The sequence below is a fragment of the Nyctereutes procyonoides genome, unplaced genomic scaffold (genome assembly GCF_905146905.1).
Source record: "Nyctereutes procyonoides isolate TBG_1078 unplaced genomic scaffold, NYPRO_anot_genome, whole genome shotgun sequence".
Lineage (NCBI taxonomy): Eukaryota > Metazoa > Chordata > Mammalia > Carnivora > Canidae > Nyctereutes > Nyctereutes procyonoides.
This window is the reverse complement of record NW_026575117.1, coordinates 9913643-9982718: the sequence shown is the minus strand read 5'-3', so window position 1 is coordinate 9982718 and position 69076 is coordinate 9913643. Positions and strand designations below refer to the sequence as shown.

Below are 69076 nucleotides of genomic sequence, written 5' to 3'. Positions count from 1 at the left end.
AAAAATAATCTTTGGATTTTGACACCTTATAGAAGAAAAGAAAAAATGTTATTGTATCACTCTTTCTCCATGATATGGTTTTCTTAAAGGAGAACAGTGTATGTTTAACTAAATAATAACTTACTCCTTAATGTCTATTTTAAAAGGACATTTTATCAGTTCGGATGCTTTGGAACAGCATGTAATAGAAAACACAGACTCTGTCTTAGTCCATTAGGATTGTAAAAACAAAATACCACAGACTGGGTGGCTTATAAACAACAGAAATTTATTTCTCATAGTCCTGGAGACTGGAAGTTCAAGATCAATGTGCCAGCATGGTCAGGTTCTGGTGAAAATCCTCTTCCGGGTTGCAGACTGATGACTTCTTGCTGTGTCCTCACATGTGGGAGGGACGAAGGAATCTCTCCAGAGTTTCTTTTGGAAGAGCACTAATTCATGAAGGTTCCTTCCTCATGACCTATTCACCTCCCATAGGTCCCATCTTCTAATACTATCACATTGGGCATTAGAATTTCCATATATGAATTTGACTGGGGAAGGGGCACAAATATTTAGCCAAAGCAGACCCAAAGTGAATTAAGAAATAAATATGTTACTTCACATAACGAGAAATCCGCAGGTTGGGCAGGCCCTAACCAAAGTGTTCTCCATCGTGTAGGCAGGCTGTTAGAGACCCAAGTCCCTTCCATCCCTTGGCACTGCCATCCCAAGACCTGGCTGTAGTGTCAGTCCTCATGGCCTCTCATGGCCTTGGTAGTTCCAGGCATTCTATTCAGATACAATATTGTCAAGGAAAAACCATCTGTTTTTGTTTTTCTGGCTCTTTCTTAGGAGTGCAAAACCTTCCTTAAAGTCTCCTAGGAGACCTCCTTTTCACATGCTATTGGCCAGACTTGGTCACATGCCCATTGCTAAACCAGAGAAAAGAAGTGAGGTTATCGTGATTTGCTCTGTCAAATCGGAGTCTAATTCCCGAGAGCTGGAGATAGGATCACCTTCTCGTGATGCACATGGTTTTGAGGAGAGCAGATAACTGAATGAAACTGGGTTCTGCCAAGAAGAAAGAAGTTGGAAAGAAAATGGATACCCAGGAGGCAAAAAAAGTTCTGGGACACCTGCAACAGTAGAAAACTTTCTTCTTAAATAGTATGGTTACATTTCATCATCTAAGATGCATAGAATTGCTTTCCCCGCATGATGTAATTTAATTTCTTATTTTGTTTACTAAAATTACATGAATGTTCCCCAAGCTTCAAGAATAGGACACAAACAGTGTATCTCTGTGATAAGTAGTTATCTGGCAGTTTTTTTTTTTTCAACTACATTTCTAAGCATTTTTACTCTTTTAATCTTCACAGCAATCTTTTAGGGTAAGTTCCATTATTTTTTTAAAGATTTTATTTATTTATTCATGAGAGGCACAGACACAGGCAGAGGGAGAAGCAGGCTCCATGCAGGGAGCCCGATGTGGGACTCGATCCCAGGTCTCCAGGATCACACCCTGGGCCGAAGGCGGCAGCTAAACCACTGAGCCACCCAGGCATCCCGGTAAGTTCCATTATTATCCTCATTTTATATGTGAGTAAACTAAGGCACAAACTGAATAAATAGTTTGTCCACGATGACCCAGCTAGTAAATGTATCTTTAACTATTTGGAATTCGGGCAGCAGAGGCATCTAGATATTGGTCAGATCCTTTGCCCTGAAACCAATATTATCAAAGTCTCCTAACTAGACAAACCGAAATTTTTGAAGAGTGGACAATTCCCTTTTGAAGGTTGGAAACATTTTTAAAAGGTGCAATTTAAATTTATTCTTAGGACGGTATTAAGATACCCTAATGGCTTTTTAGCTATGAAAATAAAATGTGAAAGATTTTTCTCTGAAATAGAACTTTTCAGATAATTTAGCATCAAGGAGTTAACAGTATTAAGTAACCATTGCATTCCATGCTGTAAATATTTGTCAAGTGAGTCCTCTGGGCCAGGGGCCACACCAGTTAAGTATACAAAGCTAAACAACCAAGATGTGGTTCTTGCCCTTGTAGAGCTTACAGCCTAGTGGGAGAGAGAGAAAATAAACTAGTCAGGAAATATTAACAATATCTTAGATGAGACTTTCCTACTATCTAGGTATTTTGCCGGAAGTTCTAAGCCTGAGAAATCACACATTCTATAGAAAGGTGCTAATTTCTTGTTCAGACAGGAGAGACAGGGGTTTAAATTAGTGGTGAGTACATATAATGCAAAACAATAAATCAAAGAAAGTAATTATTAACTCCAGAGATACAAGTTATGTAAGAAAAGAAATGTGATCATAGAATATTACATCGTGGCTCTGGATAGAGTTTACATAATTAGAATAATATAAGCAGTAATCATTGAGAAAATACAAATGTTACTCAAAATACACACATACATAGAAAGACAGAACAAAACAGATGAGGAGAGGTAGGAAGGAGATCAATAGATGGATGAAAGGCAGCCAGAGAGATGAAAATAGGAGGATGAAAAGGGGAATTATAGTATCGTGGGGACAGCTACAGGGCAAAGCACATGTAAAAGAAAAGGAAAAATCCACTCTTCCCTACTGAGAAGATGATAAAATCTAAAACTGAAAATTTTTCTTAAAAAAAATAGTTAAAAACATGCTATTTAGAGATAAGTAGGCAAATACCAAAATAATCAAAAGAACTAAGCAGGGACCACTCTGTGTAACAAGTCTTATAAACTAAATTTAAAATGTTAATAAAAATAAACATGAACTTAAAGCCAACAATATGTGACCGTATTTTATAGCTGCTAAGACATTTGAATCACATCAGGATTTTAAATCATTAGAATATTGGGGAGAAGTCATGTTTCATCATCAAAGAGAATCCTCTGTTGTTTTTCGTCTCGGCTAATATCTGAATCTGTGTTATAACCAAGTGTTCTAAGTTTGCTCTTATGAACTATCATGAACCACTGTGTAGGGAGGCCACTTTGAAAACAAGAATAGAAGACCTGAATTACTTAGTAATTCAGTCACTTAGTAACTGTGAAGTAGCTTTCTGCTGCTAGATGAATGGCTTAGCAATGTCAATCCATTGGTCAAAAGAAACTTAGGTTAGCTAGAATTGTATTGTTTTGACCATACATTTTCAACAGTGTCTAACAGCAAAACTTAAAGTAAATATATATGAAGCGAATTTCATGTCATCAAAAATCTGAAGTGTAATTGTAATTAAAGTTTAGCACATGACCTCCAACCCTCAACTGCAATAATCTGTCTCTGCGTCTCCTTTAACTTCATTCAATTACCTCAGTTGGCTTTTGATGCCTGAAATGTTATCTAAGTGCTCAGCAGGGATCCACATTTATTCAGTTTCAGTTCCCATGGATTGGTGCAAAGAAACTTTAGGGTGGTGGTGGGAAGTTGTTTTCACAAAGGGTTATTCTAGATGAAGAGCTGAATTCTGCAGGAGAATCATGCCAGGGCAAGTTTCAATCCAATACTTGTGCCATCCATACTCACAGAATCCCACTTGGCCACCCACCCAAGTGGACACTGTTTTGATTCAGAAGTCATTTTAGAGGCCCTTTTAAGAAATTACTTGTCAAAATGTAGTTATATAAATCCTTGAAAATAGCTAATAAAACCACTAACAATGACAGCTAACTTGTATAAGGCATTTCTGAAGAAATATAATTCTACTTTTAAATTAGTCCCTCTTGCCAGTATATTGAAATGCTTGGAATTTTAAGTAAATCATCCTTAGGATCCTTTAACAATTTTGTACAGATGGAAGGCCACGTGGGTGAATATCTTGCATGCATGGGGATGAGATCCAGATGGTGAGAATGTAGAAAGGGTTGTTTGAAACATGTTAGAATAGAGTCCTGAAACATCAAATACTGTGATTGTAAGCAATGGAAATAACTGTCCTAAACTCTAAAACAATGCAAAAATATGAGGATGTCAAAAACCCATGGTATCTTCATTTAGGTTTTCTGGATTGAAAATATTAGTATTTTCTATCAAGAAGAGACTGTCTTGAATATATAAATATACTCATAAAAACATGTGTATTAAAAACATATGCATGTAATATATTACATGTACACTATATGTTACACCTTTATGTTATTAAAATAAATATTACATATATTACATTATATATGTGCATATGTAGATTTGTGTGTATATTTGTATGCAAATAGGTTTTTTGGAAGACAGATGTCACTATAAATGATAGAAAATGTTCATTATTAAAACTTTATTTCCTGATTCTTTTAAAGCCACTACCAAAGCTACAAAATATAAAAATAAAAAGGATCATTATTTTTTAAACAGATGCAAAAAATATTCTCTGGGGAAATACAACCAGACTGATGTTTTGTCTGCACCAATTTTTTCGCAAACTCTCTGGCATTGCTTGACAAGCTTGGCTTGCTTCCCTTACATGTTCAACATCAATACCTATGGGCAACTACATATGTGTTCACATAAGGGTAAAGGCTATGTCAAACATCTGCAAATATGGATGTGTAATTATTTCTATGTGGCATATACCAGCTGCCTTATTTTCCCAAAATACAAAGTTCTTTCAGAAATAGAGATTTTTCTTATGTTCCCCATGATACACACATAGAAAATAGTACAGAATTTTCATGGTACTGTTTCATGACATTATATATATGTACATAAAACTGGACATTAGTTTTCAGGAGATGAGCTTTCTCTTGAGATTTTAAAATTTAATTTCTTAGCTGTCATCATGCATTTGTTGCAGAAACAACTTTCCTCTTAAATAAACAAGTATTAGCTATGTCATCTTAGGTCTGTGAGGTTTTAGGGAGATATTTACTATGTAGATTTGGAATAAGGTGGTGTCCTTTATGTCAGATGACTTAGCACTTCTGTAACTCAACGGTAATACCCACTATTTAGACATAAGTTCATTTAGACATACTGTTAAGAAAAAGAGTGTAGCATGAAGTTGGACCCTGTTGTTACATCATGGACAAAATGGAGCAAAAGACTTAAACATTATAGCCAAACTATAAAATTCCAGAAGAAAATATAGGAGAAGTATTCATGACACTTCTTTTTTTTTAAATTTATTTATGAGAGACACAGAGAGGCAGAGACATAAGCAGAGGGAGAAACAGGCTCCCTGTGGGGAGCCTGATGTGGGATTCAATCCCAGGACCCCAGGATCACAACCTGAGCCGAAGGCAGATGCTCAACCACTGAGCCACTCAGGCATCCTTCTTCATGACATTTTATTTAGTAGTGGATTCTTGCACATCCAAAGACTAGGCAACAAAGCCAAATATAGATAAATTGGACTATATCAAAATTTAAAACTTCTGTACATCAAAGGACACAACAAAGTGAAAAGACAACATATGGAGTAGGAGAAAATATCTGCAAATATATATCTCAGAAGCAATTAATATCTACAATATATAAAGACCTATAACTCAACAAGAACAATAAAAATTGGAAAAAGAACTTAAAGTAGACATTTCTCAGAGAAGATCTACAAATGGTCAACAAACACATGAAAAGTTATATAAAACATCACTAGTCATTCAGGATATAAATCAAAACAGTGACAAATCACTATATACCCATCAAGATGGCTCCTATCAGAAAGAAACATGTGTTGTCAAAGATGTGAAGAAATTGGACCCTATGTGCATTGTTGGTGTAAATGTAAAATGGTGCAGCTGCTGTGGAAAACAGCATGACAGTTCCTCAGAAAACTAAAATAGAGTTACTCTGTGACCCAGTGATTCTCCTTCTGCATATATAACCAGAAGAATTCAAGAGCAGGGTCTCAGATATTTGTACATCCCCGTTCCTAGTGGCATTGTTTACAGTAGTCAACAGGTGAGGCAACTCAAATATCTCTTGATGGACGAATAGATAAACAAAAAGTGGGATATATGTATGATGGGATATTAAAAGGAAGAAAAGTCTAACATATGCTACAACACGGATGAAGCTTGAGGACATTATACTAAGTAAAGTAGGTCAGTCATGAAACAAAAAAATAATTGTATCATTCCTCTCCAGGGAGGCATCTAGGATAATCAGACTCCCAGAAACGGACAATAGAATGGTGGTTTTCCCAGGGGTGGGAGGGAAGGTTATAGGGAGTTGTTTAATATATATATAGTTCAATTTTGCAAGGTGAAAAAGTTCTGGAGATGGGTTGCACAACAGTGTGAATATGCTTAACACTGTTGAACACAGAAATGATTAAGATGGTAAATGTTACATTATTTTACCACTTTTTTGTAAACCAGTGTAACAAAATGCAATCAGATACAATGAAAAAACACTTTCCGAGGGAGTCATTATCTCTGCCTATAATTACTGCTGCATTTGGGGGGACAGAGGCTGTGATAAGCATTTCAAAAGAGAGATGTGGTGTGTTTCCAGGGAAAGCAGAAAAGAATACAATGGGGGAAAAAACTGTCATGTCACCTTGGGAGTCAGTTGAGCTAGGGTTTGACCATACTAAGTAAGAATTACCATGTTGAGCCAAGGTAGCTGAATGTTCTGGGTTCCTGGGTCCTTTATGTTAAGGAGAGGCAAATATGTAAACTATACCTATAAGATCTAAGATCATTTTGAAGCTGAATTGATGTGAGTTTGCCGAGTTCCCAATACACAGCCTAGAACAAAGAAAGTACTAATGTATGGATCCTAGTACTGCTCTCTCCAAACCAAAATTTTTTTGCTGCAAATAAAAATTGTTTTGAACTTTTGGACCCATCTGTGTGGCTCAGTTGGTTAAGCATTTGACTCTTGACTTCAGTTCAGGTCATGATCTCAGGGTCATGAGAGGGAGCCCCAGGCAGGCTCCCTGCTCAGCGGGGAGTCTGCTCCTCCCTCTCCCTCTGCCCCTCCCCTTGCTCACACCCATGCACTCCCCATCTCGCCATGAGATAAGTAAATAAATCTTTTAAAAAATTGTTTTGAACTTTGGAAAATAAAGTAATAATATACCAGAATTTATATTTAATAGAATTTTATGCATAAGCTATTGAATCAATAAATTAGTGATGAGTCTAAAAAAGTATAAGTCCATCTCTATTAGATAACTTCCTTAAATAATAGTTTCTTTCCCTAATCAAATAAACTACTCACAGAGAACGAAGTCTAAGGAGTTCCACATTTATTTATGCACAAAGTATAAACAAGAAATTCAGAAATGTTATAAATCTTAAATTAGTGAATACTGAAAGTTATAAAAGTTAATAATGAAAATCTGCACATTAAGCTAAAAAAAAAAAAGATCTCTCCTCTGTAACTGTTCAGAACTCAACTCCGTGGTCTTTGTTTCCTGCCCACTGTTATGAAAGAGCCAGAGACATCAGGCATCCTCTTCCTGTAGAATTCTTAATAATTATTGAAATATCTTTTATTAGGTTCCTTGTAAAACATAACATTTGATTACTGAACTACTGTTTATATCACTTAGGGCCATTGGTTGGGTGCATATTGTGGATTCTCTAAGAGAAGGTGTATTTGCAAACAGATCATAGATAACATCCAGCCTCTAGTTGGAAGGGAAAATGAGAGCTGTATCTTTTCTGTACATATTTAAGATTACTCGTTTCTTTATCCTTGTACTTGATGAAAATAAGAATGTGATAAAGATCAAAGTCACTCAAAAGGAATTTTTAAAGATATCAATTTTTCACACTGGACTTTCTCTGTAGTTCTTATTTAGTGCAAGATCTCTCATTTGTATACATCACAATTCACTTTGACTAAGATGTCCTGAGGAAGAGATTAATTTAATTAAAATATTATCGGGGCATGACTGCTAAACATATGGTTTTAGTGGCTGACAAGACACTCTGCAGAGGCTGAAATAACCACACCATTAAATCACACATGGACTGATATATTTGCTCGTGGCTACATCTGTAAGCAAAAATGTAAACATCTGAAAACATAAAGGTGACATTCTTGAAACACAAAACTTCTTTCACTGAGAATGTACACTTTCCAAAGTTAATACTGAGGCATCTTTGATTGCTACCAGACCACACTGAATGAGAAAACGAAGTCGTCAAGCCAAGCCTTTGTTTACAGAGCATAATCTAATTACCTAAGGATCAGTGTGGGAAAATAGGCCAGGATCTGACTTGACATCAATGCGCTTTTAATATTTCAGACAATCCATTTTACATTCTGCCTTGGAGTGTGTGACTTGACCAAAAAATGCTTTTGCGTAGTAGCACAGAAATCAAGTTTGCCATCACTACTGTGAATGTATACACATAGCGCATTCACAAATAAAATTGCCTACTTCCTACATGGTTTTCTAAGACATATTCATTATGTGTGTGAGCCTCTGAATTCAAGTAGAGTCTTGGCATCAGGAAGACTTCTCAAAGCCAATATGGAGATTAAGTACACCATGCTTGTTTTATATATGAATTGCTAGTATTTAATAAAGTTCCTGCCTACCTTCTGCACATTTACGTAGGAAGCCAAGAGAATAGGTTGACATTGTGAAGTCCCATTATCAGGGAAAGGACCAAGGCATCGCTCTAGGGTTCAGCATTTGTTTGTACTTCCAACAATATTGTTTTCATTATAGTGAGCTTAAATCGGCATTAGCGGCCTTTCTATCAAAGAAATTAGTTCTTATGTGAATGGCCTATAAATAAAAATTGTTATATAGTGGAATAATAGGAGCATATAATGAAACTTGATTTCCAGCCAAACAAACATATGGACATTAAAAATTTAAAAAAAGGAAAATGTGCACTATATGGGTCCCATGTGGGATGATTGAAGTCATCCACTAACATGTGTGTCTGGATTCTATCCATTTAGGAGCACAAGATCCTTTCAGGCAGGGGACTGCTCTTACTGTCTAGAGGTGTTGGATGTGAGAAGATGTGGTTTCCTGTGGGGAGAAAAAAGGGTGAGGCAAAGTTTTCAACAGTTACCACAGTTTTGTTCAACACATTTTATTGGATAATGGGATACTAAGATTCAAGACATAGGCAGTATTAACAATTACAGCATTCACTGCTACCTCAAAGCAAGTAATGATGTCTCTGTTTTGTATGAAGGGTTATCCTACAAATACCTGCATGATTTTAGTTATATATATCAGGACTCCTCTTAATTTCATACATTGACTTATAGACATTCATTCATTCATTCAAAACCTTTATTGTACACCTACCATTAAGACAACCTCCTAATAAATAAAAAAATGTCACTTCATATTATCTCCACTAAACTAGTCTATTCATTCATATAATCCTAGTAACAATACCTAGTAACATATACCTCCAAGCTTCCCTAGTTTTCTGAGATAGTAAAAAGTACCAAAATAATGAATTGAATTATAGTTGAATAACCCACTTGAACTTTCTATGAACTTTAAAATCAATGAAATGCTAGTTGAATATAATAAGAGAAAGCACTTTTTTAGTTTTTATTTCTTTTAACACCTAAAGCTGTATCTATATGGGTTCACAGAAAATGCTATATAGAAAGTAATGCTGTGTTAACTGAATATTTTGAACATAGAGGAAATTAGTGGTTAAAGTAACATAAAAAATCAGGTCAGCACAAATGAATATGTACACCCATCTGAAATTTCCAACTGCAACTGAGGTTAAGAAAATTTTGAGCGAGCTACTACATACTAAATAAATCAGTGGAATAAAATACATATTTTATAAACTTCAAATTTCATTATTTTATATTTTGTTTCCAGTATAACAGAAAATTATCTTTTTTTTCAAGTAACATTATTTTGGGGATTTTATTGGCCATGCTGTAGCTCCTTTTTTTTCCCCCCTAAGCTGTAGCTCTTAACAAAGACTCAGACCTCGTGTGTGGGAGAAAAAAAATGGGTAGGGAAAAGCTTACTACAATTACTAAAGATTTTGTCAGCACATTTCATTGGATAATAGAATACTGTGCTTCACAACATTGGCAGTATTAGTAATTACAACATATGGCTTTATCTCAGAACAGTGGTGATGCCTCCATTTTATTTAGTTATATTAGTTATCTTACTGCTGGGTCCAGTTTGACCATAAACTTTCTACTATTCTTTTCTCTGTCTTCTCTCTTCCCTTTAGTTTTTTTTTGTTTCCCACCCTCTGCCAAGATTTCAATTTAGACTTCTCTTCCTACAGGGAGCTTGGCAGCACCAAGATTGAGCTTTCTGGGTTTTCTCATGACACCTTTTACTTCCTCCTTCATTTCACCTGTGCTGCAATTCCTTGCTTAATATTCTGTGCACCTGCCCAGCCTCCCCTCCCCACCCCCAGTGTGTGCTGTATTAGGGGCAGAACTATCTCATCTATTACTTTCTCCCCAGAATTGATCACAATCCTTAATACAAAAGGTGCTCAATATGTATTTACTGAATGGATGAACTAATGACTGAATAAAAAATGAATGAATAGATGTATGAATGAGAATCTGTAGACATAGCTTCTAGATAATGCTGTTTGTATGGCCTTTGGGAAATCACTCACATTTCTGCCTTAGCTTCCTCAAGTTCAAAATGAGAACGGTAGGCAAGACAATTTCTAAAAACTTGACAGACCTCCGTGTATTTGATTCTGTGATGAACCCCTTCAGAGTAATCCTCCCTTCAGATTACCTTTTTTCTTTTTAACCTAAGGAATGTTCTGAATTTCATGTGTCATATTGAGAAAGAATTGCTTCCGTAAGCAAATTTGTAGCTAATAACCCAAATACAGAGGTTTGGTTTATTTATTTTTTTAGCTTTTGAGGCAAAGTCTTGAACTATTGCAGGCTTTGTACATACTATCTGCTATACAATGTTGAGACTATCACAGAAAAATCAAATAGTAGTTAATTAAATAAAATAGGGGCCTATTTTACCTATATCCGCACAGATAAATAACAATGTAAACCTTATCTCATTTAATTTTTTCATTAAGCCATTTCAAAAATAAACTTAGTATAAAACAAGACAACTGGAGTATAAAAATGAAAGTATAAGCTCATTACCATTATCTAAATAAAAATGTTTTAGTCATTGTCTATATGAATTCAAACAGAAATTAAAGAAGGGAGAGAGATGAATATGGCAGATGTTATATTGAGTATAGAGTGAAGGACCTTTAGAAGGTGTTCAAATATGTGTGAATGATGTACTGATGAGAGTCTGGCCCAGGCAATTAGTCCATCAGAATTATTACTCTTTTAATTTGTATCTTAACTGCTCTGTTCCTGGCCCATCCAAGAAGACTGTCAGATAATAATAGCTAGCATTCATTCAGAGTTTACTATGTGTCAGGAATCATGACATGAAATGTATTATTTTTTTTTAATTTTTATTTATTTATGATAGTCACACACACACACACACAGAGAGAGAGAGGCAGAGACACAGGCAGAGGGAGAAGCAGGCTCCATGCACCGGGAGCCTGATGTGGGATTCGATCCCGGGTCTCCAGGATCGCGCTCTGGGCCAAAGGCATGCGCCAAACCGCTGCGCCACCCAGGGATCCCTGAAATGTATTATTATTTCCAGTTTATACGTTAGGAAATTATAAAATAAATGGGAGCACAGAGAATCAAATAGAGGCTGTCTGAATAAAACCCAAGCAGGTGGTTACTGTGTGCATTGCCTCTGCTACCTGCTTTCTCTGATTATATTTCCAGCAGTCAACATAGTTTCTGGCACATAGTAAATGCTCAGTTTATATTTGTTGACTTAATAAATGAGTAAATAGATGAAAAGATGGGATTCTAGAAGTATAGGAAGAGACCAGAAATGTAAAGATGGTTTGGGTAATTGGTCAAGACACCAATGAAGTTATCTTCATCAGAGATATCAGAGAAGCACCACTTTTCAGTTTAGAAAAAGCATATTGTGGGATGCCTGGGTGGCTCACAGGTTAAGCGTCTGCTTTTGGCTCGGGGTGTGATCCTGGGGTCCTGGAATAGCATCCGGCATTGGGCTCCCTGCATGGAGCCTGCCTCTCCCTCTGCCTATGTCTCTGCCTCTCTCTGTGTCTCTCATGAATAAATAAAATCTTTAAAAAAAAAAAGGGATATTGTCATGGAAGTGCATTTGTGACTTGCAGTATGGAGTGTGTGTTTTCTTCTGCTAGCACAAGTAATCATCTTAAAATGATAAAGTCTAAACTTAAAAGTGAGATTTAGGTATTATATTCCAATTTATAGCCAAACTAAATGTGACGGAATATAAACTCCTGACAAGGTAGGATTATAATGGAAATCTTGGCAGTTCTTCAAGTATGTTTCTAGAATACATCATCATATTTTAACTCTTCATATTTAGGCCTGGAATAAAGTTAAATTACAGCATTTTCCCCACAGTCATTTAATCTAATAATTATAATTTAATCTGTTCAGTTTTTCATCTTGATATGAACAACTTTTCTTTACTCACCAGACAGTAATCAGTGGATTGCAAAAGATTCATTAAGATAAAATATTTTTAAATGGGGGGGAAAAAAAAGGTCACACTTTTTCCACTATCATTAAACACTTGTCAAACAATGACTCCAAATGGGAAAAGACAATTTGATGTACTAAGAAATCTTTAGGTCCTGGTTTGAAACATATGGAAAAATATAAACTGGACTCTGAAGCTTACTACACTATAGTTGTGTGTTTGTATGGTTTTCATAATGCAGTTGTAAAAGAATCACTGCTGGAAAACTCTGATATTACTAGTTCCTTTGTATATCTTTCTGGACCTAAGAATTGGCAATGTTAGTAAATGAGTGAAATGTGCCATGGAAATAGCCTAGAGGAAACAGAATTTATATATGTGTGCATATTGAAACTACGTGTTTTTAAACATGTATAGAAAAACCCTTAGAATTATCAAGGCATAACTTTAAAATGAAACTGTTCATGATTAATGATAGACCTAGGGTTTTACACAATTTTAAAAGATTTCCTATGAAATGTATCAGAGTAAAAATTCATTGTATAGCAGCACAACTATCACCCAAATGCTTAAGTTGGCACATGTTCAAATTCTTTAATGTATTTGCATATGAACTAATTATTGTTTTCATTTATTGTTATTTGAAAACATCATTAAAATATAAACAGAACTATAATATCAAGATGGAAATTAGGTGAAAATAACTTTTCACTCTCTCTGATTTCAAATTATAGAAGCCAAATTCCCTAAACTGTGTATTTCAGAAGTAAGTTCTCCTAAGTTTCATTGTTTTTCAATGATTTGTACTCCATAGTTCAAGTAATATTTACTTGATACAGAGAAAAAAACTGAGTTGACCTTCAAGAACTTAAAAAAAAAGTGGGTATTTTGTGGTAAGACTCCTAGATGTTTCAAATTCTGTTCTGTCTTCCTGTTCATAAAAGAAGGTTACATACCCTTCCCACAACGAAATGTGGATACTAATGATGTTCATCACTTATAGGACTGATCCTTGGATTGTGGCATAAGATCTTTCATGATGTTTTCCCTGTTGACATGACAGGAAGTGAAGATATTCATAACGATAAAGCCACAAAGTTAGAAGAATCCTGAATCCCTGAATTTTTTACTTAGAAGAATACCAACAAGGAGAACTCATTCAGCCTATGTAAGACTATGGCATGAGTGGTAAGTATGATTTTTATCATATTATCCACTGAGATTTGGAGATAGCTGATAATAACAGCCTAGTTTTAATTACCTTAACATACAGAAAAGTTTGTATCAGGTAGGGATTGATGGTGAAACAAAAAACCTAAATTATAGGGCATTGGTATAGCAGTTGGGCATGGGCTTTGCAGAAACAAAGGACTGGATGGCTAGAAATTCTTAGCCTTCTTGAGCTATAAAATCCAGTTACATTTAGAACCCAAAGAATAAAAGATGGGATTTTTGAGGCACATTGGTTCAGTAAAACTTTTCCATTTCAGAAGGTGACTAACAGCTGTCAAAGGAAGAGACCATCACTAACTACTGAAACAAAAAAGCAAACAAAGCCCTGAATTCATTGCTTATGAAGAAGAAGAGAGCTATGCTTGTAAGATATATATAGTCCATGAGCAGAGGTTGGCCTCAGATACACAGGATTTGGGGAAGCCAGGACCTGGAAGGCTTTCAGAAACAGAAGTTGGAGGTTAATCTTCAGTTATAATATTAAGACTGTTGTTGCCTGGCTTTCAGAAGGGTGTTCACTGGAGTGAGGGTGTTGTTGATTGGTTTTCAAAGTATGATTACAGATGCAAAGTTGTCATTGATTACGTAGGATGGATTTAAAACCAGTTCAAGTTTTTATTCCTTGCTATGGCCAGAAAACAATTCATCTTTTTCTAGGGTATTAAGAACTTTTCATTTTGGGGCTAAGATGAAATTTTTAAAATATATTTTTCTCACTCATGGTTTTCTGTAGTCCTAAAATAATCACTCTGGAGCTGAGAGACAAAGTCATCAGAAAACAGAAGTGAAGTAAAACAATCTAAGGACTTTACATGGAAAAGAACATTAGGTATGATTATTGACAAGTTTCACTAAATTAGAACCAACTGGATATAGGTCAAATAGGTCAAAAGCCTACTACTAAGTTTTTGAAGGAACTCTATTGCCAGAGAACCATGAACATGGACTTTCATGAACCCTAGGCCTCCAACTTTTCATGACCACAATGTTGGCATGTACCCCAATGTCCACCTTCAATAAATCCAAGGAGAAAAAATAGGCCACAAAGAACACACTGGAGCAGGGGCCATGGAGAGGTTTAGATCTTGAGACAGCTCTTCAGTATCACAATATGGCTTCAGAATTATAGGGTAGAAAGGGGCAATCAAGTTACAACTTGGAAGCATTTGAATTCACTGGGTAGAGAGGATTAACATCCCAGGATATTTTAGATTGCTCAACTTGGAGTCCTAAAGGAACTTCATCGATGCTCAGTTGTAGTTGCTGAAGGAATCCCAGTTCTACCAAGGCACTGGATTGACAATAATAAATGGGGGTGTGAGTGGGGAGATGGCTTTCAGATTTAATGACTGTGAAGTTACATCGTACTGCATTTTAACTTAGAGCAAGGAAATTTGTACTACAATTATTCCCTGCAGATTTGATAACAAAATAAACATTATACTCAAATTTGAGGCATCTCTACATTGACTTACTATGTACAACCACAGAGAATCCATTATTATATCCTTTTGTTTTGTGCCTTTGCTCTGGTAAGCTATATTGAACTACAAACCTCGACATAATTTGAAATAAGGAATAGAGTAATGATAGAGTGTGCATCCCAGGAGAGAATCAAGTCTGGAGTTAGTTTGATTAGTACAAGCCTTGACCATGTCAGCACACCCTGGTAACAAAATCTAAACTACATGTTACAGAAAGAGGTGCATAAACAAGAGGGATTAGGACTTTATGAGGACAGGAGCTGGGCTATCATGAGGAAATCTGTGTGTGTGTGTGTGTGTGTGTGTGTGTGTAGTGGTGGCTAGTCATACCTCTTTAGGTTTAATGGTTAAGAAATGAAAGTACCAGAGAATGTTCAGAAGGAACTGCTTTTCCCTTTGCATCCTGGTTCTGTAAAATACTGCTGCTAGCATAGCCATATGGGCAGCTTGCCCATCTCTTACTCACTCCTGAAGGAGATTGAGTTATCTGATTGGTGGATGACAACCATGGATGGTATTTGTGAAATGAATGGAACTGATCCACTAATGGCGGTGAGCCCCAAATCAACTTGAGGCAGGAATTCTACTCTAGATCTGGATGTTCCCATAGGCAGCTAGCCCAAGGTCTCAGGTTGAAATGGAAGAGCAAGTCTCTTTCATCAAGAGATCTAAAGTCATGTTATCCAATTGGCCTTATCAGAAATAAAGCTGAAATCCAATCATGCAATGGGCAAAAGACATGGAACAGAAATCTCACAGAGGAAGACACAGACATGGCCAACAAGCATGAGAAAATGCTCCGCATCACTTGCCATCAGGGAAATACAAATCAAAACCACAATGAGATACCACCTCACACCAGTGAGAATGGGGAAAATCAACAAGGCAGGAAACCACAAATGTTGGAGAGGATGCGGAGAAAGGGGAACCCTCCTGCACTATTGGTGGGAATGTGAACTGGTGCAGCCACTCCTGGAAAACTGTGTGGAGATTCCTCAAAGAGTTAAAAATAGACCTGCCCTACGACCCAGCAATTGCACTGCTGGGGATTTACCCCAAAGATACAGATGCAGTGAAATGCCGGGACACCTGCACCCTGATGTTTCTAGCAGCAATGTCCACAGTAGCCAAACTGTGGAAGGAGCCTTGGTGTCCATTGGAAGATGAATGGATAAAGAAGCTGTGGTCTATGTATACAATGGAATATTCCTCAGCCATTAGAAACGACAAATACCCACCATTTGTTTCAACGTGGATGGAACTGGAGGGTATTATGCTGAGTGAAATAAGTCAATCGGAGAAGGACAAACATTATATGGTCTCATTCATTTGGGGAATATAAAAAATAGTGACAGGGAATAAAGGGGAAAGGAGTAGAAATGAGTGGGAAATATCAGAAAGGGAGACAGAACATGAAAGACTCCTAACTCTGGGAAACGAACTAGGGGAACTAAGGGGAGGTGGGCAGGCGGATGGGGTGACTGGGTGACGGGCACTGAGGGGGGCATTTGATGGGATGAGCACTGGGTGTTATTCTATATGTTGGCAAATTGAGCACCAATAAAAAATAAATTAATATAAAAAAAGAAAGAAAGCTGATATTTTCATCTCCATCTGGGTCTGATTTCTCAAATGTATCTGAACGTGAGAGGGGAAGAAAAGAATATTATTTACTGCTTCTCTGAACATCAACCCTCCTCCCTATGAATCCTGTGTTACTGCCTTAGCTTGGGATGACTGACACCAAAAAGCCTTTCTTTTATGACAAACAAATCCGTGACTTACAAGTAGACTTAACCCTAATTTACATTTTCCATAAAGTGAGATACACCTAGGTGGGAACTCTGGGTCCATCGTGATCTGAGCATGGGCACAATAAGCCATCTTCCCTGAACTTGTTTTCTCTCTGGCAGGACTGTACTTATCCTCAAATGATACCTACTTTAAAAAGCAGCTAGTACCAGGCCCAGTACAATAGGTGTTCAACAATAGATTATTCTTTTTAGTATTAGTAAATAACTTCTTAAGCAAAAGCAAATTTTTGAGATCATGTGTCACAGTGTCTAGGACATCATAGTTGGTAAATATTAATTCCTCTTAGTTCAGTCTTTGCCCCTGAAAAAATGAGTAATAGAATCCAAACTAAAGAAGTTCTGCTTTATTTGTTAAATTAAAAAAAAAAGTGCCATGTAAAAATCTTATAAATGAACATCTGTCAAGTGAAAGTCATACATCTTTACTTGGGAAAGTTCTAGTTTGTGCTCCATTATTTATGGTACAGGTTTAAGATCATGTTGGGTGGCCCAGCTGTTCCTCCTGTGCCTTAAGAATGTCGGGCACTGCATACTTCCTAAATCCAAAAGCAATAGCTCTTTCCCTTATGATCCAGCTCAAGATGGAGTTAGAGTTGGTTGGACAAAAAGTTGAGTAGGGCCATAAACCAAAGCTGGGCTTTGCTTCTTCTAGTTTGCATGCTTTCTGTGGTTTACAATGTGATTGGTAACCAGGAAAGCTCCATATAACCAGTTCACTGCATCTGGGTTAAGATGTATGCAAAATTATAAACATTGGCAACAGCCTCAGTGGAGGAGAGGCACCATGTTTATTCAAGAATATGGCATGATAGTAATCCAACTTCTGGCATATGATTTATTTTTTAAGGCCAAAAATCAACTGACCCACGTTAGAAGGCTTTTATTGAAGCCTCAGGCATGTAGTGCTTATTTGATTTTTAGAAGAAATCGAGGAGATATGTAGGTGCGTAAAGGGGGAAGGGCAGAGAGGGTTTAAAAAAAACCCTCTTGTTAACACGAAATCCATTTTAGAGATTTTTTTCAATCTTTGAAAGAGTGATATTACTGGACCAAATGATAGTCTCTCCATAAAGAAAACACTATCCCACTTCTCAAAGTAATTCTTAATATGCATCTAAAGTTTCATTGTTAAAGAGTCAAATTTTCCAAATCAGAGAAAAGTATTACTTCATGGTTCCCAAGTTTCCAATCACTTACCATATGAAACATTGAAGTTTAAGAGTCAAATGCTCCAAGTGAAAAGCATCTGTTTGATGTCGGCGAGGTCTCTGACAAATTCAGTGTTAAAAGACTCTTTGTGCTGCTCTTTGAAAATATATCACTTTATAATAAATCTCTGGGCTTTGCCACACTTGGTGATGAGGTTTGCTTTATAGACTTATGCAGGAGGATCTGCTGGCCGCCCCTGGCTCTCCGTGAGATGAGAGTGGCAGATCTGAAAATCCAAATTAACAGATGGCTTCACGTTTAGGTGCTGACCTAAGTATCTGTATTTTCTTTACATTCAGGACACACATTCTCCTAAGAGGGGAGGCTCCTGGCCTATCCAGCTGCATGTTTCTTCTCCATTTCTGGGAAAGAAGATACCAAATTGTAAAAGATGCAAGGAATTAAAGCTGCTGAAACATTAATGATGGAAGTAGCTGAGGCCACATCATTACGGTACATGAGTTCGGACGTTGGTGGTACCAGTTATTTCAGACACTGTGGGAGCTGGTTGATTTTTGCACAGAGAAGGAATTCAATGTATAATATTCGATTTTGTCATTGCTTTGGCGCACGATGACCACAGTAAAAGTGAGTGTTTTACTCAACATTGAAGAGTGTTGTGATTGTGAATTAAATACCAGAAAAGTAACACATTACTTTTTTAAAAAGATTTATTTATTCACTTATTTCAGAAAGAGAGAGAGAGAAAGAGAGAGGGAGGGAGAAAGTGTGCACATGTGCCACAGGAATGGAGGAGGGGAGCAAAGGGGCAAGGAGAGGAGGAGGGAAAGAATCCCAAGGAGACTCCCTGCTGAGCGTGGAGCCAGACATGGGGCTCCATCCCACACCCCTGAGATCATGACCTGAGCCGAAATCAAGAGTCTGATGCAAATCAAGAATCAGGCGCCCCAAAAGTCACATACTTCTTTAGGAAACTTGTATTGTATGATCACCATAGGACCATAGGATAGCACAGAAAAGCACAAAGGAAGTGAATCCCTCCACTATAAATAAACACTTTGGTGTGCAATGATTTCTCTTACACACACACACACACACACACTTATGTGTGTCTTTAAAAAAAAAATAACAGACTCCTTCGCATATTGTTCAAGGTAGTAGTTTTGTCAGATAATATGTCAGGAACATCATTCAGTTTCCCTGTGTGAGGTATGTGTGTCTACGCACATATATGTTAATTTTAATGGTTGCAGAATATTCTATTATATGGATATCTCACAATGAAACAATCACTCAGCCAAATAACTAGATTATCACCAATAACTTATGGATACCCTCAGGCCTCTGACATATTTTATTCCCTTTCCCTGCCACCAAAAGAAACCACTATCTTGAGGTTCTCTGTTTATATTTATCCTTTTCTTGCTTAAAAAAAAAAAAACGACACACACTCTCAGACACATACACTCATGAGCAGGTTCAACATGTGGCTTACTTTTTCTTTTATCTGGCCTTTATAAAAATCATCTTATTTGTGGTCTTTCTTGTATCACCTAACGTTACTAATGTTTTTAAGAGTCATCCACATTAGTGAGTGTAATTCATTCCTGTGTAATATATTCCATGGTGTTCAAATACCCCTATTTATATGCATTCTGCTGTTGACTGACGTTTGAGGTAAGGGATTTGTGTGTGTGTGTGTGTGTGTGTGTGTGTGTGCATGTAACGCTCTCATGAACACTACGGACATGAATATTCTTGTGCATGTCTCCTGATACATGTACAAAAATATCTATTGTGATCCAGAAAATACCAGATCATAAAGTATGCTAACATTTGGCTATATAATAAAATGTCAATTTTTCTTTTTTCCTGAAGTGACTTGGACCCATTTCTATTCTCATCCAAAGTACACAAAAGTCACAATGGACTTTTTTTTAGATATTCTTATGTGGGTGTGGGTGTAGCAGTATGGCATCAGGCTTTTGTTTTTTGGCATCAGGCTTTGACTAGTATTTATCTCTTGACTAGTGAAGCTGAACACCCATTCATATGTTTATTAGGCATTTGGATATTTCTTTTGTAAAATGTCTGCTCATATCTTTTACCCATTTTCTACTGGCTTCATAGCCTATTTATTTAACTGTGGGAATTTAATAACACATTCTGAGTTTGCTGTTGAATAAATTGGTGGCAAATATTTTCTCCCATCCTCTGATTTGCCATCCCACTCTTTTTATGGTATCTTTTGATGAAGAGAAACTCATAATTTTAACTTAATCCAATTTGTTAAATATTCCTGTTATAGTTAGCATGTTTTGTGTAGCACCAATTGTGTTTAAGAAATATATTTGCCTCACCAGAGTCACAGATACCATCCTATGTTGACTTCTGAAAGTTTAGATGTATTACCCTTTATAGTTAGATCTACATTTTATCTAAAACTTATTTTTGTGTATGGTACAAGATTCAAGATTCACATTTTTTTCCATATAAATATTCAATTTACATAGCATCATTAACTGAAGTCACTTTGTTTTCCTACCAATCCGGTTACTCTTGTCATAATCTGGTAACCATATATATGTGAGTCTATTTCCCTCTGTTCTATTGGTCTATTCTCATATCAGTGGCTCAAAATATTATTTTATAATAAGTCTCAAGGTGTGGTAGCAGTAGTCTTCCAGCTTTGTATTTATTCTTATAGTTAGACCTGACTATTGTAAGCCCTTTGAATTTCCTTATATATTTTAGAATCGTCATGTCAATAGCCACAAAAAAAAAGACATTTTGACTGGAATTATATTGACATTATAGTTCAATTTGGGGAGAATAGATACCATTGCAATAATGATGTTTGCTTTAATGAACAAGATATATTCTTCCAATTATTTAGGATTACTTTAGTTTATCTTGATAATGTTTTGGATTTATTTTTTATTTTTTTAGTTTTTAATGTAGAGATCATGTATATTTTTTATTATATTTATTCAGAGATGTATGCTGTTTTTTAGTGTAAATGTAGCTTTCAAATTTAATTTTGTGTTTGTTGCAGTATATAGAAATATAATTTGTTTTTATTGATCCAGTATAAAGCAAACTTGCAAATTTCACTCATTTTAATAGTTTGGTTGTACACCACTTGGGTTTTCTATGTTTAAAATCATTTTATTTTCAAATTTTGTGATTCTATTCCTTCTTCTTATTATTTTTTTTTATTCTATTCCTTCTTCTTCAATTCTTATGCCTTTCATTTATTTTCTTGCCTATTGCACTAAGCAGGACCTCTGGTTCAATGTTGAATAGAATTGCCAAGAGTAGACAACCTGTCTCCATTCCCAATATCAAGGGGGAAATCTTTCAATAGATAAGAAATAAATATGATGTAGATATTTTGTAGATATCTTTCATCAAATTAAAGAAGCTTCCTTCTATTCCTAGATTCTAAGAGTGTTTATCGTAAATGAATGTTAAACATTATTTTTCTATCTATAAAAATCCATGAGTTTTGAATTGAAACCCCACTTGATCATGATATGCTATTCTTTTTATGTGTAGTTAGATTTGGTTTGCTAATATTTTATTTAGAGGTTTTTTGCCTATTTTCATAAGATAAATTTGCCTGTAATTTTCCTTTTTGTAATGTTCTTATCAGGTTTTTCTATCAAAGTTTAATTGCATCATAAAATGAGTTAGGAAGTGTTCCTTTTTTCCTATTCTCTAGAAAAGTTTTTATAATATTGGTTTTATTACTTCCTTAAATGTTTGGGAGAATTCACAAGTGAAACCATCTGGGCTTAGAGGGTTTTTTTGTGGGGAGGTTATTTAATAACTGATCCAATTCATTAATAGGTAAAGAACTATTTTGATTTTGTACTTATTCTTCTGTTAGGTGTCAGTAGGTATATTTTTCAAGAAACATGTACTTTTATATAAATTTTCAGATGTATTGGTATATACCTTTATAATTTTCTGTTATATTTTTAATATCTATACAAAATGTAGTAATGGCCACTTTTATCAAAAGGCTAATTTGAAGCATCTTGCTTTAATAATGTCTTATTAGTCTTGCTAATTTTCCTTTTGAAAGAACCATCTTGGTTTTGCTTTATTGATCCTTCTGACTTCATGTTTGTTTTCCTATTTCACTAATTGTTGCCCTAACCTTTATTATTTTTCATCCCCTTCTCTAATTTGATTTCATTTGTTGTATTTTATGTATTTATTTAAAATAGACATCTGATTGTTCCTTTCAACTTTCTTTCCAATATATGTATTTAAGGCTACATGCTTCTCTCTACCTATGGTTTTAGTTACATTCCAAAGGTTGTCATATTTTAATTATCATTTAATTCAAATTGTTTTTCAATTTCTATTGTGGTTGTTCTTTTCAAACCCCTTATTTGGCTATGATGTACCATTCCTTTTTGTATTGCTAGATTTGCTTCACTACTATTTTATGTAGAATTTTTCATCTATTTCTAAGATAGATTTGCCTGTCATTTTCCTTTTTGTAGTGTTCTTATCAGTTTTTTCTAACCAAAGTTTAATACCATCATAAAGTGAGTTAGAAAGTGTTCAAGTTGGTCAACAGGTGACAGTTTCTTATTTGGGAGGGGAGTGTGGTGAATGATCTGAAAATGTCCTTATTTTGCATTTAAGACTATATATACTGCATAGGGGAAGGTGGGAAAAATAAGATAAAAACAGAGAAGGAGGCAAACCATAAGAAACTATTAAACTGAAGGTTGCTAGAGGAGAGGTGGGTGGGGTGAGGGATGATGGGCTGATAGGTGATGGGGATTAAGGAGGGCACCTGTTGTGATGAGTGCTGGGTGTTGTATGTAAGTGATGAATCACTAAATCCTACACCTGAAACCAATACTACATTATATGTTAACTACCTTGAATTTAAATTTTTAAAAAGACTATATACACTACATAATGAATTCTACTTTGGCATTTATTTTCTTTCGGCACTTTGAAGATGTCAGTGCATTGACTTGTATAATCAGTTATTTCCAGTCGTCTTACTGTTGCTTCTTTACAAATTATGTGTATTTTCTCCCCTAGCTTCTAAGATTTTTCTCTTTGTATTTTATTTGTAGCAGTTTTAATATGATGTCCCTGGTTATGAATTTCTCTCTTTTTTTCCTTGGTGTTCGTGGTGATTCTTGAAGTTGTGAACTTATGTTCTTCTCAACTCTTACCTGTTTTAGTATTATTTAAGTCCCATTGTCTAATTTTTCTTCTGGAACTCCAGTTCACAGATTAATTCTTTTCATTGTGCCATATATATATTTTTGCCCTCTTTTCTGTGCTTTTATTTTTTTATTTTTCTATTTTTGCTTCAGTATGGATATTTCCCTCCATCTTCTGGCTTGCAAATCTTCTTCAGCTGCATGAAGTCTAATATTAAACCCATTTATTAAATTCTTAAATGGGGTTCCTGAGTTTTTACTTTTGGAGTTTAAATTTGCTTCTTTTATATATTGATTCCAATTTTCTTTTTTTATGATTGATTTATTTTAGAGAGAGTATGTGCGTGAACAGGGCGGAGTGGGGAAGGCAGAGGGAGAGGGAGAATCTCAAGTAGACTCTCTGCTGAGCATGGAGCCCTACCCCCAATTCCATCCAATGACCCTGAGATCATGACCTGAGCTGAAATCAAGAGCTGGATGCTTAACCAACTGAGCCACCCAGGTGCCCCTAGAGATTCTAGTTTTGTGCTAGTATTCTTGATCTTGTAATTACAACTATTTTGATATCCACATTTGAAGACTCTAATTTTCCAATCTCTTGTGCATCTATTTCTCTTTTTTTAGGATGTTTTAAATTTTTAGTTATCTCTACAGTCAACAGAGGCTCAAACTCATGACCCCAAGATCAAGGTTTGCACACTCCACTGGCTGAGCCAGCCAGGTGCCCCTGCATCTTTTTCTATTATCTATTTTTTTCCTTGATTTTCATATGGTCTTGTCCCATGGAATGCCGGATATTTCATAGGAAAACATGAGAAATAATTTGATGCTTTTAATGATGTTATCTTTCTCCAGAGGGTTAACTCTATTTTATTAGGCAGTGAGCCTAGGAAAGATTATTGTAATCCAATCATACACCAAGCAGATTTGATCAGTTTTCAGTCTTTGTGAGATTTTGTCTATATACAGTTGATTGCTAACACTAGAATGAATCCCTTCAAGGACCTAAGAAAAAATGTTATGTGTTTAATAAAGCCCACCCCTTGATAGTTTCCCAATTAAAATTTTTATCCCCCCCAAAAAAATAAAAATAAAATAAAATAAAATAAAATAAAAATTTTATTCCCCAACCTAGTAAGACTGAAAGATTTGCTCACCTCAGTGGCTTCTTCAATTATGGTTTGCAAACTAGCAAATATCTTGAGGAGAAAAGTGGAGATGAATGTTGCATATTCCCCTCTCTGTTCTTCCCCTCTGTATCATATCTTGTTCCCTCAAGTTCATGCTGCCTTGCTAGTTCTCTAGTGCTTTAGAACTGATGTTTACATCTGTCCAGTGTTTTTAGCTGTACTCCATCAGATGATTGTGCTGAAAGTATTGCTGAATTTTTAAATATGAGGAAGTTAATGAAATACTTCAATGCAAAGACAAAGAGTAAAAACATTAAAAGAATGATATCATGAGGTAAAATATCCAAGACCTGAAGAATAGATCAAGGAAGCTAACATGAGAATACATTCCAGAGTAAGAAATAAAACCCATGAAAGAAGGAAAACAATTTACCATGGGAAATTCATCAAGGATAAAATGATTTTTTTTTTCTATATTGAAGAAAGTGCTGAATCTAATCCTTAGACTCCATGTGTTCCAGGATGGGGTGACATAAGACACATTTTGTCATAACTTGAACAAAGTTTCATTTTTTTAAAAAATATTTTATTTATTTATTCATAAGAGACACACAAAGAGGGCCAGCAACATAGGCAAAGGGGGAAACAGGCTCCCTGCAGAGAGCCCAATACAAGATTCAATCCCGGGAGCCTGGGGTCATGCCCTGAACCAAAGGTAGACGCTCAACTACTGAGCCACCCAGGCGTCCCCTGAACAAACTTTCTGATCTCATAGGCTAATAAAGAAAAATCTTCCAAGCTTCCAAGCAAAAGGAACTTACCAGACATCAGGGAATATGAATTAAAATCACAAAGCGATGTCACTTCACACTTACTAGAATGGTTATAATAAAAAGCACAGATAATAGGAAGTGTTGGAAGAGAGGTAGAAAAATTATAAACTTCAGATACTCTTGGCGGGAATGTAAAATTATGTGGCTGTTTCGAAAAATAATTTGGTAGTTCCTCAAAAATTAAACATACAGTTAACTATTAGCAGTTTTGCTCCTAGCTGCGTTCTAAAGAGAAATGAAAACTTTTGTCCACATAACTTATATGTGAATGTTCACATATTTCAATGTGTAAATGAAAACAATCATTTTTGCATATCAGCTACTTTGTTTCTTTTTTTTTAAAGTTTATTTATTTATTTGAGGGAGAGAAAGAGTTGGGGGGGAGGAGCAGAGAGAGAGGAAAAGAGAAATGTTAAGAAACTCTAAGCAGACTCCTCACTAAGTGTGGAGCCCTACGTGGGACTCGATCTCACAACCCTGAGGAAACGTCAGACCCTTAACCAACTGTGCCACCCAGGAGCCCTGTGGCTACATTGTTTCACTGAGTGGTCTCTCACCTTTTTCTTTTTTTCTTAATCACTGCTATCCATATCCTCAGAATCGGAATCTTCCAAGAGGCAGCCTCTATCTAGGTCTGCATCCCACATTATTGACAAAAGAGTCAACTTTGTTCTAACAGGTGGATATTAATTATTGGTGATGGTGTCAGAGAAATAAAGATAAATTGGTTTTTCACAACACAGGTTGGAAGGATACAGATTTAGATACAATATTTTGTTTTGTTTTTATTACCCTAGGGCACATCTGACAATTTCCAGTTATCTGAGAATATATTTTTTTCCTGCAAAGCCCTTTGTAAAAAGACAGAAAAAGTTCTTGTTAGTTAGGCCTTTTTATTTAACATAGATTTACAGTGCAAAGGGAAACATTAAGTACCAACTTGAGCAAAATAACTTCGTAGACTCTCCAAAATAGAGTCGATGGCTTTATACCTGATGGCTTTATACCTATGACTCCAGGCTGACCCCGTTATCTTGGAGTCTGTCTCCATGTGACACCTGGAGAGGAATGTTTGCTTGGGCTGGGTGATAGGCAGTCTGGAGTCCTGTGGGTGGGATTCTGAGCTAACCTGGCCTTTAGATGTTCTTTTCTCCTATTTGGTTTTTAAAAGGTCAGTGTGTGAACCACTTCAATGTCTCCCACTGTTTTCCTTTGCATTTTACAATGCCTGTGTGAGCTCCAGAAAGGAGCATGTTTATTGTGCATGCCATTCAATTTAGATCCTACTAGAGCAAATAATTATAACAACTCAGAGGAAAAAACTGGAAAATAAGTCCCTGATGTAAAACCAGTCACAGGGCCAAAACGGTAGTGCCAATTATGATTTCAGTGCCTTACACACATTACACTGCCAACAGCCTTTTAAGAAATATATAATTTATTGTTGGTCTGGATGGGCATATTAATATTTGTTCTCAAGCAGCCAACTGTCTTTGTATTAAAAGTTAATATTGAAATTTTCAATTCACTTTTGCTAATTTTACTTTTTTTGTTGTTCTTAAATGAAGAATGTTAATGGCAATACATTGGCCAGGAGAGAAAGGATGCCCAAAGGCTGACTCAGCATGTGTGTGAACCTGGGGCACATATAGCACGTCCCATAATTTTCTAGCTAATGTTCTTTCCTTGATTACATGTATAAAAAGCAGCAAGCCAATCACTCAAACAATAAAAGCTTATCACATTCTCCTTTTGTTGAAGTCAGGGATCCAGGTCTCGTGAAAGTCTTAAAATGAAGACTATGATACCTGCCTCTTATATGAGTTTCTGCAGAGATGAATCATAAGCAAGTAAATGTTAGTCATGATACAACAGATATCCAATAGTCCTCCCTATAATGACAAAAATAAAATTGCAAAGAAATGCATCATTGTTAAACAAATTGCTTGTGCCAGTGTTAGAATAAAACTGAAAGGATGTGAAAGATAAATAAAGGGGAAAGGAGAAAAAAAATTAGTGGGTAATATCAGAAAGGGAGACAGAACATGAAAGACTCCTAACTCTGGTAAACGAACTAGGGGTCGTGGAAGGAGAGGAGGGCGGGGGGTGGGGGCCACTGGGTGACAGGCACTGAGGGGGGCATTTGACGGGATGAGCACTGGGTGTTATTCTATATGTTGGCAAATTGAACACCAATAAAAAAATAAATTTATAAAAATAAAAAAAAGAAAGATAAATAATCCTGTAAAAATGGTCCCTGTTATTGGCTATGTCAGAGAAGGATCAAAGTAAACTTACAGATGAATTAGTTAATGCTGGAAAAGACCACTCCAATTATTCTTTGAAAATAAACTTCAAAGTTGCAGGAAAACTACTTTTTGTATGAGCATTCATAAACCCTGGCATTTCTTCTTAAACAGTGCATGAATTCTTTTTTTGTGTTTCCCAAACCCTAAGAGGAATCCTCTGGAGTGACACAATCAGAGTCCAGAGAACACAGGATCATTTCAAACACAACCATTCATTAATACCCCTGGCAACATACCACTTACGTATTTATATCAAAATGTACCCATCACATAAACTTAGGACATTTTCCAAAGAACTAATGACGTGGAAACTTTGGCCAAAGTCAATAACAACAACAAAATAACCTGCCAGCTTTAGCCAACCCTTATCTACTTCAAGTACAAAGATTAAATAGTTCAAGTCTGGATGAAGCCCCAGTAAGCTCAAGTTCTGCCAAACCAAGAAAACTGAAATGTGGACAGGATATGCCTCTGCTTATCTGTGAGATGTAGTCATGCCCAGGGGGAAGTAGGACATGACTATCCCTTCAATAAATGCCTCCTTATGCTTCAGCCCTGGGCTACCTCCTTTACTTATGGCATGTCATTTATAGACTATCCCCTTGAGGACCTCTGATTTATTCATTCATTCGATCACTGATTCACTAAATATTTGTTCCTATTTTGCAGTTGGGGAAAATCTCCTAGAGAATAAATGTCAACAAGTAATTTACTCAAGATCACCCAGTCGGCTAGTAAACAGAGAAGAGATTGAAGTAAGATAGATACGACTCGAAAGTCATGTTCTTTCCTCCATTCGGGGGGCTCTCCAACAGGGGCTCCATCACAGTCATCTGGGGCTCTCACAGGTACTTCTGAGTCTGATTCTGGTTTATTTGAGCGGAGTGTTCTGTGGTGGGGCCCAGGAATCTATTTTAACCAGGGCTTCCTGTGATTCTGATACGCGGTCAAGTGTAGGAACAATTAAAATGCAACATACTAGTTTTCTAACTCCTTTTGTTAAGTTCTTTTTTTTAAGATTTTATTTATTTATTCATGAGAGACACAGAGGGAGACACACACACACACACACAGAGAGAGAGAGAGAGAGAGAGGCAGAGACACAGGCAGAGGGAGAAGCAGGCTCCATGCAGGGAGCCTGACGCGGGACTCGATCCCAGGACTTCAGGATCGTGCCCTGGGCAAAAGGCAGGCACTAAACCGCAGAGCCACCCAGGGATCCCCCTATCTGGTTACCTTTTTTAAAAATGAGCCATGTGCATCTCTCGGAAGAATAGCCAGGCAGATGGAGCAGCTAGCACAGGGGCACCAAGGCAAGTATGTGTCTGGTGCATCCAAGAAATATCCAAAAGGCCAAGGTGGGTGCAAGAAGGAAGCAAGAAAGAGCTGTGAAAGTTGAAGTCAGAAAGATAAAGAAGGGAAGAACCAGGAACCAGGTGAGCTCATGGTGGGTCTTACAGGCTACCGTGCTTTTACTTTTGCTCGAAATCAAATGAGAAACAGTTGTTAGGCTTTGATTTAAAAAGTCATGCTGAGCTGCTTTATGAAAAACAAAGAATTCCCTTTACAAAGGCCAGAAGAAGATTCTAAAAGAGCTCTAGTCCAGACTTCTCTGAAAAGGCAGGTGTTTTCCTAGATTATTCCAGGGAAATGGTTACAATCTCACATGAAAGGAGGCTTCATTACTCTTTAGTCACCCATCTACTTCATTCAACTATTCATTAACCAAATATTTATTAAATCCACAACCTACCTTGTGTTAGGTGCTGTGCTAAGTGCAGAGGGCTTTATACGATTTATGACTTGGCCCCCAAAGTGCTCAGCAGCAGTATATATGGTTCAGGTTGCCTGTGAAGTAATTGTTTATCTCCAACCTAATTACTTCCATTGTAATTAAGCCCCCTTTCCTTTGGCTGATTGTCAATAGGTGATGTAATCAGCCAACGTGGCCACCAGGTTTATGTCTGTGACAGGCTATGGCTGGCAGTCTCTTCTAAAGGTTTATTGGAAACGAAAGCTGTTGTATGCATAGGTTTACCTGAAGGGGAATAAGGGAGATTATTGGCAGAGAAGAAGGGGTGCCAGAACGGAGGGCAGGAGCACTAGAAACTGAGAAAGTTCTCTGGTTTCCTGAAGTTGAGGGCAGGGAAAAGGTGCTGCTTACTGTTTGGGGGAATAAGAAAGAAACATGAGTCAAACTAGCTGCTTTTTCTTATATAGTATATATTTTGAACTTATTTTATTGCCATTGAAGAGGGAAATGCTTTAGAGTAAGAGCAAAACATGGAATGGACCCGGGCCAAAGAAAAAAACCTTAACATAGTGACTAATTCTTTTAAGATGATTCAGTTTGCAGACTTCACAGGTAGTGGAAATAGTGTAGTAATGCACAACATAACAGAATAATAGTCACCTCAGTTTTCTTACTCAGAGGGATAAATAGTCAAGGACCAAAAATGTGATTAATATCTTGATTATGCTTTACTACAGGGACCTTTTAGTGGCCACATTTAAAAGATTTTTCTTTGTGCTTTACCTCTAGGCCAATAAATCTATGCTAACTTTATGGCATAATGGTTTTGTTTTATAAATATGTCAGCTTAAGGAATGATTGGAGCACATCCTACCTTCCCCATCCAATTTTTTATTCCGAAAGATTTCAACTGATAATCTGAATTTTTACTTTATGCAGGGCATCTTGATTATAAATATATCATAAATCATAATTATAAACACATCATACTATGAAGAAACAGAAAATCTCTCTGATACAGAAGACACACTTTCTAAATATTTTCCTGCCATTTTAATTTCAAGAGTAAAGAAAAATATAAATGCAACTAGAAATCACAAAGGTACCTAACTGTTATCTCCCTGAAGTGGCAAAATATACATGATTTTTAAAATTACTGACGTGAGATATAATGCGTGGTTGATAGTTCAAGTCTGATAGAGTATAAATTTCAAGCTTAGATATTGTTGATGGAAAATGAAATATAAAGGCTAAATTCAGACCTCTCCCAAGTCAGTAGCAGAGTCCTGATGGAGGAGCAGCGGTGTAAAACCAAAGTATATGCTTCACTCTGCCGGAGAAGCTGAGTGGTACCATGATAAGAGAAAACAAAAGACAAGCTTGGAGATGCTCTTTGTTCATTTATTAATTTATTTTTAAACAACATTTTATAAAGATTATGTTGTCTTTTCAAAAAAATAGTGGGACTGGAGGAGTTGTGTCTTGGGGGCTCACCTGTGCTAATCCCCACAGCATGAGCGGAGTTGAAGATGTGTTCACTGGTTTACGTTTGTTTAAGTGTTTCCTTCTTAAGGCATTTTTCTTTAGGCATTTTCTATATTCCTGACTAGGAGGCCAGCTCCTACTCTTGGACTTTCTGGTTGTGCATTGAAAAGAATTTAAAAAATATTATCAATTAAAAGACCATACAGGTAATATAGGTATATGGAACTGGTAAGCTAATGTTTGTGTTTAATTTCCTATAAAACTGAAATGCTAGTCCCTTTTGTTCCTTACTGGACTCTTGTTAAGATCACACTGGCCTGATAGCTGACTGTTTTTCCCAGTGCAGTGTAGGTGACCACCAGGTGCCAAGGAATGATACCCAGTACCACAGGTAAATCTTTAAAATCTCTTGAAAAGAGCACGATTCTTACTATCAGGAATGACGTAGTACTTCAAGTATAGAGGAATGGAGAGATCAGCAAATCCTATCTCCCTAAAACAACTTTAAAGCTGGACAGATTTGGGATCCCTGGGTGGCTCAGCGGTTTGGCGCCTGCCTTTGGCCCAGGGCACGATCCTGGAGACCCGGGATTGAATCCCACGTCGGGCTCCCGGTGCATGGAGCCTGCTTCTCCCTCTGCCTGTGTCTCTGCCTCTCTCTCTCTCTCTCTCTCTCTCTGTGTGACTATCGTAAATAAATAAAAATTAAAAAAAAAAAGCTGGACAGATTTGACAAAAATAATGTGAATCAGAAATATACCAAAGCAGTCTGTGAAAAACAGGAGCTTTACTGTTGAAGAGGGCTAGCTTTATTTGGAGTGGAAAAAGGAAAACCCACACCCAGAAGCAACAGAGAAAAGACAAGACTGTGGCTCTCCTAGCCCGAGTTTGCAGTTTCTGTTGTGATGTAGTGAAATACCAGAGGGCTAGACAGGGAGGTTCTGGAAATGAGGTAGCCATTGAAGGCCTTGATAAGCATTCCATGCATCCTTGGCTGTCTGGAAGCCCGTACTCATGAAGTACAGACCTCAGAGGGCCCAGCAAAAAGTAAGAATGGAGGCAGAATTGAAAAGTGCCCAGACTTGGAATGTATTCCCCAAACCGAATACAGATCCACTAACAGAGAATGGAAGCTGTATAGACATGAGGTGTTTGAGCACAGTGTGTACCAATCATTGACCACTAAACTGTGCAGACTTGCCTCTGGGGAGACAGATCAAAAAAGGAAATTAAGATTAAAAAAAAAAAAACTGAGCAGAGACATCAGTAGCCATACACTGTAGGGGTAATAGTTTCTACAGATTAAGTCTAGGTTATTAATTTTTTTTTACTTTTTTAATTTAAATTCACTTTGCCAAGATATAGTATAACACCCAGTGCTCATCCCATCAAGTGCCCTCCTTAGTGCCTGTCACCCAGTCACCCCATCCTCCCACCTACCTCCCCTTCCCCTTCCACAACCCTTTGTTTCCCAGAGTTAGGAGTCTCTCATGGTTTGTCTCCCTCTCTAATTTTTCCCACTCAGTTCCCCTCCTTACTCATATAGTCCCTTTCACTATCTCTTATATTACACATATTGAATGAAACCATATGATGATTGTCCTTCTTTGATTGACTAATTTCACTCCAGTTCCATCCACGTCAAAGCAAATGGTGTTTTTTTTTTAATAAAATAAAAAAGAAAGTAAACAACAACAACAAAAAAAACCCATCAACAACAAAAACCCCCAGGATAAAAATAAAATGAGAACAAGAGTTGTTATAATATATTATCTAAAATGTCCAATTTTCAATAAAAAAATAATGAAACATGCAAAAAAAAAACAGGAAAATATGACCCATACTCAGGGAGAAAAAGAAGCAGCCAATAGAAATAGACTCTGGGAGGTCCTATAAGTTGGATTTAACAGGTAAAGACTTCAAAGCATCTATTGCAAAATGTTCAGAAAACATTTATTTTTATTTTTTAAATATTTTATTTTTTCTTGAGAGAGAGAGGGAGGCAGAGACATAGGCAGAGGGAGAAGCAGGCTCTCCTTAGGGAGCCCCATATAGAACTCGATCCCTGAACTCCAGGATCAGTCCCTGAGCAGAAAGCAGAGCTTAACTGCTGAGCCATCCAGGCATCCCCCCAAAACATTTTAAAGAACCAACAGAGAACATGCTAACAATGATTCAGTACAGAGGAAACACTGATAAGGAAATCAAATCTATTAAAAAGTACCAGATGAAAATTCTAGAGTTGAAAAATACAACCACCAAAATGAAATATTCACCAGATGAGCTCCACAGTAGATTTGACATGAATGAAAAGTTAGTGAACCAGAAAATGGATCAGTAGAATTTATCCAATCTGAAAAACAGAAGAACAATTGCAAACACATTAAACAAATCCTCTGAGACCCATGTGTTACCACCAAGCATATCAATCCTGTATGTAATGGGGAATCCCAGTGGGAGAGGATAGAAAGGGACAGAACAAATATTTGAAGAAACAATTGGCTGAAAATATCCCAAACTTTATTAAAAGCCTTCATCAACAGATCTGAGGAGCTAAATGAATCTCCCAAAGAGATTCTCACCTAAACATGCCATAGTTGAATTATTTTTTAAAAAGATTTTATTTATTTATTTAATTGAGAGGGAGAGAAAGAGCTTGAGGGACCACATGGTTGGGGGGGGGGCGGAGAAGGGGAGGGAGAGGAACTCTCAAGCACACTCCATCCTGAGCACTGAGCCTAGCACAGGGCTCCATCCAGGACACTGAGATCATGACCTGAGCTGAAACCAAGAGTTTTGCTTAACAGACTGAGCCATCCAGGTGCCCCCGCCCACCCCACCCCCCATAGTTGAACTATTGGCAGCCAAAGAAAAAGAGAATATCTTGAAAATTTCAAGAGAAAACTCTAGTATTAGGAATTTAGATGCCTAGCATATGCAGCAATGATCAAGGAGGCTGGAATGGATCTCTCTGCATGAACCCGGATTCCCAGATCTTACAGTAAATACAAATAAAGACCTAGAGCCCTCTTTCATCCTGCATGATGCTACAATGCATATCTTTGAATAGGAGGTTCTATTATTTTTTAAAAAGAGATTAATAAAACAAGATCCATAAGTGAGTCTGTATCCAACTTCACCTTGATCAAGTAGTGTTGATCAATAACAGCAGTACTGATTATGTTAGCAATGTTCTAAGGAATGAAAATTCTATCAAGAGCGATGACAGAATCCTAGGGAGAATGCCTTGGTGACCACAGGCAGCCCATTCTCTCAGGAACGAAAACAAACAGACAAAATCAACTCAGGAGAACCTAAACATGTGAAAACAGTAGAGCCATGCTTTTTCCCAGGTTGCTAGACTTTAATGACCGTGGCATTTGAAAAACCAGCATTTAAATGGGTGGATGGATTATGAGAGCAAAGTGTACGGCCGGTTTCAAATAAAAGAAGAAACTTTGTGATTAACAAAATGCTCAAGGTCAAGTCTGTGCCTCCTTATTAAATATTAATTAACAAGCAAACAAACAAAAACCAAAGTTCTCCTGTTTTTAATACCATGTGTGTTCAGATCATTTAGTGTTTTGCTGTCCGTATGAGCTCACTTTCTGGATAATTGGAAAGTTAAGTAACTGCCTAGAAAAGGTAAACATTTGTTAAAGTCCTTAAGAGGAGGCTTAACTTATTTGATACGACTGCAATAAAATAGTAGTTTGTGTCAACATAAAATCCTTCTTGTATCTATCATATGATGTCATGTGGAACTGCCAACACACAGGTTTTGATGTAAGACTTTTTCAATATACTTCATTCATAATCAGAACCCACATTGTGATATCATTTTTTCCCTAAAGTCTGAATAAATAAATAGAAGTGTGTTGACTTTGATTTATTTGTGTTTTCCTTAGGTACCTGATGACGACAACAGCTTAAGAAGATTCAATTGGCTGGTGTGACTGATAGAATTAAGTGGCTAATGACTGAGGAGGTGGGACATTTTCAATTCCAAACGAGTAAGCTAATTCCTTAAGTAGTTATGCTTTTCCTCTGGGCTCATGATGGAGCACTACACATGTGTTTCAAAGTATTCTTCCCTTTGTAAGTTTTTTTTTTCAGTTCAAACAATTGTTTCTACATAAGCAAGAGCTCAACAACCCCCTTCCCACTTTCTATATCTCTCATGGGGCTTTTTGAATGTGTTTTCTAAGTATTGCTGCCTAACTGGCTGAAAAGGGGTTTGGAAGAATTTGGATACAGAATTTGAGCCATATCTTGAAAATGGAAGGATTTTGAACAAAAATGCAATGAAGTGGGGTGGTAGTGTCAATTATTTCCAGCAATGAACACAGCATGCCCAGATATATAAAGGAAGGAAAATTCACTGCTGACAAAGAGGAGCAACAGCCTGGGGTAAGATTGAGACACAGGAGGAGACCCAGAAATTATAGAATAGAAAATGTGGCCTTTGCCATTTACCTGAAGAAAACTGGTAGCATGAAAAACTTAGTTTTGTACCTTTTAGGATCTAAGTGGAATTAGTTGGCATGTTTCAGGAGGTGGGTTCTGTCTCCCATATTTCATTTCAAGGATTCCTAGTCTTCAAGAACCATCAAAAGGATGTATTTTCCTGACATTATCATGTAAGATGGTCCATAAAGACCCTCTAAAAGTTCACATGCCTTCCTCTTATATCAGGCTTTGAAAAATGATTTTATTACTATGAGTTTTATATACTATTCTTCAAAGGGTGACTCTTTTTTCATCTTTATTGTTTCATCAATAAAAGATATTTCTTCTAAGTAATTCTCACCACCCCTTCAATCTTCTGCAAGGAAGATATTGGGATTTTCAAAGATGGTGTTCAGCATATTTTCAGTTTTCCTCTCCTTTCCTGCTTCCACCCACTCATCTCTTCTCTGCTTTGGGAAAGAAATGCAAGACTTTCCTGACTGTTCTTGGCCCCCAGCAAACATTTTCTTATTTCAAATGTCTCTGGCTCCAGTGTCTATAACTCTACCACACTGGCCCTGTGTGCTGCCTGGTAATTCTTCTCCAGATGCTTCAGGGACACCCCTCCTGCCTCCCACTGGTGTCCCAAGTTCCTTAAGGGCAAAAGATGTGACTTCACCTCTTCAGCATCTCTAATGTAATCTCATCTAATTTAGAAATGATTATCAACTAAATGCTCAAACAGGGGAAATACATCCATAACTTTCTGTGTATTTGGAAACATGGACTACATTGTACTAACTCTAATCCATATTATTATCATCAAATTTTAAGTAGATTTTCCATTATCCATTTCCCATTATTTCGGTAAATAAAAATAGCAAAGTCAATTTCAGAGAACACTTTCTTCTAAAATCAAATTATTAACCTACGTAAATCTTAAGGGTATTTCCATAGAGTAGGTCAATAATATACTACCTGTTAAGGGACCTATAGGTGAAAAAAATGCATGTTTCCTCTCGTTATTAACCATCATAAACATTGAGGTATTTTAGAAAATCAAGTATAATATGAAATATAATATAGAATTAAATATAAATTGAAAGAATTAAACTCACCTTAAAGCTCCAGTTTCCAGACTCTAGCTTTACTCTTTGTCCCCAAAACACTACTCCAATGAAAACAAAGTCTTGAACCCTTGAACTTTATCTTTTTGCTGCTGCTTGTTCAAAAGAGAAATTTAGGTTTTTTCTTACAGAGAACAGGAGCAAGCAAATCCAAGGTATCCTCAATGATTTTTCATCTTGACTAGTAGGAAAGGGCAATCTATATAAGCAATTGTTTAAAATACTTATAATACAGAATATATGAAATTAAATACTGCCTACTGCAGTACTCTCCCCCACTTTGGACCTGGGTGATTTCCTATCCAATTTTCCTCTCATTCAGTCGATTCATTTCTCAGCTGGGTCCTCTTGAAGAAACAAAACATTAATTGGACTTGCCATTGTGTCTTGGATTATTTTGGTGACAATTTTCTGTGACAGGGAAAAGAGTTGCTAATTCATTGCTTCAGGAAATGAAGGCCTAATAGCCTCACATCTGGTAAATTATGGTCTTCCTGCTTCTTAAGGCAGCAGCAGTACACACAGCATTATTTGGAATTAAGAAAAAGCAGTGAAGGAAATCAAATTTTACATTGCAGTGGACTCACACACACAAAAAGCTCAGAACATGTCCTTTATAAAAGCATCCATTGTCTAAGACATAGAATCGAGTCGGCCACAAGGTAAATTGAGCAAAAACCCTTCCAATATTCTAATGGAAACCCCGAGTGGTCTGTGGACTTAGATCACTTGTCATAGCTCCTTGCCCCCCCGCCCAGGGTGGAGCCCCATCTTGACTCTGGGGGTGGGGTTATCTGTAAATTACCATATTTGCACACATGTAATAATATAGTCTTAAAGACCTCTAGGGGAAATGACAAATAAAGATTGATTTTGCTTTGAGTGGGGGATCATGTTGCATATTGGATAGGAGAATCAGTTGGTCTCACTTCTGCATAACACCTGGACATCAATTTGCAAAAGAAGTAAAGAACTGGGTACGGGGTGGGGAAATCTGCCAAAGGATTGGCACAGGAGGCAGCAGCAGCCTTCCCTATGAATTGCAAGAGTTCAGAGATAGAAATGAAAGTGTCTTACCCCAGTTACCTCCCAGTGGTGGGGTTGGGGGTGAATAGCTTTTATCACATTAATACCAACTTGCATCATGGACTTGTGAAATCACCCTAATGACTATCATATTTGTTTCTGTCCAGGTCCAAGGGAAAATGAACTACGATGACCAAAGAAGCAAACTGGAGGACTTCAACAGTAGATATAAGCAGTTAGTGAAAATAAACCCAATATCTGGGAAGGGCACCAGTGCTTGAAAATGGGGCTCTCTCTGCCTTGACAGAGCAGTGACAGAATAGCACAGCATAGTTTACTCCCACCTAATCCTCTGTAATCCCCAATTGGAACAATTAATTACCCAAGGGGTCATGCTCTATTCCTGTGGTATTTCTATTGAGAGCTTTACGAGGTGGACATGTGTCCATTATGATGCATTTTGACGGCTCCTTTCACTTAGAGCTGAGAATATTCGTTGATTGTGGTCAGTACATTTTCGTGTTGTAAATGGAGTGTAGCTGAAGCGTTCCCTTGATCACAGATCACAGAAAACAGCATATGTTTAGAGAGGGAAAGAGAAAGGGAGAACAAGCCTGTGGATTTAGAAATCATTTTGCTTGTCTAAACCTGGGCCTCGTTCCATCCAGATGACACAAACAGGAAGTGAGATGAGAAGCAGAGCGGGTTCAAGTCAGGATGTCACACGAAGAACAGCCAGTTGCCTTCAGAACTAAGAGATTTAGGGAAGCACCATATTATAATAGGTTCAGAAACTGGAAAACAAAATAGAGCCCGCCTAGGGCCTCAAACACCTGCTGAGTCTGATGCTCTTCCTTTCTTGGTTTGACTGTCACTCACACAATGACTCATGTTCAGATGACTGCTCACCTGAAGGCATTTAACTAATTGGCTTAAATAATTGATATATCTAACCTCATCTCTTAAAATCAGAGGATTTATCATTGTGACTTTTAAAAATACCCTAGCAAAGCTTTGAAAATCTATTCAATTCATTGGCTCATGCCCAGAAACAAATCTGAGGACTTCACATCAGTTAAACTTTTCCAGTTTGACTGTTTTTAAGGAAATGGAAAATTCTTTTTTTAAGTTTTGGAAAGAATGTGGAAATGCAGGAAGATGTAAAATATGTAACAATAAATATCATCCTCAAAGTTCAAATCTGTGATAGTTTTCACATTTATTATCTCATTTTATCCTTCTGGCAACTTTATGATTTTGCAGGTGCCAATGTCCCCATTCTGCATGTAAGAGAATAGAGGCCAGGACTGGAGAAGTCATCTTGCCAAGGCTCCTGACAAGGTCAGAACTAGAATATAACATAACCCTAGGATCTTTTCCATTAACCCCATTGCTGCTGGGCTTCATCCCTTTGTAGGGAAACCAGGATGTTTTTTGTATGAGAGACTTGTAATGTGTCCCAGACACCTTTACCTTAAGTGAAGGGGGAGGTGAGGGGACGGGGAGGAGAGAGAACTTACTATATTCAGTCCTATTCAGAGCACTGCTATATATAATTTATTTAATATCACTACAAGTTTATAATGTATGCACTATTGTTTGCAGGTATTTTACAGATAATAAAATGATGCTCAAAGAGGAATTTGTCAAATTCCACACAGATCCTAAGTGACAGAGCTGGGGTTTGAACCCAAGGAGTCTGGTGGTACCTGAATCAGGGCTTTTGCCCCCACCATTCTTTATTCCCTCTCTAACTTATGAAATTCCTTTTTATCTCCTTTGGTCTTGAGCACAGTCTTTGCCACATAAAAAGCACTTAATAAATGATTTGTGGATTGGGAAATAAGAGATGACGCCCTGACATTTTGTCTACTTGCCTCTGGACCTACAACTGGGTTTTTCAACCACTGAACCACTGATATTTGGGGCCAAAAAATTCATTGTTGTGGAAACTGTTCTGTGTATCATAGGATATTGAGCAGCATCCCTAGCCTCTACCCACTAAATACCAGTATTGCCTCCACCCACTCCTGCCTGTTACGACTATCAAATAGTCTTCAGACATTACCAAATGTCGCAGAAGTGGTGGGGATCAGAAGTCCTCAGGTTGAGCCAAGAGAAGGAGCATGAGAAGGAGATATAGTCTTGAAAGGGGGGATGGCTGGTAAGGATTTTCCAGCAATCCCATGTCAAGAGTGTTCTCACTTGACTGCCTTTTCTCCATACAGCCTTGGGAAGGGAATGAAGGGCTTGTGTGTTTTGCCTCACCTCAAAGCAGTGGGAAGACACTACTTGTTGGGATAACATTCTTGAATAGGGGCAATATTCCAGCTGTAGTCAGGAGAGGATAATGATGGGATGGGGAGGCGGAGATCCCTGATGGGACAAGGTTGCATAGCATTACTGATGCTCCTATATGACTACATGCTGACACATGTAACATATTTCTGAAAAGAAAAGAAAGGAATAGGAAGTAAGAGGTCTGATGCCCAGATGAACTGAGAGGCACCCACTAGGGAGTCAAGACCTGACTTGGAGATGATATTGCTTTGACGTATAGCTGTAAGGGACGTTAGATGGAGAAAATCCAGAACCTGCTTATCTTTCAGCATGGGAGACATTTGTGTGTTTTCTGAGTCATCTGACACACAGAGTGTAGGACTTTCCTGATGGATAAGGAAACCTGATGTACTCATTTGTTATAACAATGAGGTCATTGGAAGACCCATAAAACTCAAGTTTGCTATCCAAGTTCGGATCTAGTTTGTTATTCAGATAGCAGTTCCAAGCCTATTTAACAAGCCAGTCTTGACAAGTTGAATTTCTTTATAGGATGTTGGTTGAATTGTAGCATAGCCATCCTGTCATGAACAGTATTTTCAACTGTGTAGAGAAAATCAAAGTCGAGAGGATTTTTCAGGGTGAGATTTATACTTTCTTAAAATGGAGACTTTCTAAATCAGATTTTCATCAGAGATATAGGAAAGGACTCCAGAATCTCCCTCAGCATTTCTAAAAAAAATGCACCAGGAAAAAAAATGAGAGAGAAGAAACTGCAGATAAGCTTGCACCTTAAAGAAAGCTCACGGTATTTGAAAATCTGGTTACAAAGACGCCAAATATCTTCACTTTGTCCCCTGAGGTGAAGTGGCAGGACAGAATGAATACTATGGAGACAGATGATGCCCAAGGGAAGTCACCAACAATTTTTCAAAAGTTGTTGAATGAATGTCCTTTTCATCACTCCCTACTGCAATATGGAGTATGTAGGATTTAGGGAAGTTCAGACTGTCGTCCAAATCCCTTCTGGATCTTCCCTGAGCCTCATAATTTTTCTGTGCCTCATTTCCACATGTAAACATGTAGATAATACCTATTACATAAGGCTTTTCAATGCCTTAAAAAAAGATATTTTTGAAATTTAGCAAAATACTTGAATTGGTCACCCAATAAATAGAACTTATTATCATAATATTACTATCCCTAATATCGTTTTGACAGCTTGTTTAGACAAGTGGACATCTTCTTTTCCAAGATTTGAAGCTGCATTTTATTCTTCCTGTGAAACTACAATTTTTCCTATTTTCCTGAGATGTATACAGAAGGAGGGTGAAGGGGAAATGACTAATTTTTTACAGTTATTGGAATCATGTTAAGAAGTTGCTAATTACTACATTACACATTCTGGACAATGGATATGTTTAATCTCAGAACAACACATAAGTTGGTTTCCATAGCATTAAACCACAAATAATGACTGAACACAATCTATTCTCATATTCATCAACTTCTTGCCAAGTTGACAAAATCTCACCATTTTGAGGACCCTCTGCAAAGCGACTCCAATGTTTTATAAAAGTCAAATAGTTACAAAGTGTATGAGAGTTTATTACATTATTTTGCAGGAACTACCCAGGGTGGTTGAGGTGATACTCCATTGGCATCCCCTGATCAGGATAGGCCTGGCAGTTTGACTCATTAGGACAAAAAGCACATCCAGCATCTTTTCCTTTTGTCATGCAGCCAGATAACTAGGATCTAGTCAGATGCATTTAACACCATTCTTCCCCCTCCCCCATCTAGGTCCTCAGTGTCAGAAGAGGAAGAAGGAGGAGGAGAAAAAGAGAAGAGGAGGAGGAAATTATTTCATTAAAAGGATGAAGAGGAAAGACAACAGTAGATAAAAGTTTTTGATGCACTTTTGAAAATTGGTAAACAGTATATGAAAAAAGAGTAGGATAATGGATAATGGAAAAATAGGATAATGGAAAAATCTAAACACATCCAGGGGAATAACCTGGATGACCAATATGAGCCAATTCACTCTGCAAAACCTCAGAAAGCTCAGTATTTGAAGGATCTAGGTTGAACAGAGGATGGAGCTCAGGGGAAGGTTTGGATCCCACTTTCTGCCCGTAGCCCATACAATCATGTAGCCACTATTAAACTACCCTTCCTATAACACACACACACACACACACACACACACAAGGATGGATGGATGGAAGGATGGATGGATGGGACCAGAGAATTATACTCTGGAGAAACCAAACATGAAAGGCTTTTAATAGGGGGCACCAGAAAAACAGGAGTCTAGGAATGGCCTTCCCTCAGTTTCTCTTTCTCTACCCACTTCTAGGGTTTATAGGTTTCTCAGTTGTCAAACTCATGCTGTTCCCTCCACATCGACCCTCTCACCCCATTTCTGGCAGAAGTTGATTTTTTTTCTGAATGCCCACAGAAGAAAAGTCTCTAGATAAACATTCTGGGCTCCTCAATGGAAAGGATAGATCATCCCCCCACCAAGGACGTACAGTGACCCTGTCAGTCACCACCTCTCCTCGTGCAGTCCATCACTGCTAGATTTACATGAAAAGACAAGAGGCACTTGAGAAAAATGTGCACCATAGACATAGAGACCAAAACCAACAAAATAAACAAATAAAACTCCAATAGACCTAGATGGATCAGAGTCAATGCAGAAATTCAAAGTAAACTTTAAAAAAATCTGTAATAAATCATTGAAGATGTAAAAAAAAATGAGTCCATAATACATACAGGTCACTATGGAAAAGATGTCAAAGAACAAGAAAGAATTCTCATTGATTAAATACAAAAACTGAAATTAAAAAATTAAGTAGAACATTGTAAGGATCAAGGAAGTCTCAAAGTACAACAAAAATTTTCTTTTAAAAGGGAAAGGGAGAGAAAAGATAAAAAATACTCATGTCCAGAGTTTAGCAGCTAATAATTAAGAGTTCCATAAAGAGAAAAGAAAAAACTGAAGGGAAGATACTATCAAAGAAGCAATTTTTTAAATTTCTAGAACTGAAACTTAAGAGTCTCCCTATTGAAAAGGCACATGGAAGTAGCTTGTGAAATGAGTGAAAAAAAGACAAGACCTCAGGTAAGGTCATAGTAAAATTGAGAACACTTAAAATCTAAAAGAGATCTACAAGCTTCCACAAGAGAGGAGGAAAACAGTCAAATATGCAGTAATGATCTTTAGTTTCATAAGGGCAACTGAACCTCAGAAGACAGTGAAACAAAGCCTGCGAAGTTCTGAGTGACAATATTTTTCAACTTAGAATTCTATTTCCTTCCGAACTATCTATCTCTCATAAGGATAAAACATTTGCTATTTAAAATAATTTTGTCAAGCAGGAAATGTGGGGAAAAAAAAAAAAAGACTTTCCATTGTATTCTTTCTTAGGAAGCTATCAGTGAAAATGCTCCAGCCAAACAGCAGAGTAAACCAAGAAAGAAGCTGATGAAATTACTCCCTAGCATAGGAGAGAGCTGGAAAGAAGCTCCAGGATGCCTACAGAGCAGGTCCAGCAAGTGACCTGCCTGTAGCACAAGGAGAGCAAGTGAGGCACTAAGGAAGAGGTGAGCAGCGAGGAAATGGCATGGATCATTTTGAGCAAATCCATTATTGATAGGCTTGCAGCAGAGGTGTTGGGATGTTTGGAAAATCGTTAATACAGGGTAACAAAAGATGAGTTATTTGCCCAATGTTACCCATCTGGTAAATAACAGAGCTGAGATTACAACCTCAGGCACCTGGCAGTCTAGTTCCTGAGTCTGGTTCCAGGACCCAGGAAGGGACAACAGGGCATACTCTTGCCAGTCATTTGTGAGGGGTAACTCTAACTGTTGATAAGGTAATACTTATACCAAAGGACAACTTGGTTAAGAGATAGAGTTGAGGAAAGCTAAAAGACAGATCTAGATCCTCAAAATCCGTATCTAAAATGATCAGTGGAAAAACAGCATTGCATGCACATTATTTTATTTTATTTTATTTTCATTATTTTAAATCATGGAGTTAAAGGCAAAGAAGAAACAGAGCAGTGGTTTTTGCTTCCATGAGCCGGACTCAGGTATAGAAAAGGATGGGAAGTGGAAACATCCATTTTTCATTATTAGTTGTCTGGTGCTATTTGAATTTTAAATTCTACATTGATTACTCTGATTAAAATAAAATTAATGGGATCCCTGGGTGGCGCAGCGGTTTAGCGCCTGCCTTTGGCCCCGGGCGCAATCCTGGAGACCCCGGATCGAGTCCCACATCGGGCTCCCGGTGCATGGAGCCTGCTTCTCTCTCTGCCTATGTCTCTGCCTCTCTCTCTCTCTCTATCATAAATAAATAAAATTTTTTAAAAAAATAAATAAAATAAAATTAATGATCCAATAGTTCAAAATCAAAACACAACTTTTTAAGAAAGACTTTTTGTAGTGATTGAATAAATAATAGTGAAAGGGAATAGAAGGGAAGGGAGAAGAAACGGGTAGGAAATATCAGAAAGGGAGACAGAACATGAAGACTCCTAACTCTGGGAAACGAAATAGGGGTGGTGGAAGGGGAGGAGGGCGGGGAGGGGGGGTGAATGGATGACGGGCACTGAGGGGAGCACTTGACGGGATGAGCACTGGGTGTTATTCTGTATGTTGGCAAATTGAACACCAATAAAAAATAAATTTATTATTAAAAAAAAAAAAGAAAATTGCCTTTATAGCTTCTGGGCAGAGGAGAGGGAAGAATGTTTATTGGAAATGGTGGGATAGTATAAGCGTCAACTTACCTTATACATCCCTGTATATTTTCTTTAAAAAAAAAGATTTTATTTATTTACTCATGAGAGACACTGGCAGAGGGAGAAGCAGGCTCCATGCAATCCCAGGACTCCAGGATCATGCCCTGGGCTGAAGGCATGAGCTTAACTGCTAAGCCACCCAGGGATCCCCCCAGAAGAGTGACAGTGCAGTGAGTAACATACACACTCTGTGTCTGGGCACTTGTCAGGTAATGGAGACTCAGAATAAAATTGCTCTCATGGCTTAGGGATCAGGAGGCTTGGTTATCAGAGCCCCTGGAGAGGAGACAATTCCAAAGGACATGCTGTCTCTTTCATCCTGTTCACAGGAATGAATAACAAGCAATTATTGCATGTACTAAAATACATGTTCAGCACTGTTCTGAATGTTTTTTATATTTTAACTGACTTGGTTTCACAACAATCCATAGGGTAAGGACTATTCTAGTCTCTGTTTTATAGATGGGAAAATTGATATCAAAGACCTAACCTTGGCCCACAGTTGGCCCACATAAGGGAGTGGATGTTGGAATCCAGACAGTTTGGTCTGGATTGGAAACCAGACAGCTTGGTTACTGGATTTATTCAGCAACAAAAAGGAATGGAGTGTTAATACCTGCTACAACATGGATGAGCCTTGAAAACATGCTAAGTGAAAGGAGTCAGACAAAAAGGCCACAGACTGTATAATTCCATTTATCTGAAATATCTAGAACAGGCAAGTCCCCATGGACAGGAAATGGATTGGTGGCTTCTAGGTAACGGGGAGAGAATGTAATGGGCAGTGACTACTGACTGGATATGGGTTTTCTTTGGGTGAAGAATTATTTTGGAGCTAGATAGATCTGGTGATTGCATAACACTGAATGAATGTACTAAATATCACTGATGTATACACTTTAAAATGGCCAATTTGGGAGGTGCCTGGATGGCTCAGTTGATTAAGCGTCCAACTCTTGATTTCCACTCAGGTTATGATGTCAGGACCATAAGATCAAGACCCATGCCTTAAGATTCTCTCTATTTCTCTCTCCTCTTAAAAAAAAGACACCTAAAAATTAAATAAAATGGCCAATTTTATGGTATGTGAATTTCCTCTCTTTCTCTTGATAGAGAGGTAGATAGATTGATTATAGATAAATAAGATAGACAAATAGGTAGCAAATACAGATAGATCCACACAAATAGAAACCAACCAACAGAATGCACTTGGAAGACTCCTGTCTCACAAGTAGTCAGGCAGTGGAAGCTCAAGGGGCTAGGTGTCCACCGGGAATTTGCCCACTAGGCTGTCTATACTCCTCCCTGAGGTGCTTCTCTTGCACTAAGGAGCAGGTAAGGGGAGCTGATGTATGAGACCTCTAGCTAATGACCTCACTTGAAATGACACACTGGGGATCCTAAGGCCTGGAAGTCATTTGAGGCACTAGAGATGGGAGCTATATACCAATTGGCAAGGACGTATTTTAATGTCTTAACAAGCTAACACCAGCTGAACTTCAGCTCTAATTAGAACCAAACTCAGTGTAAACTTTCCAAACAAGCGACATCTTCTTTTTGTTCAAATTATATGTAAACAATTGGTTTCATATTCCTGGCTTGCTAAAGTCCATCAAAGAGGCTAAGAAAAAAAAAAATTGAAAGGTGTTTTTTGCTTAAAACGCCCTCTCTGACTTTCACAGCTTCCTTCTGCACAATGTACTGTACCTGAGGAGTTTCTCTCCATCTGAGTGAAAACAAAGTTGCCAGACCTTCATACAACACAGACTGGGCAGTGTCACCTCTGCTGCATGGATCAGAACAAGTCATGCAACAACCTCCCCCCCACACACACACACACACCCCGCCGTCAAAAAGTAGAGCTCCATTGTGACTTCAGAAAAACTTAACGTTACTTTCTCTGCTCAGACAACATTCAGCTCCAGGAAAACAGCTGATGTCTTTTGCTCTGAGAGGCTTTGCTGTCCTCTGTGTAGCACTTCTGGCTTTTCATCTAGATCTTCACGGCCCACCCCTCTCTGCTTTTGGACCCTGCCCTGTAATGGTTTCCTTCCACCTTTTCCCCATTCACCTGCTTTACTAAATAAATCTGCAAAAGAATTGAAGTTAGGAGATGGTAAGGAAGGAGGACACAAAATGAGAGAAAAACACACCTTATCATCTTTTCAGTTGAATGGCAGGACACAACAGCAAAACACCTACAACGAGTTTGCTCAGTGAATTTTGCTCGCTGATGTGTGGGGCTGGGATGTCTGACTTCAGAACTTCTACAGACAGGCTACTGGCCTCAGCTTTTGTATCTGAGAACACCAGTAATCTCGGATACAGTGATAAAGATGAAGAAGAATAAGCACCTGCTTCCCAGACCTTCTGGTCTCCCCTGGACATAAATGACTATTTTAACAGAACTAACTGGTGTACAGAAGAGTTTTTCGGAATTACTTCCCATGCTAAGCAGATGCCAGTGCAATTGGTTTCCAGATAAGACTTTAAAAATCAGATTCACTCTAATTTGTGAAATATTTGGTAGAATTAAGCTTTAAAATCCACATAGGCTTTTAAAATATTGCAATTATCATGAAATGCCATTAAGCACACCCTCATTTAAATCATTCTGCTTACATTGGTTGGAAAATGTTAATGCCTAAAAGAGTCTGGGTGATAAACGTAAGCTCCCTCCTTCCAGAGAGGGAGCATGAGACTGCTGGCACATGCTAGCCCTTCATTTTCCTTGACTGTTTGAACCCTCATTTGGAGGTACAGGACCCAAGGGTGTGAAATTGAGATCCATTTCTGAGGGCATAAGGTTAGAGACAAGAAGGAGGTGGCAAAGAAAAACCGATAAGTATCAGAGTCCATGCTTAATGCTGACACCTGATCCTAACTTGGTCTGTCCACTGCCTGCCCAGTCACAGAAATCCAAGAGGGAAGAAAGCCCAGGAGAGGTATGGTGATATCAAATAAAGTGATACACGTAAAATCATTCTGTAAATTGTAACACACAGCGTTTAGGGCTATGAATTGTTGAGTGCCAGGCATTTACGTCTTTATCACAAAATGCAGGCTCTGTAGGGAGAGATTTTATTAGGTACAAGGGGAAGAGAAAATAAAAGAAACAGAATGCACAATCCTTGCGCGTAAGGACCTTGCAGATTAATAGCAGAGAATACAGGGCAAAGAAGCTAGTTCCAGAAAATAATGTATCGCATGCAAAAAAAAAAAAAAATCTATTAGCCAATAGTCTGTAGAATGTAGGAAATGGCCGGCAAGAAGTACTGTGTCGCATGAAGTCTTTGGTTCAAGTGAAGAAGCATTCTCAGTCCTCATTCCCATTCTGTCCTTGCTGTTTTTCTTTTTCTCAAGTTCTTGGTGTTGTCAAGAGCTTTCAAGTGCATTTTTTTCCTTACATCCCACAGTAACTCATGTCATAATCACTTTATGAATGAAAAACTGTGGTTCAGAAAAGTTATATAAACATTCCTAAGATGACATAATTAAGGGACCAATCTGAGGTTTAAAGCCAAGCAAGTCCCTCTGATCCCGAAGTCACTTGGCCAACCTACTTCACTTTAAAGGAATATGTCTACTTATCAACTCTTCTTTAATGGAAGGAGAAATAACATCTTGTGGCCAATATCACTGATCCAGAATCCTCCATGCCTGAGACCTTTGAGGCTCAGGAAGAGCTACAGGTAAGTTTGGCTCTGCTTCTCAAATGCCAAATGGTTCAGAGACATCTACCAAGGAGAAACAACAAGTCACCTTGCTTTCTTGCTAAAACTCATCAAAATACTCAAATGTGGTGCACTGGTTCTTATGCTCAAAAAAAAAAAAAGAAGGAGGAGAAGGAAAGGAAGGAAAAAAAGAAAAAGGAGGTGGAGGAGAAGAAGCAGAAGAAAAAGAAGAAAGGAGAGGAGAAGAAGAAGAAGAAGAAAGAAGAAGAAGAAGAAGAAGAAGAAGAAGAAGAAGAAGAAGAAGAAGAAGAAGTAAAAGAGGATGGAGGAGGAGGAGAAGAAGAAAAAAAAGAAGGAGAGGAAAAGAAGAGGAAGAGGAAGAAGACAAATTATTGCACATTTGGTTCTCTGTTGTACCATGTCATTTATACATATATTTTATTCTTCTTTCCAGAGTGTTTGCTTCTAGAGCTTGCATCTTACCTGTGACCATAACTGTGAGTTATTTTTGTATTCTCCAGAGCATCTTGCACATGGTAGGTACTGACAAAGTTTTGCTGGATTTGCTCTATTCTCAGGGCATTATGGTATAGGAGTTAAGCGCACAGTCTATGGTAGAAAACATGACATCAAATTCCACCTACAATACTCACTGGCTATAGAATCAAGCTGCTTACGATCATTTTCTTTGTTACCTTATCTGTAATCTGGAGAGTTAAATAGCACCTACTTTATAGAGTTGTTGGCCAACTAAGTAAACATGTATAAAATGCTCAAAACGGTCCTGGCATATAGTAAGTACTAGATAATTGTATCTAATATATTATTAATGTATCATCATTAATAAATCATCAGATTTATTAATAAATATCATCTCATCAGAAAAAAATGAGAAAAGGGAAAATACTCAAATAATCTTTATGTATTTAATAGATTCTCAGTACCTTATACAAGGCCAGAATATCTCTAATCCAGATATTGCCATTTTGTATTTCAGTCTTCTGGATTCTATTAAATGTGGAGGAAAATATTTATTTTTGTTTATTTGTTTGGATTCTTTGGAGGTGCAAGAAGCAAGCAGCATACAAATATGTCAAAATGAGTGCCAGGTCTCAATCTTCTCTACATTGTACAGTCAGGAACATTTATCATTTGACTTCCCAAGTGAGTGTTCTCTGAGGACATTAATAATTCTTATTATGTTTCATGGGTTAAGCATTAACCTGTTTCTTCCCTAATACCTAATATCCAGGCTTCATCAAATCTCCCAACCCTTGGTAGCACTTGAGGTGATGATGTTAAATTATCATCATACCTCTACTCAAAGATAAGTGTTTCCTCCTAGCCGCTTAACTCTATTTAGGTTCCAACTTCAGCCAAGTCTTTTTCTTTTATATAATTAGATTAAAAATTAAACATATCTGTTGCAGAGTTGAAATGTCCTCCCATCCCACTTATATGCGTAGGGAAAATGCAGCTTCTTTCTATTGTAGTAAAATGTTCTCACTGCCATCGAAAGGCTCCATCCACTGTTAGCAGGGTTGGAGAATAAAGCCTTCCCTCAAAATAAGTTTGCTTGTTTTTTTTTCCAGGAATAGTTATAGTTGAATATAATAATTGAAATAGTTTTTATAGCTCAGATACTTCTGAACACATTTCTTCCCATTCTCCTGGCTCTAGGTAAGAAGGTGTGTGCGTGTGTGCTGGAAGCCTGCATGGGCTCAGGAACTGGTCTCTTGCTCCTTAGGTACTATGGCAACACCCTCGTCTCTCCTGACACCATCTTCTGCTGCTGCTCCCTGACCCCCAAATCTGAGCTAAATGGGATGCAGTCTCCTCCTTACTGACCTCTTCACCTGTCCCAGCAGTGCAGGCCTCCTGAAGTCTTGGTGTGACTTCATTTTGTCCCCAGTCCAACTAGTCTGCCCTCAAGTCTTCCATCAGGGAAGACTTTTCTACTAACCACCCTTCTGGTGGTCCCAGATTCTCAACAATGGCACGTGTCCCATTGGGACCAAGTAGGAATCACTAAGCCCTACTCACACTACTTGAAAGCCAGTGAAGTGGTTTAGGAATTGCTGAACTTGAGCACTCCTTCTGCCTGTCTGAGCAACACCCCTGGGGCACTGTCTCTACCTTCCCCGTGCTGGTGCCCTGGGAGCCTGGAGGGCATCCTTCTCTCATATCCCCAAGCCTGAAATTCAGAGTAGACCCCTCTGCCCTCTTCATTTCCCCAGCATTCACACCTTCTAACTCTCTCCTAGCTGCATCCAGCTTGATTTAAAAACTGCATCATTAGGATATTCACTGAGCACTTTAAATGTGCTGTACACAGCCAGAGTGGCTGCAATGCTGAATAAGGTACATCCTCTCTCCTCATCTACTGAGGGATGGGGATTACATAAGGAAGTTATTATAAAAATATGTATTTTATATTTGCATGCTGGGAAAAAGAAGTGAAGTTTCCTGGGCACCCATCGTTTGATCTAGAGCTGCAGATGGGGTTTCAAAGGAGGCTTCCAGGGGTGAGGGTCACCCAGTCTTCTCTGACTCTACCCAGAAGGCCTGAGTTGTTAATATCTTGTTAAATCCCAGGGGCCCACTGCAAAGGGACTCCTTGAGCTCTGGCTCCCAATAATTTCTATATTATAAGTTCAGTGATGAAGGTATTTAGGCCCATTGCCTCTGACCATTTATTTCTCAGACTATAAAAAAAAAGTCAGTCTCCTAGTTTACATCTGATAGTTTACAGCTCATAGGAGACAGTGCCTTTAGGAGAATCTGAGCATTTCCTCAACAGAGGAGCCAGAGATGAGAACAGCTGTTCTCCACAGAGTTTTGACATTTCTGATCTTAGCAAACTGCATGAAAGTTGAAAAGAAAGAAACAGATGAGGTGGAAGAGAGCAAAAATAGGAAGGTAGAGGGTCTGCCAAACAATGGGTTGATTATGATATTACATAAAAGAGATTGGGAAAAAAACAATCCTGCTATCCAAACTTACAATTTTAATTATTACACCCTGGCTCATAGTTGAAAATAGAGTCTCTTTCCCCTGATCTCTCTCCTTTCCCCCAATTCTGCAATTTAGTGGGATCACATCCTTGGAGCCATTGTTTTCCTCATCTGTCACATGTTTTGCTATTTTATTTAAATATAGAATCAGGAATTCACATTGAAATAAAACATCTTGTTTCCTATGGCTGAAAGCCAGAAAGAACTTGTCTTTGAAAGGCTGATGACAAAACACAAAACAGTGTTTTTGTATATTTGTCCTATTTGATTTCCCCACGTGAATTGTAACTGCTCATGCCTGAGCCACTAGGCATGTGCATACACAGAAACTAATATCTTGGGTGTCTTAACATACCATACTTCAGAATAAAACTATACCTATTGAAGAAGATTGCGTTTTAAATACGACATCTGTGTGGTTCATAAGAACCTAAGGTTTATTTTTTTTAAGATTTTATTTATTTATTCATGAGAGAGAGAGAGAGAGAGAGAAGCAGAGATACAGGCAGAGGGAGAAGCAGGCTCCATGCAGGGAGCCTGACGTGGGACTCAATCCTGGGTCTCCAGGATCACACCCTGGGCTGAAGGCGGCGCTAAACCACTGAGCCACCCAGGCTGTCCAGAACCTAAAGTTTAAAGCACAGAAAAGATGCCCTTGGGCAAAGGGATCAAAACTTGCTTTGCAATTCCTGAAGTCACCACCACTTTTCTGTCTTGTCCTCTGAGCCTATTCAATCTTCACATATCCCGTGCCTGGCACGGAGCAGCGTGCTCTGTGACACTAATTCTTGGGGAAATACCCAAACTGCAGATTATTCCCTAAACAGCTCAACTATTTTCTCAACGTCTTCCTTTTATCAGCCACCACTAAAATGGAGAATTTGCTGGAAAAGGTTAATCAAATAACATTTCATGAAAGAGAAGAATTCTGGTGAACCATTTGATAGGAGGAAGATGTTCCTCGAACTCAGCCATTTACATCTATATTAACTCTAACACTAATGTCCCAGAGAGGGCAAACATGTAACATTTCTCTAGAAGGACACCTGCTTCTCTCTCTTTCACCCAGATGTGAAGCTTCCAAGTCTCCATGACTTTTACTTCTCCCTAGCTTCCTTTATCGAGTTAGCCAAGAACCCTTATGGCTTTCTAACATAAAATGTCACCTGTATCTGGTCCTACCATTCTAGTCCATCTGTCCCCAGATGCTTGACTTATTTCCTTAAAATAGTGTTTTCATCATACCAATCTCCTGCTCTTCATCAAGAAGAGAACAAGAAAGAAGCTCCCAATGAGAAGCAGTCTGAGCACAATCCTCCACTGCTTACCCCTAATAACTACCTGAACCCCCTACTCTTAGACTCATCTAGTCATTGTTCCTCAAGTATACTTTCCTTTCTTCCCATTATTCCTTGTGCCTGAAGCACCTAATCTTTGTCTTCCAAAATCTCGTTCAAATACCCTCCTTCACATCTGGTTGAAATTTTTTGTAAGGTCTTCTACTCTATGCCTTGGTACTTAAGCACACAGACACTGGAGCCAAGCTCTCTCCCAGTTCAGGTTCTCAGGGTACAAAGAAGTGTTTTAAAGACTGCTCAACAGATCAATATCTTTAAAGAAGGGAAAAAAAGGAATATTGTATGAAGGGAGACATTGAACTGCAATGCAGTCATTATAGAGGCTTCGGCCAATCCTTCTGGAAGCTCTGAAGTAGGGATGATTTTTCTAGTTTTTCAATCGAGGCGATTGTACACCCCCCACCACCACCACCACCACCAGGCTACATCTTAAGTGAGGCAGCTTCTTGCAGCCTAGGACAAGTCCTGGAGAGACAAGGAATCATGAGCACCCAACTTTCCTTCCCTACTTTCAGAGAAATGAGTGCCTTCATTGGTCCTAAAGGAAGTTCTGGGCAGCACATTACAGTGTTCGCCACAGATCTGTGAGTTCACGCTCATCCTTTCACTTACAGCTCTGTGATTGCAGCTCAGTTTCTTAAGTTATCCATCCCCCCATAGCTTATTTCATAAGAGTGAAGGAAATAGCTCCTTTTCCTAAAGAAGGTGCTCAAAATGTGTTAACTCTCATTATAAAGTTTATCATCATTGCTACTAAAAGCATACGCTGCCTTACATTATCCTTCAAAAAATTTAATTATGGCTCACTTCACAGTTGTTCACAGCAAGTAACCACTGAGAATCATTGAACTAGTTTATGAAATCTCTAAGGGCAAGGATTGTAACTTTTCATCTTTATACTCCTGCCCCCTTCTCCCACACAAGAATAGCATTGTGAATTTTTTGATTTGGTACTATTTGGATTTAGCTTTGATGCCATACATTAGTAAAGAGAGTTACCATAAAAATCCCCACCCACAGTTATAAATTTGGGATTTAAAAGAGATTCACAACCTCCCAGGTTTGAGACATTCGGTTTTAATCAACATTCATTAGCAGAAAATATGGCTGCACCCAAAGAGGCAGCTGTATTTATCTCCTTTAAGTTCCATTGTCTTCACCTTGTCTTCACTGTTTTATTTCAGGGCCTCCCCACTGCCAGAGCCTTTCTACTAGCTTCTTTGCCTTTGGTCTATCCCTCCTCCCTAGTTATTCTCTAAACTGCACATGACACTGTAATTGCATATCACAAATCTTATCATGTGCTTCTTTTTTTTTTTTTTTTAATAATTTTTTTTTTAAATTTTTATTTATTTATGATAGTCACAGAGAGAGAGAGAGAGAGAGAGGCAGAGACACAGGCAGAGGGAGAAGCAGGCTCCGTGCACCGGGAGCCCGACGTGGGATTCGATCCTGGGTCTCCAGGACCGCGCCGTGGGCCAAAGGCAGGCGCCAAACCGCTGCGCCACCCAGGGATCCCTCATGTGCTTCTTTTAGTTCTCTTTTGGTTTACAGAATCAGCCCCAAACCCATGGCATTTGGAAGATCTTTGCAATGGGTCTTCTCAGGACCTCCCCCAAAATTCCCATTTGCCGGTCCCCAGTGATAATTCTTTTTCTCTGGTAAATGGATACTGAGCTCCAGCCACACAGACTGACTCATTTTCTGCACTCTATCAGAGTGCTTTTAAAATTGCTTTCACCTCTTTTTTAGTGTGCCCTTTCCCTCATTTCTCCAATTGGCATATAGGTGTTGAAGTCAATATCTGATAAATAATAGATTAATGTGACTCATGGTGAAAATCTGCTAATTTCTAAAGTAGCTTTGTGTCCTTGAAATGCAAAGAAATTGGCATCTGGCATTCAGAAAACACACGAATAGGTAAATGAGCCTGTCATGAAGAAATAATAACTTCTAAGAATTCACTCCACACAGATAGCTTTTTCCAGATCAGCTGAGCTTCTGTAGCTTGGGCCAGGAGGATGCTTTTTGTGGCTAGGAGACACGTAGGTTTCTGGTTCATGTCCCAGTCCTGAGTCTGTGAAGAGCCCCTGGGAGTCTGCACGTGGGTAAAGTCTTCAATCTTGGCGTGATTGGGCATCCAGTTGGCAGTCATGACCGAGGTTAAGGAGCAGCCAGCAAGGTGAGTGTCTTGGTGCACGGCAGTTGGTTACTTAACCAAAGGGTTAAGTACTCAGGATCTTAGAGGCACCTGCAGAGGGAATTATCCATCAACCAGGCACATAAGTGAAGGGGACAAGCTCATGAAAGAAAAACATCAGTCTGAAGACGGGTAGCTTGGAGGAGGTGAGGGAAGCAAACCAAACACCCTTCCTTTATGAGTCACTTTTGAAGGTCTTACTTAATTTTTTTGTTTTAAAAAATTATGATTTAAAAGGTTCAAACAGCCTAGGGAAGTAAATCCATGCATACTTCTAACATTAGCTAATATTTACTAAGAAATCATAGGTTACAACAAATTAAACTTTTTGGCTCCCTTGCTGAGCTTTTCTGGCCAACCATGTTAGTGACTGTTCCTACAGATAGTTTATAACTCTATTTTTTACCCCTCTAGAGCAACAAAAGTGCAAGGAGTTAGAAGAACTCTGGGTTCATGTGGTTCTTAAGCCAGGGTCTTAGGAAAATGGATTTGAGGTTGGGGAGTGGATCAGCGTGAACAGGCAGACATTAGACGTGCCCACTAATAACTGGGAAAAGTGAGTTAAATTTCTCCTTGTTTGAGGTGGAATTCCTTCATATAAACCTGGGCACCCTCAGAGAGAAATGCTTTATAGTCCAAACTGATGTTTATTTTGGACTCTGTTTCTCTTTCGGCTTTCAGTTGTGACCTTAGGAATGAGCTCACAATTGGAAGCAAATCTGTCTTCTGTTTCTACTGTTAAAGAATTACCTACCCACCGAAAAACCACATAGGATTAACAATGGCCTTGTCCCAAATATATGCTTTTTGGAATTGTACAAATTGTATTTATGATGCTAGCAGATTTCAGTTCGACTGCTGAAATATTTCAATAAGAGTGATTGAATTCTTAGTAAATGGAATGCTTCCTCTGTTCAGTTTTGGTCCGTTGAACGCTGGAAGGTGGGTGGGTCTGACCCATTCATTACACGTATCTAGGGTGAAGAGGCCTTTTTGGTTTTGAGGCCCTGTATGTTTTTGGCAGTATCTCAGATTGAAATTTTATGAATAAAAAATGGCCTTTAAAAGTTATTCTTAGCCTCCTAGGGATAGGCTCCTCATCTTGAGAAATGGTTGGGGCTTCTGAAGGCTTACTCTATTCATGTAAATCATGATTTGGCATATCTCTTTTATGGGTTGTAGTTGACATTGATTCAAAAATATCTGGTGGCTTCAATTTTCAGAACCACCAAAGAGAGTGGTAGTGTTTTTGTACCTCGTTGATCAAATTGTTGAGTAGACTCCAGGCTATCCACATTGGGTTAATAACCCAAGGATAGAAAGGGTAAAGGAACTAATATTTATTCATTTGTTTTCTCAGCAAAATTCTGTTTGGTACTAAGTGCCAAGCTAAAGGATTTTACATATGACATTTAGTTGACTCCTAAATATTCTATGAGTTTTATAGGTGTGGAGACCGAAGCTTAGAGAGTTTAAACAACATGTAAATGGAGAAGGTAGTAAGTGAAGGACCTGAGGTTTAAATTTAGGTCTGTCATTAAAAATAGCCAAGGCTTTTCCATGAAGCATGCTCCGCCATGAATGTGTCATGTATATGAAAACACAAACAGCTAAAGGAGGAGCGAAGAGTCTGATGGGGGCAAAACTAATCCCTGTAGCTACTGAGGGAGTGAGAATATACTGCCATATAAAAAACACCTTCCTCCTCTTGGTCCAGTTGCCGAAGGGCTCTCTCCCCCACATTTCCTGCTTCTGTCCTCCTTTTCCCACCACCCAAGACGTGTCATGAACTCCCACGGCAGGCAAATTAGGGAACATCATTTCGAGAGTTCTCCTCAAGCATGCCTCTGACATACTCTTTCTTTGAATAGCCTCAAAACATTTCAAAAGAGAGGATTAAAAAGGGAGTTTTAAAAAGAAGCAGACCTGGAGTTGCACAGAGGCAGCAAAGACATCTTTGAGGTCATTCTTTCTTTTTTCTACACTGATGTATTCTCTCCAGAGTGATAATAATCTTTTTTGAAATGCAGGTCTAAGACGGAAGGAATTTTTATCTGGAAGAGTAATATAAATTAGCTTTGACTGCCAGTTTCCACTGATTATTACTTTCCAGGCGGAATTCCTACAAATTCTTGAGGCATGACCTCCAATGAAAAAATAAAACCCCTTTAAAAACTTGTTGAGAAATTCCAGATAACTTTCACAAGAGATTTAATTTTAGAGCATTAACACAATCTTGGTTGGAAAGATAAAACTACAATGCAGTTATTTGGTAAAAGTCATTACTTCACAATGAAGTCATTGGAGATTATTTTACTGTGCTTATCTGTCCCCTCTTTTTTTTTTTCTTTTAAACTTGGTTCCTTTCTCCCAAAACTAATTTTATTATGCATTACTCAGTGCACTCTGGATTCACCCTTAGAAAAGCATAAAGTGTTTCAACAGATAGCCAGTTGGAGGCAGCCAACGTGAGATTCAACCTACCAGAATGAGCAAATGCTGTGATCAGTCATTACATATTAATAATATGGACTATGCCTTGTCATATATGTATGGTTTTGGAACCTGTAAGGGAAGGTTTTTTGTTTGGTTGGTTAGTGGGTTGGTTGGTTGGTTGGTTGAGTTTTTGTTTGTTTGTTCGTTTGTTTTTTAAAGCATGATATGAAGTAATGGATTCAAAGAGATTTCTGTATATTGTTGAGAGATTTGGGTGTGAGAATGTGAGAGCGTGCATACTAGTATTCCTGAGATTCATTGCAAGCGTAATAGGCAACTCAGGTGAAGATGTGGGTGGAGCATTATTTGCGTTGGACCCATGGCGAGGGTGCAAATCAAAAAAGTGAAGTGATTTGTCCAAGGACTCATAACCTCTAAGCAGTGGGGTGCGAGCAGCTCAAGCCCAGGAACATCTGACTGCAAGGTTGGCTCCCTACCCACAGCAGGGTGTTGCTCTTTCTTGAGCTAGACTACATGTGGATGGGAAAACATGAAGACAAGAGCACATGTGCAAAATGTATCAATGGTCCAAAGTGGCCAAAGGGAAAAAGATGTCCCTACCCACCATTTTCCCCAAAATATTCATTTACTTCAGTTCAAAGTGTCATTTAAATTATATTATATAATGTTATTATATACATAGTCAAGATAAATCAGTATGTAGTAAAAAAACTATATACATATGAAACTATACATAGATATGCAATACTGGATGGATGGATAGATAGATAGATGATAGAATTTCATATACATATCCTCTAGTATATATGAATATAATCATAGGGGAAATGTGAGTTATCTTTTATCATTCAGGGCACTTAACATGAAGGAGTATGACTATCCTGTGAATATAATGGTTATTATTAATATAAAATTCCCCTCTCCAGTTTTAATATTTTAAAACCAAAATGGTAACTTGTTGCCAATGAAGAGATGGAAAAGAGATTTATAGAATAAGAAAGAAGGGATTTCATGAACCTATGAGATTCTTTATTCGAAAATGTTCTAATTTCCCTGAGAATAAGCCAGTGGTGGAAATTATCTTTGAGATATTCAATGTTTTCTTCTTTCAAGAACATTCACATTTTACCAGTTCTTATATAAGAAATAAAAATGAATTTTCTTTCCAAAAGTAGTTCAACATTATTAATCCTTTTAAAAAACGATTTTATTTATTTATTCATAAGAGACACAGAGAGAGGCAGAGACATACACAGAGGGAGAAGCAGGCTCCCTGCTGGGAGCCCTATGTGGGAATCAATCCCAGCACCCTGGGATTATGACCTGAGCCAAAGTCAGACGCTCAATCACTGAACCACCCAGGTGCCCCGACATTATTAATTCTTAAGCAATAAAATCTCACAGCATGATTTACCTTACATAAATCTATTAGTTCATTAACCTCATTGATTGAGCATCTTATTTATTCAAGGCATCAGGGACACAAACTCTCTTTTCCAATATCCACAGTATTCTAGGGAAACAGGTACAAAAACACATTATTATGGTGCAAAATGGTGAGGATTATGTCGGATATATAAACATATGAGTGAGTATAGCTGGCCTTTCTAAATCCCCAGATATCCAAAAATCAGAACAATATGGAATGAAAATTATGCCAGACTATGTAGGAAAGTTGTGAAGATGGAGTATGAGAAAAAAAATGCAAGTTTGTTTTTGTTCTATTTAAACAGTCTCCTTTCTTTTAAAAGATACTTCAGTAAATATTTCTAAAAAAAAAAAAAACTAAAGCATTTTACATGCACATGTCTCTTAGTCTTGGAGTATTTCAAAGATGTAGAAAAAGGCAGGTACTTATATTATTTCTAATTCCTACCTGAATGTCTATCATAACTTCAGTTACTTCCCAGTCAAGATAACAGAACCTTGTTCAGGAGAATTCCTTAAATTTTTAAAACTCTCCAAAAAGTTCTCTTGTACTATATATATATATATATATATATATATATATATATAATCTTAGATATAGAACTTAACTCTTTTTCATTTCTGTTCTTGATATATTGTAAATGCCTCTTTACTTTTCATCATTTGCAAAAAAGTGACCAGCAACAAATTCTCCCTTTTAAGTTTGCTTTTTTATTTCACAATCATTCATATTTGTTTTGAAGAGAAAAACTACAAAATACAAATAAGCAAAAAGCCATGTATGTGTGTGTGTGAAGTGAATGTGTTGAGATAGGGACTCTAATCAGAAGAAGCTACCACGGGCATGACAAAAGGGAACTGGGCACGCCAGGGGACAGTGGCCAGCAGCATTAGGGTTGTGCATTCTTCTTGACTTCACCTTATGACAATCCAATAATTCTCCCATTTTTAAACTCAGAGCTACCATTATTCCTGTTGCTTCTCTTCATTTCCATGAACCTCAGCTCAGAGATGTTATAGTAACTGCTACACAATCTCCTTGTTTCTATCTTTCTTTTCAATCTATTCAGATTAAATATTCTAAATGAATACTTTCAAAGAGTCCCTCCTCCGGAAAGAGTTTTAATATCTTCACCTGTCTTATAGTATAGAGTACCATCTGAGGTCCTTAGCATATTCTAACAACAAATTAACTTCATCTTTATTTTTTACCACCCCCCCCCACTCACACACACACACATCTCTGCTTTCCACAGATCAGAGGCTTCACCTTGTCAGTGGTGAGGAGTAGGAGGAACATGATCCTGGGAATTAAACTGATTTGGGTCCAAATCCTGGCTCTGTCCCTAACGTTTGGGAATCTGGACAAGTTGATTCATCCATGGAATAAAGATAATATTCTTTCAGGATTGTGCTAGAAGATAAACGAGAAAGATATTTGAAAACATATTAGTTTCCCCTTCTGTCCAGTCAGATTGTCCTTTGCTCTTTCCCATCAGGGATCTTGGCCCAGGATACCCCCTGATTCACATCTCTCTATTCTAACCTGTTGTTTTTCTCCTTTGAAGATCCCTAGGTCACTTCAGCTCATAAGAATTTCTCTCCTTCCTCTGAATGCCTAACGCATTATGTGGTTTCCTGCTTAACAATTCACCATTTGTTGGTGAGTTCTCTGAACTCTTCTTTGACATGTCATCCTGTTCTATTCTTTTCTTCCTGTATATACTGTCTCATGCATTCCTGCTTTGTTTCCCTGAATAGACTGTAAGTTCACCAAAGATAGGTCCTTTTGCTGTCCACTCTCAGTGCCTTGCACAATACCAAAGCATAGGAGGTGCTCAGCTATATCTTTACTGAATTTATATCATTTTCCATAGACCTGCCCCCTAAATCCTTATCCATAAAAAAGAATTAATCAATTGACTCATTTGCTCACTCATTTGTTTTCCACAAAGACATATTGAGTGTTTACTACGTACATGACACTGATTTAGTTACCCAACATATAGCCATTAACAAAAGAAACAAGTTGTTTGTAAGGATCATCTTCTATTCTAGTGGGGAAAGCACATAATTCAAAGGTAAGCAAATAAGTAATTTAAGAGTATGAATACTGTGAAGGAAATAAAATAGGGTGTCAGGAGGGACAGTGACAGAAAAGTAGGGCTCTGCCTGGGCTCTTGGAATCCCCAGGACTTTTTGGTCATGGGACAAATGATCCAGACCTGGCAATTAGTTGTCTTCTGACACCCAATGACATTCAAATGCGTGGAGAATGCAGAATGTGTGCACTCAAAGGGGCTTCAGCAGTTATAAAGTCCAGCAATTCTCAAATATCTTTTCATTGCCATGAGTTGTTCATTCAAGTGACATCTCATGGGAAGGTCCATAACCTCTGGATATTTTCACAGATCCACTGGAAACCTTGGATCTGGTCTATGTTATTGACTTCTACAAATAAGGAAATAGAGGTACAGATGAGGTATAGGGATGAATGGTTGAGAATTAGATAACAGGCAGGTATACATCTTTTGATATCTGTTTGGCTCATCTGGCCTCCCTTTCTTCTGAAGATTGGCCTTAAAACCATTTCTTATGAATATGATCTATTCCCCTACTTCAGTTTTTGAAGATCGGATTGCCTAGTGCATTCAGTTAGTTTATTCCCTACACTTCATTCCAAGTAGTTTTTAGTTGGTGTCCTAAGAGCAAACCAACGATAGAATAAGGATATACAGCCATTGGAGATTGCACGAGACCCTATAGCCTCAGCTCTAAATTACTTCCTCTTCTTCTCTGATCCTCACTAATCCTTTGTATCTCACTTACAGGTCTTAACACATTTTGCCTTGTCTCATCACTGTAGCTTTTCTTCTCTGTGAGCAGAAATTGTATTTTAATCTTTGTGGTAGCCACTGAAAACAGTGTCTTGCATTAGAGTAGGTGCTAAATACTCAACAATAAATGTCAGACCCTGACACACAAGCAGAGAGAGTTATTGAAATATTATTTTGAAAATTGATAACATCATTGGCATAGGCGGGTAGCCTTCCCGGGTGGCAGACTTGCCAAGGAAAGCATTCATTTGAATGTGTAAGATCCGGAAGGTCATCAAAAGCAATTAATATGACTTCATCATCATGGCACCTATTTAGTGAGTGACTGTGAAGTTATTCAGACAGAAAAGAAGGTGCTTTGAGTGGGATTCAGAAGAAGCACAAAACGCAGCCCATATCTTTAGCAAATTAGCAGTTTAGATTAGGAAATAAGAATCCAAAAATGTAAAGTCATATATAATTAAATTCTAAATTGTGTAGTGAAAGTAAGTGAGGCAGAAACCCAAGAAGCCATCATAAGTGATGACTCTGGAGCATAGGGAAAGCACCAGACCCTGGATTGCCATGAATGCACTCTGAGGCTCTGAGGTACCAGGTCATCTACACAGACCTCTAGGGCAAGCAAAGGCTAGTCCACACGAGCTCCCAACACAATGAACCAGTCAGAACAATGAAGAGCAAAACTGCCTTTCATCTTTCCTATCGGGAAGAGCCTTGGCTTGACACAGTACCTCAGATTTCAGGAATTCCAGTGTCAGACGTTGTTCCTAAAGGAGAAACATTCTGAGCACTTGTGAGAATGCAAAATTGTCCTTGAACAGGAGGAAGTCAGCCAAAGAGTTCCCAGACATTACTCACTGGTTCGGCATATCCCACAACCTACAAGGCTGACTTGTGCCATGTCACCGAGGGGACCGCAATTTGTTCTTACATGGACTCTGGCCCGGTAAATTTGGAATGGGGAAGGGGCATCTGATATGCAGATGCAAGATGCATGCCTTGTAAGGAGAGATTACAAAAGAAAAAAAAATGTTAGAGAACCAGGAATGCCAGGTGATAGCATTTGACATGCATCAGAGGTAATGAAACAAGCCACTGGGAGCTCTAGACACAAATATGCAAATATGCTCCTCTCTCCTGGGGGGTACAGTGATTTCTAACTGGGGTAAAAAAAAAAAACATATGAAGTGCTGTTCTCATGAACTGTTAGCATGAGGCATGAAATTACGTAGAGCTTAGAAAAGAGATACATGGATGAAATAGGACAGTTGAAGACACCTCTTCCTCAGTCCTCTCCATTTATCGTGAAAAGATAATTTGGCCACGAAATTGTGTGGCACCTGCAGAGACTTGCCAAAATTACTGTGAAGCCCATAATTGCTGATGTGAAACTCTAAAATAACTGTGCATGTCTTAAATTAATGTGCACAACCCGGTCGTACAGAATAACAGTACAATGCAGAATGTGGTGTTCAGTGCATTAGATATTTGTTGAAAAACCTAAAGTTTACACAGAGATATTTATTGACCACTTATCGTATGTGGGGCTTTGCAAAAGATGCTGTCAGAATATAAAAGAAACCACAAGGCTGATTCTTCAGCTGGGGAGAACCTATAATTGGGGGTGAAATGAGAATTACTCTATGTTCTTGATAAAAACAAGCTCTTATCTGCAGCATCACTACCTCCACCATCACTGCACGCTACCATAACTCCGCTTTGTTTACAAAGTATTTTCTGACTTAACCCAAGGTTGGTGGTGGTTTCTTCCTCTAATTTCCAGATTAGAGATACTGTGTTGAGTCAGGTTATCTTTGTACACGAAGGGTAACTTAATCTTGGACACTTTTTTTTTAAGATTTTATTTATTCATGAGAGACACAGAGAGAGAAAGGCAGAGACACAGGCAGAGGGAGACCTGAATTCATGACAGTCATACGAACATATAGATGCATACATATGAATGTTACCATCTTTAGTGTAGATCTTGAGAGTCCAAAATCCAAAAACTTCGTGGAAAATCTCTTTGGAAATTGTTTTCAGCAAGTACGTTTCATTCTGTGGATTCCTTAGCTCTGGTAAATATTTATCTTACAAAAATAAACTTTATAAATGGCTGAAAATTTAGGGGGGCTGCAATGGGTAAATTCAATGTGTCAACTTGACTAGGCCACAAGATACCTATTGGTCAAATATTATTCCGGGTATGCTTGTTCTGGTGTTTCTGGATGAGATTAACATTTGACTCAGTAAAGAAGATTGCCTTCCCTAATGTGGGTGAGCCTCATCCAATCAGCTGAAGGCCTGAATAGAGAGCAGAGTCTGAGTAAAAGAGAATTCCTTTTGCCTGTTTTTTTTTTTTAGTCACACACAGAGAAAGAGAGAGAGAGAGAGAGAGAGAGAGAGGCAGAGACATAGGCAGAGGGAGAAGCAGGCTCCATGCACTGGGAGCCTGACGTGGGACTCGATCCCTGGGCCAAAGGCAGGCGCCAAACTGCTGCGCCACCCAGGGATCCCTTTGTTTTTGTTTTTGTTTGTTTTTCTTTCTTTGGACTTGAGTAGAAACATCAGCTCTTCCTGGATCTTGACTCTATTGCACTTGGATTGGAACTACAACATTGGCTGTCCTAGTTCTTAGGCGTCTGGACTGGGACTGAGACTACCATCAACCCTGCTAGGTCTTCAGCTGCCAAGTGCAGATCTCGGGACTTGTCAGCCTCCTTAATTGTATGAGACAATTACTTGTAATAAATCTTTCTCTCTTTTCTCTCTCTCCTTATTTTTTATTTACACATACACACAATTATTTATATATAAAACATATATATGTATCTTATAAATATCTTTTTTTATATATATGGAATATAGGAGATAGGTAGGTCCTATTGGATCTGTTTCTCTGGAGAACCTTATTAATATAGGGCCAAGCTGGAGGAATATGATATGCTGGGAATGAAATTTTGGTGACATACACCCCAATATTTGTTATATATATTTATATTTAATAAATATGTATTTATATATATATAAATATAACAAAAACCCTTTATTTTTCTTATGGGCTCAAAAACTTGTTTTGAAATCCCTAGCAGGGATTCCCAGTAGATCTTGAACAATGGGTGTCTGTAACAGAGACCACTACCTGACCACCAAATCCAATTCTTCCTCTTCAAGAGACTACAGCTTGACTACTTCTTCTGTGTGACTGAGTTCCAATGTATACTACTTTCATTTATGGCCCATAAACACTCCTACACAAGATTCCTGTATTCTATTCAGTGGTGACTTTAGTCACGTATTGAAGATGGTGGAACATGAGATGGAAGGAACCTGAGTCCCTCCTTCCAACTGGAAGACACTTGATCAGGAATATCCCTTTTTGATTTTACATGATTGAAACATAAACTTCTATTTTGTTAAGCCACTGAGATTTCTCACATGTGGCTGTTTTTTGTTTGTTTTGGGTTTTTTGTTTGTTTTTAGTTTTTAGTTTTTTATTTTAATTCCAGTACAGTTAATATATAGTGTTATATTAGTTTCAGGTGTGCCATATAGACTCAACTGGAATATGGCTGTTCTGTAATGTTGGCCAATAGCTGATATAACTGAAGTAATACACAGTACCAAGGGAATAAGGGCAGAGGTGATAATGTTGAAGGACAAGATCTTATGAACTTACAACTGCTGGTATATACATTTAAAATATCCATCTTGGGGCACCTGAGTGGCTCAGTTGGCTGAGGGTCCAACTCTTGGTCATGATCTCAGGGTCCTGAGATTGAGTCCCGTGTCAAGCTCCATACTCAATGGAGGAGTCTAACTGAAGATTCTTTCCCTCTGTCCTTCCCACACTGAGTGCATGCTCGCTTGCTCTCTCAAATAAGTAAATAAATCTTTAATGAAAATCCATGGAGTTCTACTTAAGCTTGTTAGAATCTAGTTATTTCCATCCATTGTGTGCCATGTAGCAACTAACAGATGCCAAACAACAACAATTAATAATGAAAAATAAGATATGATTTGGAAACCTAGTCTTAGATTTGATCTACTTAAGTTGCCCTGCTAACACTAAACCAATTACATCACCAGTATAATTCAAAAAAATAGACTTTTTCAAAAGTAGTTATAGTGTACTCAATGGGGAAAAAAAGACACATTATTTGTGATTAGAAAAGCAGAATTTGAGTCCCTGCTTTACCGTTTGCTGGTGGAGTAAGCTCTCCAAGTCTGTTATCTCCTCTCTAAGTCAGAATGGGATAATTAGACCCCTCAGTGCATTGTTGAGAAGATCAAAGTGCCACACTTTGGAAGGGAGTAATTACTTTTGTCTGTTTTCAAGGTAACACAAATACCACTCCTTTGGGGTTGCTGAACAGTAAATCCAGCAGTTTCCCCTCACTCATTTCCTGTTCCCTACCTGAGTCCCAATGTTTCCAAAAGGCTGTGAATCTGCTTGCGGGTCTGATAGCTGATTTGAGTTGGAAGGCTTGTTACAAGCAAGCACTTATGTGTCCTGGGAGCAGGAACAAAGAGACCAAAAGACCAAGGCCTCTGAATAAAGTAAACACGACGGGAATGCTTTGAGGGTGATGGAGCCTGCGCTTATCTTGCTTCGTCCAAGCCTGGACTTCAAAGCACATCTTGTGACTCACATCCACTAAATGACTAGAAGCAAAGGCCAAGTTATGAATTATGGAGTGGAGAAAAAAATGAAATGATGGCAAAATCTTGAGAAAAAAAAACGAAGTGAAATCAAACTCATCTTCATGCTTTTCATATTTCTGTGCATGGCCATTCCTTTTGCCCCCATTGGGAAATATAAGGCTGATATAGGAAAGTGGTTGAGAGATTGGATTTGGAGTCAGAAAATGCTGAGTCAGCCTCCCAGTCCAGCCACCTATTCTCTGTGTTCTCTTGGGAAAGTTACTTACCTCTTAGCTGGCTCCATTTCCTTATTAGAGGAAAAATAACAGTTCTTATCTCTAAAGACTGCTGAGAAATAAGAAACGCACTGATGAAGATAGAGCATTTAGCACTGTCCCTGGCACACAGTGAGAGGGATTAAACACTAGCTCCGATCATTTGTGGTTTGTCCTAAAATATAATTTTGGCGTATACATTATGCATCACTCATTCTGCAGTTTTATTCATCAGATCGAATTATTGCAGAGAATGCTCCTTCTTCGTTTTCTGCTGGAGGAGTTGCTGCTTCCTCCCTGGTGCTGGACATGGCATTGCCACTAAGGCTTTTGTGCTTAACCATAATCTTTCTCTGTCAGAGAATTGGAGAGAAGGAGGGGAAACAGTAATATATTTCTCTAAATTTAAAAAATTGTGAGAGGTAGCATTGCCACCTGAAAAAATATTAAAGTGTGAACACACATGAGCTGTGTTTGGTGCTAGAATCTATAAATCCCAGATGGACCATCAGTCTACTCTTCTGGAATAACATGTATGAGTGGCTCCGACATTCTGGTTGGAAATAGGAGCCTGGCACATCCCAAATTCAGCATGCTGTCCCCATTTCTGCCTCCTCCCATACACCAGTCCCAATCTTTGATGGCACTGACACATTTGACTTCCCTGCTATATCAGAAGGTTCCTTGACTGTGGGCACCGTGCCTGTTTCCATTTTCCCAGTAGTCTCCTCCACTCAGAACCTAGCACAATATTTTGGACATGGTGGACACTTACTACAGACGTTCAATAGGATAAAAGGGCTCAAATAAATTTGATCTGACTCCTAGTTGAGGAGATGTATTGCGATCGCACCACCAGACAATTAGACGTTAAAGGTGAGAGTTTGAATAAACACATGACCTGGTAAACATTTCTTGAGTGCCTATTTTGTGCCTAATATTGTATATTTTTCCTTTATCATATTTCGTCTAATCTTCAGCTTAAAATAGAACTGCTTAAATAAATATTTAATCACAGGCAATGTTGCCACTCAGAAACATTGCACACACAATATCTTTCAGCAATATTTTGAATGGTATACAATAAAAATATATATTTTGTGAACCAGGAAAACTTGGAAGATTTATCATGGACTCATCAATTGTTCTTACTTTAGTACAAATTAGTCTCATCATCTTTCTTTCTTTCTTTCTTTCTTTCTTTCTTTCTTTCTTTCTTCTTTCTTTCTTTCTTTCTTTCTTTCTTTCTTTCTTTCTTTCTTTCTTTCTTTCTTTCTTTAGATTTTATTTATTTACTCATGAGAGACCCAGTGAGAGAGAGGCAGAGACATAGAAGCAGAGGGAGAAGCAGGCTCCCTGCAGGAGCCCGATGCGGGACTTGATCCCAGAACCCCAGGATCACTCCCTGAGCTGAAGGCAGATGCTCAACCACTAAGCCACCCAGGCATCTCTCATCTTGCTTTTGGAACAATTTGTTGAGCTTCTGTAAAGGCGAAGGCTTGTGATAAGAGAGGAGAGAGGAAGAATTGATGTTAGTGCTTTGAAAAATTTGGGACCACATTTGGTGGTCCATGTTTGGTGATTTGGGGGTTGAGGAGAAAGACACATTTCAGTGGTCCTGGGAGGAGGTCCTGGGAGGGGCTCCTGAGGCAAGTAATGGCAGGCAAGGACTGTTGAGGAAAAGAGTCAGGGGTGCCGAAGAATGAGTGGGAGGGCCACATGGATGAGCCTTACTTCGAGATTTTGCCTAGGATTTAAAGTATTCCTTTCCCTGCTTCTTTCATACCCCTCACCCCAGACTGTTCATGCTTCTCCTTACTTCTTCCCACCTCGATGGAATAACCACAACAAAACAATTATTATATCATTTTGGGGAGTCGGGGAGGCAGTGAAGTCCCAGTGAAGGCTGTTTCCGGTAGCAACTGCAACTGTACACAGGGGCAGACCCCTGGGGAGGCCACACACAGGCAGGCCTCGGGCTACATGTGTCCACAGGAAACATGTTCTGTGACATGTCTCCTGGGCACATCTTTGAGATAACTATCATGAAGGAGAAGCAACAGGGTTTCCCACATCTTTCTTCTAAAGTTCTTTTATGATACTCTTTTCTATCTTTTCAGAACTCCTGGAGCTTTTAATCCCATATCTGAGAGCAGGCAAAGTACATGATTTCAGGTGGCAATGGGTTGAATTTATGCCTGAAATGAATAAGCTGAGGAAGAGAGCAGGTCTTCTCATGGCTTCCTGTGTACCCTCCAGAACTCTAGGAAGGAAATCATGAAGTAACAGTGTCCTAACCCAAAATTTTAACTGTGACTATGAAACTGTTGATCATATCTTTAAATGATTATTAAGGATAATAATAATACAATCTGACTTGATTGATCTGTCTGTTTATTCCAGAATCTTATTTTCTATTCAGTATTGCAGGTGACCGTGTCCATGCCTCATCTTGCCTGCTTGTCTGTAAGTTTTTAAAAGGCAGAGCTCACTGCCCTGTCTTGTTGGTGGTTACATACCATCTAGTGTAAGGCCTTGCACTCTGATCCTTGAAAATGGTGGCACATTAAAACAATATATCCCAAGTGAAAGAAGCTGGGCTTTGGATTCATGGAAAGGCATTCCCTTTCTATCTC

The 69076-nt window shown here is 38.1% G+C and overlaps 1 long non-coding RNA gene across 1 annotated transcript; it reads left to right on the top strand.

Moving 5' to 3' along the window:
• Window positions 1-28317: 28317 nt before the first annotated feature.
• LOC129515291 (uncharacterized) lies at window positions 28318-38564 on the top strand. Its single transcript, XR_008665551.1, has 3 exons — window positions 28318-28464; window positions 34763-34867; window positions 37624-38564. It is a non-coding gene; the product is annotated as an uncharacterized LOC129515291 (long non-coding RNA).
• The last annotated feature ends 30512 nt before the right edge of the window (window positions 38565-69076 follow it).